The sequence below is a fragment of the Perna viridis genome, chromosome 13 (assembly GCF_037379345.1).
Source record: "Perna viridis isolate PV_CMFRI_1.1 ecotype Kerala chromosome 13, ASM3737934v1, whole genome shotgun sequence".
In the NCBI taxonomy this organism is placed as follows: domain Eukaryota; kingdom Metazoa; phylum Mollusca; class Bivalvia; order Mytilida; family Mytilidae; genus Perna; species Perna viridis.
In genome coordinates, this window is record NC_142457.1 from 21,157,753 (window position 1) to 21,221,161 (window position 63,409).

Sequence of the window (63,409 nt, forward strand, 5' to 3'; positions counted from 1 at the left end):
AATTAGAAAGATGGGGTAGAATTAAAGTGACTCCCAATCTCAATGGGAAACATTAGAAAATCTAATGAAAAAAACTAAACTTTAAGATGATGGATAAAATTATATATAAACTATGTGCTTTTGTTTTTGTAATGGTACTCATATGTTCTTTTAATTGTAATGGGTTGAAATCCATACATAATTTTGAAAGACTTATAAGTGTTATTGATGATAGAAGATTTGGTATTGTATTTTTACAAGAAACATTTTGGAGTGATGATTTTATAAATGGTGTTAAGCACTTGTTTAATGGTGATATATATCACAGTAATGGACATAACAGTAGACTAGATGTAGCCATACTTGTTACTGATTATTACAAAAATATTTGTTCATAAAGATATTGAAAGTAGATTTTTACATGTGAAATATATTGAAAATAATATTGTGCTTAATTCAATTTCTGTATATGCACCAAACATTAAGGCAGAACGTGTTAAGGTTTTTCAGTATGTGCAAACTTACATTGATTCTTTAGAAAATGTTATTATTGGTGGTGATTTTAATACTACTCTTTCTAACCTTGATAGAGGTCGTAAAACAATGCATCTTGTTGATAAACCATGTAGAAAATTTTGTCAAATTTTAGCAAGTAGTCATTTAGATGACGTATGCAGGGCTCGAAATATGTATTTAAGATTGATTTCTTGGAAAAGACCATCAAAAGGTGAACTACAACAAAATAGAATAGATTATTTTTTAATAAGCAGAGGGTTGTCATCTTTTGTACAAAATGAGTACTACAATGTTACATCACTGAGTGATCATAGTTTTGTAATTATGAATTTAAATTGTAATAATGTTGAAAGAGGTCCTGGGCTATGGGTTTTGAACAATATTTTGTAATATTATGATCAATATATTAAGAAAAAATAGGCAAATGTTTAATAATGAAAAAGAAAATGAAATTTTTACTAGTGATATTGTAATATGGTGGGATAATTTGAAATATAAGATAAAGAAATTTTCTTTGGTATTGTCATCTAAATTAGCTAGCGAAAAGAAAAGAGAGAATTAAAGATTATAAAATCTTATAGATAATATAGGTAACAGGGCTGCCAATGGTAAAGTTTTTGATGCAACAAAACTTGAAAGTATTAAATTAGAACTATCAGAGTATGCGAGTGAAAAATGTAAAGGTGCTTTTCTCAGATCTAAAGCTACATGGGCAGTTGAATCTGACAAGAATACTGAATACTTTTTAAAATTTAGTGAAGTATAAACAAGAAAATTGTTCAATCAAGGAGTTGTTAACACCTGACCATGAAATTGTGCCAGACACTGTTAGTATTTTACAATTGCAATATGATTTTGATAGCAATTTATATTCTTCTCTTAATACTTAAATAGATAGAATTGATGATTGTTTAGCATGTGTAGATAAAAAGATAAAAAAATTGAAAATAATGATTGTTTGTCTTGTGGTGCAGATTTCCTGAAGAAATTCATAAGGCTTTTTTGAAATGTCAAAAATAAGAGTCCAGGATCAGATGGACTGATTGTAGAGATTTATTGTACTTTATGATGAGTTGAAAGATATTTTGTTACTGTTATTCAAAACCATTGAACAAGAAGGTGAATTGTGTAGATCTATGAAACGTGGTGTTCTAAGCATTTTTTTTTTACAAAAACAAAGGTGACAAAAATGTATAAAAAATTATAGGCCTATATCTCTACTGCAGGTAGATTATAAGATAGTAGCAAGAGTGATGACCAGTAGATTTAAGTATATTTCACCTAAAATTATTTCTGAAGATGTGGCGAAATTCAGACTAACACGGAATCTGTTTCCATATTTATTTGCACTGTAAACTTATTTACAATATGTACAAACAGCTACTTAAATACCACATTGGAATAAACTGATAATACATTATTATCAATCATATTAACTGAACCAAGTGTAACTAAAAACTCTTCCTTATATACCAGATAAATAGAAAGTTCTACATAAAGAAAAATCTACAATTATCGCTATCATTCTGATTCAAGAACATTCTATAAATTACTGAAAACAATGACCAGTGTTCTATTTTTAGTAACAGGTAATTTCCAGAAACTGTCAATTATTTCTAAAGATAAACAAAGGATTAAAGTTAGTAAATAAATTATGCAATTAAACGTCATGAAAGTGCAGTTATACTCAATAATTAAAAACATGTAAGTATGAATATTAAACATATAAATGTCCATTATTATTGCGCATAGTTCGCAACAGAAGATCAGACATGTTGTATTTTGGGAAGACATATTAGTAATAATATTGCAAATGTGAGAGATGTTATTGAACTTGTGGAACAAGATGAACTTAATAGAGTTAGTCATTTTTATTTATTACAGGTTTTAAGGAAATTTGGTCAGGTGATAGGTTTGTTAAGTGAATAGAAATATTTTATAAAGGAATAAGTCGTTCTGTAAAATGTAATGGATTTCTATCAAAATATTGTTATGTGAAAAATGGAATACGACAAGGATGTCCGATTAGAGCTCTGTTGTATGTACTTGCTGCTGAACCTTTACACAGTAGAATTGTACACAATAATGATATTCAAGGTTTAAGTATTCCAAATAGTGATAAAACTGGACTAATATATTAACATGCTGATGATACTACTTTGTCTGTGTGTAATAAAAAGTCTATATGTGCAGCTTTTGATGAATTTGAATTGTATGGAAGAGTAATCAAGGGAACCAAGGTTATACCGGTAATCAAAAGAATGTAATCCAGGGACAAAGACCAGACATGGAAAACAGACATACACAACAAAGAACATAAACAAATTGAAGCGTTCATTGTATATGTGGTCTCAGAGACATTTAAAAATACAAGGTAGAGTTACTGTTGTAAATTCATTAATGATGTCAAAATTTTGGTATGCTTTGTTTGTGATACCTTTACCTGACTGGGTTAACAATGAAGTGACGACATTATGTGTCAATTTTTATATAAAAAAATAAAGAAATTAAATTATAACTTAAAAAGACACAAAGACATAATCTCCAAAGGAGCTATATTACGCTCTAAAGCTCACTGGGGTATTAAAGATTATAAACATTATAAGTATTTTTAGAGCATGCAAAATATAAGCAAAAAAGTAATGCTATCAAAGATTTGAAAACAAATGCAGGTATCATTGTAAATACAACTGAACAAATTTTAGAAGAAGTGAGGTCTTTTATAAGGAGTTGTATTACTTTACGCACATTAACTAGAATAGCGCACATGAGTTTTTAGATTTTATTACCAAAAAGGTTCGGGAAAATGATATGGAAAATTTAGAAGCTGATTTTACTTGCAACGAAATTAAAACGACATTATTTAGTATGACAAAAAATAAATCGCCGGGTCCGTATGGTTTAACTCCGGAATTTTTTGCAAGTTTTATCATTTGTTTGAAAATATTTTTAGAACATATATTTTTAGAATTATTCAAGAAGAGGAAATTATGACTAGGTCAATGAGATATGGGAATATAACCTTAATCTATAAAAGCAGAGGTGATAAAAATTTATTAAAGAATTTCAGTCCGATTTCATAGTTATGCGTCAATTACAAATTAACGGCTCGCATCATGTCGAACAGACCAAAATTTGTTCTGCCGAAATTAATATCGAATAGCCAAATGTGTTGCATTTTAGGTCGTGACATTGCTGATACAGCTTCTAGTATTCGAGATCTGATAGAAATAATTGAAAACGATAATTTAGAATTATATCTGATCAAAGTCGACCAAGAGAAAGCATACAGTTGATCATTATTACCTTTTTCTTGTTTTACAGAAATTTGGCTTTGGTCCAAAATTTATAGAGTGGATTAAAATATTTTACAAAAAAATGTTAACAGTAGTGTCAAATGCAATGGCTTCTTGACCAAGTATGTTAAGCTTAAAAATTCTATAAAACAAGGATGTCCGCTTTCCGCAATATTGTACGTTATGGCCGCAGAACCGATAAAGACAAGCCATAGCAAAAAATCAAAGTATACGCGGGGTAATTATTCCGAAATCTGATAGAGAAGCGCGAATATGTCAACACGCAGATGACACGAATATTTTCGCAAGTGATAAAAACTTGATAGATGAAGTTTTCAATGTTTTGCAACTCCATAGTGAGGCGTCTGGTGCAAAAATAAACAAGTATAAATCAGAAATAATGTGTCTCGGGTCCAGAACTTTATCTGATAACGAACTAAATAAATTAGAAATACAGAGATCTGAAGATGTTACAAAAGTGCTAGGCATTTATGTTGGTAAAAACTACGGAAGGGGATATCCTCCATAAATATGTTCACGTGTTTCTTTTAACTTTGTTACTTGCTCATTTGTTCTCTGTATTTTCTCTCTTTGTTAATCGAAGATTGTTTGAATGTTAATTCGTGAAATGTATTTTTTAGCGCTGTAACTTGCAGTTTGTACGTATCTTTCTTTGCCTAATGTCGTGTCTTTCTCTGTGACACCTTTCTTTTACATTTCTATAATTATTAATTTGTAAAATACTTCTAACCCTGAAAGTCGTAGTCTTCCAATATCGCTCTTTGTTGAAAGTCTTAAATTAGTGCATATGGAGTGTTCATATCACAACTCATACGTTATGCCAGAGCTTGCCGAAACTACGCAGACTTTTTGTATCGCGCTAGAACTCTAACAAATAGGCTTCTGGAACAGGGTTATGTTGCTACAAGATTGAAGTCATCACTATAGAAGTTTTATGGTCGTTATCATGAACTCGTGGATCGTTATGATGTATCCATCAGCACCATGAAAAGTGATTTATTCAACGGGTCATAGTTCACCTTTCCTCGTTTGTCTACCCCGGACTTGACTTTTTATGAGCAACTCGGCGAGTGTTTCTAGAGAGACAAAGGACGCTTACCCTACCGGTGCACCTGGTCCATGCTACCAGTTTTTAGTGGAGTCCGAGTTGCTCATTTGCTTTTGTTACTTTGTATGTATGATTTTAGTTACTTTATGTTCTTTGTTGTGTATGTCTGTTTTCCATGTCTGGTCGTTGTCCCTTGATTACATTCTTTTGATTACCGCTATAACCTTGGTTCCCTTGATTACTCTCTCTTCTACTGGTTATATACAAATTAAAACACGTTTCGTTTAAAAATCGACACAGCCGACACAGTTAAAAAGAACGCACTAACATTTGACGAATGAAGAATAAACATGTTACTCATGAGTAATTTTTCACCGGAAGATCGAGGGGTTGAAATAAAAACAGGACTGGCATTTTCCGATACATTTTTGGCTATAACTTTTGTTTTATTTAAGGTTCCTCTAAAGGAAAATGTCAGTTATTACACCATAAAAAGACTTGAAACTTGGCCAAGAAGTTAATTTTGTTACTATCTTCATATTTGTAATGTTATGTTGATATGCCACTTATCACAAATAGTGTAATTATGGAAAAAATGTAGTTATTTTGAGAATTTTAAAAAAGCGGGGTCACTACACTACACTTTTAAAAAATACCAAATTATTGCCAGTAATGCATTAGACCTTTATCTATTGCAAGTTCTCCCTTACATGTAACAAATTTCTGTATTTCACGCCCTTCATAGTTACTTTCACTTTCAAGTCAGCATGGCAGAAGCCGCCATTTTTTTAAATCTTGGAGGGGGTGGGGGGCAGTGTAAAACCAATTTAAAATCTCTGGTGATACTGAACCGATCTGGTCAGTGCCGACAACATTTCACCCAAAAAATATGTTTGCATAATCGTAACTAAAACGTATTTATGATGATAGTCAGAAACTGCTGTTTGCATCCTGCACAACTAGATCAGTCCAAATCGAAAGTAGATTGAAGTATCCCTCCGCTCTAAAATGTATTGTTAACTATTTTTAGTTTTACAATGAAGTTAAGATTATTCTTCTAAATTTTGAGCATGCTCTTAAATGGAAAAAATATTCATCTTATTTACTGTCACATGTATTTATACTACACTGTACAACGTTTCGCTGTCGGTTTATTTTACTTTTTTTTTGACATCCGGTTACGTGTGAGCTGTTATTTGGTGACACCAAGGATGTAAACACAGAGACAAAATGTTTGATTTTCTTTAAAATCAGTGAGTATATGTGGGTATTCATCTACTTTTTATTTACAATTGACTTTTATTTAAACTTTTGTCAGGTTGTCAACGCACTCAGTTGCGAAAATTCAACCATTCTCGATCATTTAAATGTTCCAATGGTTTCATGACCAATCATCGGCTATATTTACCACGCTTTTTGGGGCAACTTATTTACTTTAATTAAACATTTTTTAAAACTGAACTATTAAGGTTTCAGTCGTAAATATGTATACAATTTTACTATTAAACGATTAAAAAGTATTTTTGTGATTATCTGTGATATTTGTCGTATGGATACATAATGTATGGAGGGCATTTCTTACATGCTGTACTGTCTTTAGCAAAACACCACAAATTAGACTAAAACTCCTGTTTAGGGGATCCCTTAAATAGTGTTTTTTATCCATTATAGAATAATATAGGGTAGGCATTGCCTAAAGCAGTGAGCGCCCTGAGCTTTACCATACATGTACTGTCTGTGCAAGTCTCATAGTCATAAAATGTATGGCATTACAAAGAGGGGGTTTCAACCCAGATGAAATTGTTCGCTTCACAAATGCAATATTTTTGTTTATATTTAGGTAGCAAACAAAATCAATTTTCTATTTGAAAATCTGTCTTGTTAATTAATGGGGAGTGTTTTTTTAAATAAATGAATAACTTGGAACAATTTTTTCCCCAAAATTTCAACCCCATGAGCATACCCCTTTCACCTTGCTCTCAAAATTGTCAATAACTTTATAGCACTTCGCAATATTTTACATGTTTCATCCCTTAAGGGCATCTCTAGCAACATCCATTTCAGTTTTGACCTGTCAGATCAATTTGCACAGATGTCGGAAATCTTACAATTTTCTAATGGTGAGAATATTTTACACATATCATGTGACGTAAACAAAATTCAGATGACAACAATAAATTCCAAACAAGAACATGATTGCATTTCCTATCTCAGAAAAGCTATGCTTCAATTTTGATTATATAATAGGTGTTATATTTTTTTTCCGAGGCGGGTTAGGTTCTTGACAACAGCAACAGTGGAACAGTAAAGGAAGTATATTTTTATTTTCCTTATTTTTAGAAGACATATGGGAAATCTTGTCCCATGGACAAACAGATTGTTGTTGAGACAACTCGTACTATGATAATGATAAGGAATATATACATATAAAAGAATTAATCTTGATACTTCAAGAATTTTCAAAAGACCAACTGGGCCCATCCATAAAAAAATATATGTAATAGCGACTCAAACCCATTATAATGGAGTAAATGTTATGAATAGATAAATTAATATTTAAAACTAAATAATGATTGGCTGTTAATATCACTGATCCAAATACTACCTTGAACCATCGAGTATAAATAACAAACTGAAGAAATGACATTGATTTTGAACAGAAGAAGGGATATTGACAAAAAAGATAGTAAAATCCATTTAGCAGATTTGCAAAGTATAATGCACGCATAATTGGACAGATTGGGTTTCAAATTCCATACCATTTTAAATGAATAATTATCCAATCTTTTGTTATATTAAATTTTGTCACATTAAGATAATATTAACAGGTTTTCTTTAAAAAAGGAGCACGTAAAATTGAAATTTTGGAGTGAGTAAAACTGATAGTTGGTAACTTTGGAAAAAATCAGCAAAGCAGAACGAAATGTAAACTCGATTTTAAACTCATCAAGGTAGACTCACTTACCAAAAATCAGCTCAATATCTGCAAGCGTTTGAAAAAGTGTGGAAAACTTAAATTTCGGTAAATTCAAGGGGAATAACTCTGACAAAAATTAGTGAAGCAGAACAAAAACCATACTTGATCTGTTGCTCATCAGGGTAGACTCACATACAAAAAATCAGCTCAATATCTGCAAGCATTTGATAAAAAAGCGCAGAAAACTTAAATTTCAGTAAATTGTTCAATGTTCAAGGGCCATAACTCGCACAATAATCAGCCAAGCAAAACGAAATGTTGATTAGATATGTAACTAATCAAGGGTGACTCAGATACTAAACTCGGCTCAATATCTGCAAGTGTTTAGAAAAAAATGCGGACAGCTTTGTTGCTGGATGGACAGATAGATGGAGTGCAAATGAAAAGTCCCCTTCGGCTAAAACAAAATGGCAAACAAGAAGTAAGTATATGAACTAGTAGGGGTCCAGGGGAGGTTTCTGGAAACTCCTTTTCATCGGAAAATTGTGTTACATTTGTGCTTAATGTACTGTAAAATTAGTAAATAACAGCTTAAAAACCACCTTTTTTAATGCCCCTGTAACCCTCTCTTTTCAAAATCTCTGGGTCTGTCACATTTGATAAATGTAATGTTTGTCCAGCTGTCCCTGGATTAAAAGACCCTTCTGACAAGTATATGTACATGTACATAGTCTGTTTTGAAAAAATGTGTATACTTTTATTTTTCAGGTTGTTCTATGGACAAAGTGATAGATCCACACAAATAAGATGTGTAGATGGAGATAGATTAAGATGACCTTATTTTAGGTAGTACATATATACACCTTATAGTTACAGGGTGTTAGTTCAATTGACATGTACATGTAAATGGAAATTACTTTTTGAGTAAATAATATGGAAGTGTCAGATAATACTCACTATATAATTAATTGATGATAATCAGGTGACATTTAATAGGTCGAAGTAAGTCCCTTGCCTAATTGATTTTTACAATTTTTTTATGGATTTTTTTCAATGTGTATTAGTTATTGTGAATTATACCTTATTTTCTCAATTATATTTTTTGCAGTTCTTTGGGGTGTTAATGTTAATTATTAATTTTGTAGGAACTCCATATTCATCTACAGTGCTGCATCATTACAGAAATCAGCTTAGAAAATCGGGTTGTGTCACTGTGATAGCACCTCCATTTCTGACTCATTGTTTCAAAACTTTAATGATTTGTAAGTACCAATTAATCTTAGATAGGATTGATTTTCCTAGAAAATGGTCTAAGGGGTTAACCTTTTTAAGTGGGGACTTCAGTGTTAAATAATTAACAATTTAGGCTTTCGCCTGGATGGGGCCTTTTGGATCGATTTCTTTAGTAAATGATAAGTAGCAAAAAAAAAAGCTTGAATAAGATTATTTTAATTTTTTTCAAAGAAATCAGTGAAGGCAGGGGGCTACTTTTTATTTGCGGTCATGTATTGGTATGGGGCTGTTGTCGTTGTCTGTTGTTTTTGTTTTCTGCCATAATTGGAGTACTGGTTGATATTTATAAAGTTTTATAAGTTACAAGGTTACAAACTCCGTTGTATTGATTTTGAGGTTTATAGCCCAACCGTTTTAGAATAAGGGGCCTAAAAGGGGCATAAAAAAGCATTTGATAGACTTCATAACTCCACTACAAGCATAGGAATGTCTATGATATTGTTCCTTAATATTCTATAAAATGGTCAGATTTGGATTGATTTTGGGGGTAAAGATTTGAACTTTTCAGAAATTAGAGGCCAGAAACATGCATTTTCTAGATGTTCAAACAATATCTTGACTATTAGGGAATGAATCTCTTTGAAATTGTATTTCAAGGTGATATACATGTACAATGTACCACCAAAGGAAAAGTGGGATTGATTTTTGGGGTTTAGAATTTAATCTTGTAGTCTGAAACAAACATTTTCCTTATGTCTTATTAGTAACTTGAATAAAAGTGAACAGATCTCACATAAATGTTACTACAAGGTGCCATACCACGAAAAAAAAGACTGGGATTGATTTTTGTAGTTGTGAATTGAGCCGAGTTAGAATAAGGAGTCACTATTGGGCCATGAAAAAAAGTTTCTTTTATTATTTCTAGACAATAACTTCAGTGAAAAGAAATGGATCACTTTAAATTGTACCACAAGATGTCATTTTTCCACAGGAAATTTGGAATTGATTTTTACAGGTTTTTACTAGAACCATTTTGGAAGAATGGCAAAAAAAGTGACCAAATTGGTGCTGGTAAAATTTTTATCCTGTGTCAAATATCTAATCGTAATCAAATTTCGTAGCTGTGTCAAGTTTACATGGTGTGTCCATACTGTTTTCCAGGGTGTTTTCCAAATGTTCAGGGTTCCATCTCTGCAGTCATATCAAGCTGTACCCTGCAAATCATTTTATTCGAGTTTACCTTCAAATTTGTTAAGTAGCTGGCAGCAATACAACTTTAATAGAATTGATTCTACAGTTGAGCATAAAGGAGGATTAATTTTATTTTAGGTATTGGAATTGAATATTTCTAAAGAGTGAAAACGTGTGCTCATGGGGTAAATGTTACCATGCTCACCATGGTTGTTTGATTCAATCATCTCTCAGGGGCCAATTGCGTAAAATTTAGCAGTTTGTTTCAAAATTTTGAACTTAACCCCTTTATTCTGCCTCCAAAAATGGCATATTGAATGAAAAATCTTATTATATTAACCTGAAATCCTAATTCCTTGTTCACCCTGAAAAGTGCGAAATCAAATCAACAACATTGTCCTTATTTTAAGGGTTGCAAAAAGAAATGTATTTAAGGTAATGTGTATATTTTTCACATACATGTATATACACATGTACATGTACATTATCATTTCAGCAAACTTTTTTTAACTTGCAAAGCTCTATCGTTTTTTTAAACATTGAAGTAGTTGCTTTAATTGGTTAATTTTGTTTCTATTATATAATCCTAACACATTGAATTAGATCCAAATGGCCTTCCATATATTTCTCACTAAAGAGAAAGTGAAAGTAGCTATAAATAGAATTAAAAGTAGTCTCAATATAAATGGCTTCCATTGATATTCATTTTGAGTAATTTACTTGTCACAATTAAGTATAGTTTTAAGATTTAGAATCGGTTAAAGGGTAGCTTGCACTAGATACATGTTTGTTAAATATTTTTGTTTACTTTTTATAGGTAAATATGGACTTATAAAATATGGGTATTTAATGGCAGTCTGGCACCTTTACATGCAAGATTCAAGATAAAAGTAATAGAAAAATGTTTTTAAATGGCTTAGAAAGCTTGACTGTGCTAAATGGGAGGAACGTGGCATACACTAATAAAATATTGAACTTTCAGTTTTTGGTTTGTTTTCCTTTAGCGGAACCTTTATAACATTCAATAAATTAAAAAGGATTTCTGAAGAAAAGTAATTGTGCTTTTAAATGATTAAAAGTATTTTTTTAATATCGAATAATAAAGCGAAAATGTTGACAGGACGAACTTTTGCTGACAACATAATTGCGATGAAAAGGGGGACATGTTGATAAATAAAGTTCATTATTCATAAAATGTGTCATTTAAGTCAAATAATGTTTACTTATTCTTCAAGCTTATACTCATAGGTACATTTTGATGTAACAATTACTTCATTTTGAGCCAGTTAAAGTGGAAAAATCTTGACAGGACGAACTTGTTCTGATACATGATTTGTGTCGTTTTTTTACGGGGTTACGGTAAGAAAACATCAAATATTTGGATTTTAATTCATGTTTGTCACAAATCCTTAACATATTCTTAAAGCTTAAACTTTTTGGTATATTTTGTTGTACGGTGTATATGTTTTTGAAACATGTTCAGAAATCAATTCAAAATCTCACGGAACGAACTTTTTCTACAGGAAATTTTCAACTTGGTATCAGATGTGGGAACAAACAATGCTATGTTTTCTCTAAGTAATAAATGTCTGTCAAAAAAGTTTTACATATTCGTAAAGCCTGTATTAAACGGTATATTTTGATATAAAAATGTTTAATATTGAGAAAATTTGGATTTGAAATATCTTGACAGGACGAACTCTTTCTCTTACGTAATTTGTGCAGTTTTTTACGGGGGTATGGTAACAAAACATAAAATATTTGAAATTTACTTAAGTCTGTCAAAAATATTTATCGGATTCTTAAAGCTTTTAATTGTGCTAGTCATTTTAATATATAAATATTTGAAATTAATTTAGTGATAAATCCACAATCTTGACAGGACGAACTTTCGGGGTGTAACATCTTCATTTATAGACATAATTAGACCTATAACATTAATAACACAAGACAATTTAAATTTGCAAAACACTGAATTGCAAATCTTGCGCCGCTTTTTCTTCAACCTACCATGTCATGTGAGTAATCATTGGATGCAGATTTGCATGGGATTTAATAAAATGCATTTTGTTTTACAACAATTACTAAAATAAACTTGTAGTTACAATTTAAAATTCATGGGATTTTTTTGTGTCCCATGGGATTTTTTTCTCCCATGGGACTTTTTTTCTCCCATGGGATTTTAATTTCTCCCATGGGATTTTTTTTCTCCCATGGGATATCTTGTGTTAAAATACAATGATAGTCATAGAGAATGTATGCCTTACGTATTCACTTAGTGCATTTTTCTTCTGTGCAGTATGAATAAAAAAGCTGAATGAATAAAAGAGAGAGGTTTTTTGTATTGTTTTGGGATGTTTTTGAAGTTTTTAATCTTTTATAGCTTTGAAATGAAATCACTTTGAAAATTCACTTATCAACCACAAATGTAAAACAACGAAATAGAAAAAAATATTCAAAGACACTCTGACTATAAATATGCTGTTTAAGAATAAACACTTAGAATGCTGTATGAGCAGTACTTTTATCTTAGTATTTAAATAAATTATAAAAATTCTAATGGAAGTCTAAATTCAGGTCCATAATCAGCTTTTTGGCACTTCTTTTTCTTCTTGGTCAGCTTCAATCCATGAAACATGCTTCATTTCTCGTCTCTGTAGAATAAAACAAGTAAAAATCTTTATGCAAACAAAATATATAAAATATTTTACAATACCATTTTATTTGTAATCAAAGTGATCTTATTTTTTCTTACTTGATATATGTTCATTTCTAATATCAACAGCTGAAATTACTTGCAATCAGACATCTAAAAGATAACATGAACAGACAAACAGACACACAGATAAAGTGCTTTCTATATAAGTTCGTGGCAGCACTTTTGATTTATTGTGCAAAGTATGAAGAACAGATGGACGGACACCAGTATGCCATAATATGTCCCGTCTCAAAAAGCAGGAGTACAAAAGTTCTGGAGAACAGTGTATACCTGATATGATAAGCTATCAAGTTTGCATATACTGAATTAGTCATTCACCATAGAGGCAAGCAGGTGGCTGGTCCCTGAAATGGTGAAAAACAATTCTGCATGATAATACATATGGTACCTTTCAATTTAGTTGAATTAATTTTCATTGCAAGCATCCTTAAAGCAGTTATCTTGTAATGCACATAAGTAACATTCAATGTTAAGTCCAACATGCTGGGGGTAAGTTTAATCAAAATTAATTAAGAGATTGTGGAGAAAGCTGACGTTGAACTTTCAAAAAATGTAACAAGTTTAGTGTAGTCTGAGTTGCTCATTTGCTTTTGTTACTTTGTGTGTATGATTTTAGTTACTTTATGTTCTTTGTTGTGTATGTCTGTTTTCCATGTCTGGTCTTTGTCTCTGAATTACATTCCTTTGATTGCCGCTATTACATTGGTTCCCTTGATTACCTTTGAAACACAAGGTATGTTAGTGGTGCAAAGATAAGAGCTTAAAAAATAATGGTCCAGTTCAACTATAATTTTAGAATAGGACTTGACAAACTCTATTTGCAATTGAATATTCACACAATAAAGATATTTGTTTTTGGCTTAATCATATAACAAAAGCATCTGTATATAAAAAGAGATATCTCCTGATAGCAAGTAATAGTGATTTTTACCAGAACTTAACATCTAGCTAGAGCTTGTTTATCTTTCCTCAGACATAGTTGGTTTAATATTTAATTTTTCAAGTTCTTCATACGTCACTCACCTTTTACGAGTCATTACTAAGAATCCTTTCATGCATCCTCTAATCTCTCTTGAACAACATAGAGCACTTTCAAAACAAAATTATACTTATTATGCATTAATTCAAAATTAGATAACTTTCAGATTCTGTATATAGACAGTAAAATGGAGTTATAAACATGTAACTGAAACAGGGGCTGCACTGGCTTCCAAAATTCTGTCACCATTTTTTTTAATCAATGTTCAGAAATAAGAGCAAAAAGTGGTGCCAAAAAAAATTTCCAATTTTTTAAAATATGACAGTACTAAGTCCACTGATGAAAGTCCATGAGACGAAAAATGAAATCAGTACAACTTATATGCCATATATATACAATTTCCAAATCGTAACACAATTTCTCTTCAAACACAAGAAATCTTACACCCCAATTCCCACTAATGAAAACTTGCATCCAATCTTCAGTGTGTGATGGACAGGTTGAAAAACTAAACTAGTATTTTTATATTTAAAATGATAAAATCAAAACTCTGTACTACATTTGGGTCTAAAAGCACTGAATCTATTATGGTTTCAAATGATCATATCTATATTGTTAATTTCAAATTTAAAGCCTTTCTGAATTGTTAAAACAGAAGATTAACAACATAAACATGTTACATTTGTACCCATAACTATCCATATCTACATTTTAACAAAAAAAAAAAAAAACAACATTTGTACTGTACCTTATGTGAGACAGTACCAACCTATATCTAGTTTGTCTTACTGCGTGCACAGATAAACTTATGGAACATATACAAAATGTATTATTCCAGCATTCAAAAATGGTCATTGCATATACTGTTTTAGTCACATTTTTCACTCGATATTTATTCCATCAATTGTAGAAGAATTACCATTGCAGTACATAAATAAAAATCATTGCTTAAAATATGCAAACTATAAAGTTTGACTCTGCCACATTTACCCAAAAAATGGCAAAATATTGAAAAAAAATTCCAACAAAAAAGGGGGGGTCTAATCCAGACCATACCCTTTAATCATGTTTACATGGTATTATTAAACATTATCTGGAAGTGAAACGTGCTGTTGTTGTCCAGTACATGCAGCCCCACTTGTAGTAGTAAAATGGTTATGACTGAGTGATCCTTCAACTCGCGTTTATTTCCGTTTAGTAAACGACAATATCGAATACTCGGGAATGAATGATACTAACCTGTTTCTATTTTGGAAAGAACGAGTTTAAAATATTAATTGCATCCAAGATTTTGAAAGCAGTGAAAATTCTTATTCTCGCGTGCTTATTCTCATGCGAAGAGTTTCTCAATGAGTTTGAAAATACAGGGGAAAGAAACGAATTATGGTGTAATGTGACAAGTTATGATTTGACCACGGACCAAAAGGTAACAACACATGGAAACGTTCTATCGTGCATCACATTTCAGACTCCTAGTATTTTAATCGTAAGTACTTTTTTTATCAGGCTTTCTAAAAATCAGACAGCACGTCAAAAACTAACCCAATTTAATTTTATTTCTTGTTTAGAAACAGTTACTGATCACATAATCTTAGTTTTTTATTTGTTTGTTGCGCTAAATAGAGAAAAAGTATGCACAAAAATGTAGATTGTAAATGAAATTTACACAGAAGCATCGTTTGTTTGGTAGGTTTTCTTCACCGTGAATTACGTTTTATCCAACATGAATCACTTTTCCATTAGCAGTGTCTAAATTTTATGTTGACTGGTACTTAGCATTTGATCTAAACGGAACCTTTCAGGGTTCTCCTAAGTGTTATTTGTACAAATTTGTTGTTGAATTTGTACCAAGTCTGCAAAAATATTTAACAAAACGGACTTATTACAAAAAATGCCTTACTAGATGTAAACTAAGATAATCATCACATTCCTTGTTTGTTGAAACTTGGGGTTACTATGGTATAGAGATGTCAAATAGATAGTGTGCTTTGTGCACAATGAAAAATGTCGAGGATGAATTTCATTTTGTATCGAGTTGTGACGCCAGTATGTCTAGCCTTATTATTTTATAAGCCCCTCCTCTCTCAAAATATAGTACATGCATATATTTCAAAATCACTGGAAATTTCAAGGTGATGCGTAATTTATGTAGGTTCCTTGTCCATGTATTTACAGTCTTAACTTAATTACTTTAATTATGATTGTGTATTTGCATTTGTAACGTATATTAACTTCTGTTCAGGTGTTAGAATACTGGGATATGTACTGTTGTTTGTTGTAAAATTGTACTGGTGAGCATGATTGCCTTACTTAACTTATACAGATATTGATTTGAATTGATCTTTACAATGAATTTAAAAAATCAAAATCTGCAGTCAAAATGTATACGTAAAACTCAAATTTTCGTTTATTACGAGAAAATTACTACAGGTATTAACAGCTCGATATTCCGTTTTACTGTTAATTAAGTACAATATACAGGAAGTGGTCGGTTTAGCTGGGGGCACTTATAATCTAGGTAATAAATACATCCCGTAATATGGCTTCGTACGTGTTTCGTGTGGCAGATCAAGATATTTACAAAATAGGAGCTGACATAGGACCCTAAATTTACCCAAGAAAATTATGAAAATGATATATTCTATTCACTTTTATCGAAAATATGTGAAGCAACCATTTGTTTGATTATTTCTTATGCACAAATGTCACATTAAAAAATCAATTTATAAGGGGACCAAGGACAGCCGCCATAAAACCTGGTTTAATTCTCAATGTCCAAAGGAAATGCCTGTACCGAGTGACGATGACCATTGCAATGGTTGCAAACTTTCCGGTTGTACTTTGATAATACCATTTAAATTTTACGCAGACTTTTCATTTTGACTCTTATATAGAGTTTATCACTTCGATAACTTTGTTAATAACCATTCCTTTGTTATGGAAAAATATTCATGTTTGTTTCTCACCCTTTGTTTTACGGTAATATTCTACACATAGCACGGAAAGCTCGATACTCGCCCAATAAGTAAACTAAACTGTTGAATAGGCTTATTCGTGAGGGATATGTTATGATATTCTTGTCAGATCTTTAAGGATGACATTTTTTTGGTATTTCATTGATTCGCTCATGGAGTCTTTAAATAGAAATTGGACCACTATAGGAGAGTTCGCCAATCTCATTAGTGATGTCATATTCACTAATTTTCATATCATTAAGTGTCAAATTGGTTGGCAAATAAACAACGAAATAAACAATTAGCAAATTCATGATTAGAATCCCAATTTTCAAAACTTTATAACTGTGTTATTCTATATCCAATTTTGGTTCTGTAAAATGTTTCATTTAGATAAAATAATTCATATTTTGTGTGTAAATATTTTACTCTTTTACTTAAAAAATAAATTTGAAATGATATTTATATGTAAACCTCTATTATCATTAAAAAATATTTTAAATTTTTTATGCTCACATAGTCTAATTACTGAATATTTATTTTAAAATTCCGTGGATAAAAAGAGTATTATTGGCAGTGTAGAGAACCAAAAGAATTTTTCAATTACCTTAAAAAACGAAAACGTTATGATGATATAAATTTGATGCCCCATGCCAATCAAGGGATTTTTTGCCAACCAAATCCAAATCACAGGTAAGTGATGACATCACGAAGAACTCTCCTATATTTTAAAACAGTTTGTGGCATGACATTGGTTGTGTCCTTATTGTATGACGTGTGAAGCACCGTGGCTCAACCGCGCATGGGAAGAATTGAAATTGATTTTACATATGATAGGGACAACCAGACTTGGGACCGGCAAGTTATCCGCGCGGAGTTAATGTTCATTTAAAAGATTTTTCAATACTAGATCCAATGCAAGGTAGATCTATTTAAGTGTAGATTACATCTTTTTGGCATTTTTTGGATATATATATTTTATTTTCATATTTTTATGAAATATTTGATATCACTGCCTTTTACAAGTAGACTGATACAATTAGTGCCAGTCTTTTTAAGCGCAATTCAACCACGGGGAAATATGTTGGGACAATTAAACTAGTTTTTTATCCAATTGGGGCAAACGTTGAATCGAAAAACGCGCAATGTACACTTTCATTGAACTTCAACGTGTAGACACTTGGTAACCAATATGAACGGTACAAAATAGTATGTTCATTGTACACCAGGTATAGATTGTACATATAGATTCCACCGTATAGTGTTTCGAAAAGTAGAATGGGTGAATCTTATTACACGTATGTACAATACAGTTTAATGCATATTATATAAATTGTAGCTATAACCAGAGGTATGACAGACTTTAGAGCTTCAGTTTCCCTACATGTATGTAGGCGATTTTGAAATTATACAATTAAGGATTTTTACTGTAATGTTGGAATATACTAGTATACCTTTGTCATCATCTCATCTGTAAAAGCTTCTTGTATATAACAGGAACGCACTTTTGTACACTATATACACACGGATGATCAGAACTGTAAGGGAACGAACATCTTCTACTGCAATATTGGACAGGTAAATCCTGTCACCTGTTGAGTCACCTGTTCTGTCTGAGCCATAAAACAATTATTTTTTTTTAAATTACCTCAGGGCGGTTCTATTCGTCACCTGGTCTGTGTAGTGTCGTACGTGAACTTAACCGAGATTTTGAAAGTGGGTTCTAAAAGGGGTGGGGGTCTAGAAAAAAAGGGGTGTGTCATAGTATAATATTTCCCCATTTTCACCAAAATTTTGCATGAAATTATCCACATTAATCCAAGTATATCATTTTTAATACTTCTTTTTTGAATATAACAACCAAAGGATTTTGATAGGCTATTATAAAAGTCCTTGTATATAATTATATTTACTGAAAGGATCTGCTTACTAGTGAATGTGTTTTTTTTTCTTTCAATTTATATAAGGTTTTTATAATTTTACTAGCGAATTAAAACCGTACATGTAACAGGGAGTTATAATTATTTACAGGTCTATGCGTGTAACTGTCACCAATGATTTTACAGTCCATGCTTTAATTTACATTACAAAACCGAATTACTACAGCCCGTGAAAGAGGTTCGCATGCATGCACCATCCTATGGACGAACGGAAATGCCAGCATCCTACGTTAGATCTGGGTATTAAAATGTACACGTACTATGTTTCATCAAGACAAAGTCCCGAGAAAGTACAGTTTCATTCGTTAGCCCAAGGATTTATATTATACATAGCATTTACCTAAATTTAACTCCTTCGCTATCTATGAAATAACTTTTTGTACAACTATTTACTACGTTACTGGAATGCTCATCTTGTGCGTTCCTACATCGATATAACAACAAGGTTATACGAAAGGATAATTACAGAGGAAACCTCAGATATGTATTGTCAGTCAGTGGCGAAACGGGGTGCCGAAATCACGCATGACACAAGACGCTTTTGTATACGGTTCATTCCCCGCTATGACCTCGTCCCAGCAGCGAGATAAGTGTTGATGCTGCAGTCGTTCAGAAACTAACGAATTCAATACAGCAATGAATGCATACGTCAAGTTCCGACTACAGTAAGTTAGGAGTTGTACTGCTCCAGAAAATCTGCATGATTTGCTCTGACCACTCTGCTCCTGAAACAGTTTCCTCCATCCACAGTCACAGGTTGGGAACTACAGCTGAATTCTCGTGCGGTGTTTACCCATTATAAAATTAGAATTTTTTTTAAAGTATTTTATTTGAAGCGGGAATATTTATTGTATCTGAAGAATCCTTTTTTGAATTAGGTTCACTGTAATTGTAATATTTATTTATTAAAGTTACCGTGGTCACGGAATTTATATTACAGGGACTGGTCACTCCTTACCAAGTTTATAATATGGAGTAGGCATTTCCTAATTCAGCGAGCACAGTGAGCTTTACTGTATATGTACCATCTTTGCACGACTTATAAAAATAATAATGAACATTACAAAGGGGGGGGGGGCGACCCGGATGAAAATTTTTGCTTCGCAAGTGCAATATTTTTATTTATATTTAACCAGCAAGCAAAATCAATATTTCCACTTAAAAATATGTCTTGTTAAGCAATGGGGAGTTTTTTTTCAGCAATACTTATTTAGTGTAAAAATGAACACCCAGCCCTTTTTACAAATTTCTGGATCTGCACAGCATATAGCTACTTATCTGTCAAAGAAGAATTAAAGTATTTGTAATCAATTCAACCTCATTTGAACATTAATTACAAGAACAAGTCACAAGTTTTCAGTCAGTAGAATAGACTTATAATTTGTTTACTTATAGTACAAAACAGGCACTACCTGACAATCCTGCAAAAAGTTTTAACTGGATTTGTTGCTTAGTATGTGTTCCTAATACATATTAGTTCTTAAAAGTTCTTAAATAGAACTTAAAATAAGATATGATGTGTGCAAAGATTGAAATACGTTGATTGGCATTTGTTTTTTGTTTTTTTGGGGGGGTTTTTTTGGAGGGGGGAGGGTTCAATACCAACAGAACCATATTTAACTCAATCTTTACACATGTGGCTGGCATTTTAATACTTGTACAACTAAATTTGTCTAGCTGTATTTTTATTTTTTCAGACCTTTAAGTGAAGACTTGTATTTAAAAGAGAGACACTTACACATTTCTTAGAGAAGAATATTGACCAATTAAAAAGGGCGATTATCATTTAACACATTTACTGTAGCAGTAAGTATTTATACATGCAATACTCAGTGATTATGAAATAATTAAACATTTTTTTTTCATCCACAGGTATGCATTTTTCAACATAATCTTGATGACATTGTAAATAGGCTGAAACAGTTTTGCTTTAAATACACAGGAAGTTTTCATGACGCACATTTTAATAGAAAGCACACTTAAACTCGTAAAATAGTAGTGGAGATGTTTGATTTTGTTTCGTTTAACAGACTATCAGAAACTGTTTGAATGATTAAAAAGACATCTAATTTTTTATATTATTAAAACTGGAAAGTTAGGCTTTATGTAAAGATATAATATATGCACTAGACACATAAAGGGAGATAATTAAACTGATTGGTTTTTCATGTGAAAACCTTGTTAGCACAGCTCCTCCAAAACCACTCAAGGTATTTTAAAAAAAAGAATATGTGAAGAAATGCATCAGTAGAGATTCAATGCAGTACTTTTAGCTTTGTATATTGTAGGGACAACCTGATAATACCAGATGACTATTAATACATTGACCAACCTGATGGATTGGGTTTTGGATCCTGTAGTGAGAGCAACATATGATAACTTGTAATTACAGGTATTCCTATATATGCATGGTAAAGCATTACTTGTACATGATTTTGATGTTTTTTTAGGTAATCAGTTTACTTCAAATTGTTATTAATGTTGTGCACTCTGTTAGTTGATTGAGCACAAGAAGCATATTACTTGTAATTAGTTTTTCAACTTAGCACATTAAGTTCTGTCTTTATACATGAATGAGTTACATATAAATCAGAATACATTAATAAGTTATAAATATTTGTAAGAAACCTTTTAGAGTTGAAGACCTACAGATTATGCTTTGCATGGCTTTGAAAAGTGAGGGGGTGGTTGTTGCCTGCTGAAACTGACCAATCACCCTCATAGTAATTAGTCAGCCAGTAACACAAATCATGTTTGCATTAGGTTGTTACTTTATTATCTTTCAAGGTAGGTTTTTAATAATTGGCATGGTGTTAAGCATTTTTAAGATGTATAGCCTTCTACATGCTCTAGGGTTAATTACAATTGACCTTGACATCACATTTTTGTGCTTTGTTTGCAATTTTTTTTTAATTAAAAATCTACCCAATACTATGACATTTTTAGTTCTTAACTATTTTTTAGGTATCATTATTGGTTGGGATTCTATGGTCAGAATAGCTACTGGTATGCATCAAGAAATTCCTGCAAAATTTTAGGAGGATTTTCACATTATATTTAAGAGCAACAATATCATGATCAGATCATCACTACAAAGTGTGCAGTACATAACATGAGCTTTTACTATTATTACCATCAAATGAGAAATTGAGAATCTTCTTTTGGTGATACTGGAGTACAGTTGTAAAGAAATCATCATTGCTGCCTAAATATGATATATGTACATACATGTACTTGTGACTGCTAATATTATTCCCACTGAAGCTAAAGTGTTGACATTCAAGAAATAGTTTAGATGTATCAGCCTCATTCACAGAAGGGTAAAATTGGAGGAAACTGTAGGGATTTAGACATAAGCAACAAACATGTAAATTTTGAAATAGGAATGTAGTTACACGTTTATTCATCAGAAGAAATCAATTCATTTTTTTCAAAACCCCACCATTGCAAAAAAGGTTTTAATTTTTTTAAATAATCATTAATAAATGTCTGCCGATTCAGGAAAAACTTAGAACATACATTATTGTACCTTACTATGATTTGATGTGCTGTAATGTGTATCAAGCATTCATTTTCCGTTTAAGTAATTTTATATCTGTTTACATTCATGACAATATTAGGTGTTTTTATTATGTCTATGTTAGCCAGATTGCAATAGTTTATATGAACAGTGGTTCTTGCCCATGATATAAGGTTCAAAATGAGTTAGACTTGATTCAGACATTTAATTCCTGTCAAATTGCATGGGCATCTATTTCATATCCTTGGAAATTATGAAAGAAGGTTTAGGCGTTAATTTGCTCATTTTTGCCAAAATATTGCACAAAATCAACCCAATTTTTACCCAAAAAGGGGTGTATTAAATAAAGTTGATTTTGCATTTTAACACTTTTTGTTTAAGAATGTACATAAAATGCCAAAAAATACAGATACTTTTGTGTTGAATGTGGATATGGTTATGAATTGTGATGAAAGACTAACCTTTTTGTAGTTTATCAACAATATCAGTACTTTTGCAATGCAAAAAACAAATGAACTATATTTTGTTATAAAGCATGTTCAAGAAATAACACTTATCAAGGTAATTTAGCTTCAATTCTTTTTTAAGTTGAGTAATTAAATACATAAAAACATGCATATTCCTTATAAAATTTAATAAAGTAATAAATATACTTACTAAATGTGAGAATGCATTGGTTATTACTTGCTTATAAATAATAGAGATGTAAAATTATTTAAATTCTACAGCTTTATTCAATCTACACACACATTTGTTCTTTCTGGTATCTTTTCATAATACCTCTTCATACACATGTACCCATTTTATATGTTTCTAACTGTATTGATTTACAAACAAAAAATCCCATGGGACAAAAATCAATCCCATGGGATTTCATGAAATCCCATGGGATAATGAAGAATCCCATGGGATAAAAAAATCCCATGATTTTTAAATTGAAACTATAAGTTTATTTTATCAAAAATTGTAAAATAAAATGCATTTCATTAAATCCCATTCGAATCTGCATCCAATGGTTACTCACATGACATGGTAGGTTGAAGAAAAAGTGGCGCAAGATTTGCAATTCAGTGTTTTGCAAATTTGAATTGTCCTGTGTTTAATATACACCCAGCTGGCACACCACGTGGATTAGTCCGAATTTCCTCTGAACCTGCAACCCTCCTCTTTTTTATTTGGATATTGATATGTCGAGTTGGGGTCAGAACGATGTGCCATACAAAAAGTTGGAGATTCAGCGGTACCGCGGAGCATCGCCATTCACGCGCTTCTTACGACTTTCATGTTGAAATCGTGTAGGTGGTGCATACCTAGTTCGATTTGGGATTCATTTTTCCTTATGCTGATGTAAGTTTTATCGGCTATTTGGCATCAAAACTCGGTTTGAAAAGCCTTAACCCAGGGTCAGCCGCCATTTACTTTCGATTTTCAAATTTGCTTGACGCAAGCGAGATTTGGTCGTATGGAAATGAGATTCCGTCATACACAGATGGTCACGTGAGATCAACAAACATCGCCTAGTCACAAGGGTTTTTCTGGCTTTAGACAATTATGGGCCCATTTTATATCGGGGCCTAAGCATGCTAAGGAAATATTTCAATAAGGAAATAAGGATTTCAATATGGAAAAAAATGGGCCCTTGGTAAATTTCAATTGGCAAGAAATCTCAATACTGCCAGAAGAGAAAAATAAACAGCTCATTATGGAGCCTTATCAATGGTCCAAGTAAAATAAATCAACCAGTTTAATTTTATCTCAACACATTCCATAAAATTGAAAGGGCCCATCCCAGGATGTCCCTGTTGAATCAACTAAGCAGTCAGCTTTAGGCGAAACAATGCATCAAGAGAAATTATACAGCGCCCGTTTTGCAAGCATTATAGTAATTTTAAAACATACCTGTATACATTTATGATGATATTTTTATAAGAAAATTGCAAAAAGAGGGGGTAGGGCACTTTCTTGTTTAATGTTTGTTAATAACAAGGTTTATTTGGGCGGATAGGTATACTTGGTGTAGTAAAAGAGTAATCAAGGGAACCAAGGTCATAGCGGTAATGAAAATATGTAATCCACGGACAAAGACCAGACATGGAAAACAGACATACACAACAACACAACAAAGGACATAAAGTAACTAAAATCATACATACAAAGTAACAAAAGCAAATGAGCAACTTGGGACTCCACTAAAATCATTATTAGAAAAAAAGAAACGTCAGGTGAAGAAATGAGGAAAATTAGAGACATGATGTGATCGATGCTTAATGGTTAAGTTTCCCGCTTTTGGTGGGATTCTACCGATATTTGACAAAAATCAATAGTCTAACGCTTCGGTGCTCGTTCAAGAACGGGAGATTAAGCTGCATTAATTTGCAAAAATTCTCCCGTCTTACTTAAAATTTCATCTTAACAATTTAATAAATTACTTCAATTCTTGTCAAAACAAGTCCCGAAAACCAAATGATAATGATGATGATATTAGTGTGACAACTCGTTAAAGGGGAAAGTGTTTTATTTAGATATGTTGCAATGAACAAATGGCACTTAAACAAGAAGATTACATGTCATGTACAGATCTTTACATTAAAATAGGGGTGCCATTTAGGAACTAGAATTAAGGGGGTCATTTTTCTTTAATCACCTTAAGAGAGGGATACATATCATTTCTTTTTTTATTTGCCAGAAATGAGGAACTATATAACCTCCGGCCGGTAAATAATAGTAACTCCTAATTTGAATTAAACAGAACTTTGAGCAGTTAACGGAGCACCGAACTTACACTTTTTTTGTACTTTAAAAGGGGACAACTGCTGAAATTGGCGAGGTAGGATCGATAAGTCCATTGAAAATAAATGATTTAGCGTACCGGGTCTTGATACTGGCAATAATTCCTCTTGATTTTGTCTTTGTTTATTAAATGTATATTTCAATTTTAATGTCAATTCAAAGACTATATTGTCAGTTTGAGTTCTATTCCCTGACATTTCCGTGGGCCTCTCTGGTACCTATTCCGGTTGTCATGTATCTTTGCATGCGATTCTCGGTAAAAATATTGATCTGCATTAAAGATCTAGACGGACCCCTGGTCGAAGTAAACACCCAAGACTATACGCAACAACTCATGAATAAGGCATCTTCAAGAAGCTGCATGTACATATAGTACTTTTTCAAATACTCACAAAAAAAATGAACAAACATCTTTAAAAAAAATGATAATTTGTGCACCTTATGGATTAAATGCAGGGAAAAATCATAGTGAAAAGATAATAACCGTGTACAAAAATGGTTTCTATAAACACAGAACAAGAATGCAGAATTGATACTTGTATTTGAAAAAAAAACTAAACTAAAATAAAGAAACAGGTTCAAGATCAAGATTTCGATACGCTTGATCTTACATACATTTTGCAACTTTTTATTTGACAGATTATCAAGCCTCAACCTTACAATCTTAAAATACCTTGGCGGTCATCTGAAATGTTCATACACCAGTTACATATGATACTGATGTGTCAATCATTTTAGAACAATAGAAAATAAAAGCTACTACTCTTCATTTTTGTAAAGATTTGACGAATTGAAACAAACATATCAGATTTAATTTCTGCAAAGTTCAAGAACGTGAACGAATCAACATTGAAATAATTGACATTATTTCTACGTTGATAAAATGTTGACATATTAACGTAGATTTCATCGACGTTGAAGCAACGTATATTTTCCGTCGAAACATCAACATGGAAATTATCCACGTGGATTCAAGGTGGAAATGACGTTGACCCACATCACAACCAAAAATCAACGAAATTTCCACGTTAAATCCACGTGGAGTGCCCGCTGGTCAGATATGCATTCCTTTCTGTTATTGAGCTAATTTGTGTTACCAGTTTATCAAACTGACATCATGTTATAAAAGATTAACCGAACATAAACAGTGTCTAATATATTGTTTGATGTATTTGTTACTAAGGGTATTCCACGCAAAATGACTGTTGGTACTTTTAATCCGTGAAAAAAAACATGGCCGCCGTAACTAGAAATAGAATATAGGAGTCAGAAGACAGTTGTTGCAAAAAAACTTAAAATTTGTAGGGATTATATTGTTCAGCATCATACAACAGACCAATTCCGAAATTTTCGAAATGATTCGTATACTAATATAACAGTTCTTTTTTTTCACATGTACATATATATACAACTTCGAAAATCTTCTCTAAAACCATTTAAGATCATTTAATGGAAATAAAGCATATTAGTTCTTTCGTGTATTTGTGATCGAAATGACTTGAATATCTATGGCTGCTTAAAAAACGGAACATAGGGGTTGGAAGACCGTTTTTTTAAAATAATTAAAAAAATGTTGCCTTCAGCAAAATTATGGTTCAGGTCATAAAATGCTACTAAAAGCATTTTTGACTATTCAGTTAATTTTAACAGCCTGTCTCATTGTCAATATTTTCAAATAAGCAAATGGAAACCAGGTGAGCGATTCAGTCTCTCTTTGGCCTCTAGTTATCCATTTATAATATTTCTACAATATAGTTATAAATATTGAATTTCAAATTGTTCTATCAAAATTTCTGCAACCAAATGCCATGTTGAGTAAGTTACAGTATTGTGGCAATATGTTTAAACATCACAATTATATAGCATTTTGAAATGAACTATAAAAAAGAATCTACATGTTCATTTTTTAACAGGAATCAAGGGAACCAAGATTCTAGCGGAAATCAAAAGAATGTAATCCCGGGACATTTTGATATGGAGATTTCAGTATTTCAGTAAAACATGAGTTCAAAAAATGGAAATTGGATATCATATTAAGAGAAGATCAACAAAAACAAGAAATATTATTCTGGGGTCTAATTGAATTCTCTCAACATACAGAAATTGATAAAAAAAAAAGTTAATATCAGTCATGCGACATTCCTCCTCAATAACACTTAGTCAAAATTTGGTATGTTAATATTTGTCCATGAGATCAAAGGTCAAATTCAAATGTCAACCACTCGCCTTAATGAAATATAGCCCCATACCAAATATCAGATGTCAGATATCTAAGTAATAAGACAAAATAATTATGGCCCAGACAAAATTTTGTATGGTATTTGGCCAAACTTTTGTATGTCATTTGACGTTGAAGACAGAGGTCAAGATCAAATGTCTTCCTATATAGAACATTACACTCTACCTTAATGTGATTTACTTACATATTAAATATCATATATCTGGGTAAAAAGACAAAAAAAAACGTATTGGCCAAGACAAACTTTTGTATGGTATTTTGCCATAATTTTTATTATTTGTTTTTTTACCTTTGAGTCAGATGTCAAGGTCAAGGGTCATCTACCTAAAACATTACTCTCTGCCTTGGTGTGATATACTTAAATGCCAAAGATCAGATATCAAAGCAAAAAGACCAAAAAGTATTGCCACAGAGAAAATTATGCATCGTATTATGCCAAAATTTGTATGTGATTTGACCTTGAGGTTAAAGATTAAGGTCAAAGGTCACCTACTCTGATCGCAACACTCTGCCCTGAAAGAATATACCAACAGACCAAATATTAGAAGTCTAGGTCAAAAGACAAAAAAAAGTAATGGTCTGGACAGTGTTAGTATGAAAAGCGTTAAGATGAAGAAAAGTCTTTATGGGTGGTGATTCGGGTCCAGATGAGCAAAAAACAGAGATAAGTTACATTATTTTATTTTTCATAAGTTTCAGTGGAGATGACTTGCTACACTTCCATGCATACATTTGGATAATATTTCCTTTCTAGTGCTGACAAACGGATCTGAACAAAGCCTTTTTCGTATATTTCAAAATGTCAAAAATTAAGAATTTTGGTTGCTATGGTAACCAGATATACATCAATAGGATTGCTTTGTACTTTATTGTAAATTATTTTCTTTAAGACACACTTCATTACTATATTTATGTAGTTTGACAAAATTCTACCATTAGATACATAAAATAACACTAAAATTGTGATGTTTTTTGTGATAATTAGGCCCTTAATTGGTGGTTGCTAAGGAGTGGTCGTTGTTATTGTAACGGTTAAAATATTTTTCATTTTTTCGTTATATTTATTGTTTTTCCAATATATCCAACTGATTAAAATCAATTTAGATAAAGCATCTGACATCGATAAATCACCCACTGCATGATTTTTAGGCGAACTGCTACTTAAGTAAGACTGTCTTAAGTGCTATACCAGACAAGGAGAATACTTGTCACCTATACTCATTTCAATATATGTCAATGATTTAGAAGACTTTTTCAAGAATTGTAACATTTATGGACTGAATCTTTTAAAAGAAGAAATTGAAACTGAACTCTCTCATTTTTAAAATCGTATTATTTTCCGACGGCATTGTGTTACTATCAGAATCAGAATCCGATCTACAAAAACAACTTGATGCACTGTATGACTACTGCACATTGTGGAAACTTAAAGTTAGTGTTAGAAAAATAAAGTTGTTGTTTTTTTCCTGAGGCAAGATGTCTAAAGTTTTAATGTTCAATGATGCATTTCTTAATACGGTTGATAGTTTCAATTATTTAGAAATATTGTTGTCAAGAAGCGGTAGCTTTTCAAAAGCGAAAAAGGCAAACGTAGAAAAGGCAAATCGAACCATATAGTAGGCAGATATCCATTGGAAATACAAATTAAATCGAGGGTCATTAACGTTTGGTTTAAACTAGTTACTGGAAAAACTGAAAAGCTACCTGCAATTTTATTTAACTTTGCTCTTAAAAATATGGCGATAGAATATTCCGGATAAAAAGATTAAATCAATACTGGATGAGTGTGGCTTGTCTTTTGTTTGGAACAAACGACACGAACATAATGCATCTTGGATATTTTTTACAATAAAGCAAAGCCTTTTAGACTAATTTCAACAGTCGTGGAGCCCAAAAGTGAAAAACTCATCTGAATCTCTGAATTATAGATTGTACATAGAAGATTTTGGAATTGAAAATTATTTCAGAATTTTAAATGACAAAAATATTATTACTCTTTGTAGATTTAGAACTTTCTTATTGAAAGTGGGCGTTGGCAAAATATTAGTAGAGAAAATAGAAAGTATCATTTATGTAATTCAGGAGATATTTGGGGATCATTTCCATCATTTCTTTCAGTGCACATCGTTTGATAGTGACAGAAAAAATTCCTTCTCTCAGAAAAATTTGTTAAAAGACCAAATATTATTAAATCTAAAGCTTTGATGAATAGCTCATCACCTTCTGTTCTCAGCAATTTATAAGCAAACTTATACGACAAATTAAAAAGATGTTGTCTCAAGGGTGGTTCTCTAAATTTATGTATATAGAAATTAATCATGAATGTGACTTAATACTATTTCTTCCAATACATGCACACCAACTTCTCATGCATATTATGTATCTGTGCAAATTGTATTGAATTTGTCCTCTGTACCATAGTATTATGATATTTGAGTAATGCAATATACACAACATAGATCTGCACAAGATTTGTGTCTCCAAACACTACAGCTCTTGACTCCATTTTTATAGTCACAACCTACCATGTACTAAATACCATGGGCCTTACCACAATTACAATTCATTTCTACAGTTGCAGTTTTTGATTTTACCATTGTTTCAGAATTTTAGATGACAAAAATATTATTACTCTGTAGATTTAGAACCATACCTACTTGACCATTAGTGATTCAGGAAAAATCCATAACTCTCCCTTTTCCAAACATGAAATCAAATGGTCTCTCGTATATTTTTTTTCGTGCTGAATATGAAGACCCCAGTAAAACCACTTATACAGAATTCAACCGTGTTTGTAATTACATATAAACCACAATCAACTGAATTAGATCGTTAATGAATTTCTGGGATTTTGACGAGAAGCCGAGTAGTGCTAGTTAAGTGTCTTAAAAACCAGATTTCTGTGAAAACTGTTTTGTTAAAATTGAATGCATGTCTTAAAGTTCTTACTCAAGGTATGCTTTTTGTTAAAATGTCTGCCTGGATATATTTTTCGTTGTAATCGAGTTTCCTTCTTTCATATGTAGGTTAAGTTAAGAATGTGGTAATTCTGGACTGACATCTATACATGTACGTGTCATCCTTCTGGATTGTCTCTAAATTAAATTGTAACTTTTTTCCTGATACCGGAGTAGATTTTTACTTGTTCTCTTTCTACTGTATTTGCTAGTAGGTGAAGACTGATAAAGGTTTTTTTTTTTCAACAGGTTCATACCCTCTGCGGAGTTTTGCTGCTAGGATTTGGAAGCATGTTGTTGTAGATGACATGATTCATTGGAAACTTTTGTGACACAATACTTACCACTTCTACCTTGAACAATAAAAGCACCGTGAGTTGGTACAGGAGTGATAAGGTTATTGTCTATTATATAACTTGCATGTGCACGATGACTACTTACTGCTGGAGGGAATTGATGATTCTGAGAGGAGAGACAACTTTTTACTGTACGTGAGATGTGTCTGATAAATTTTCTTCAGCCTTACAGCCATTTTTCATCTCCTAACTCATGCTTCTTGATTTAAGGAAGACCAATCATAGATTTGAAGTTCTTTTTGTGTATTCTATTATGTCGAAGGTGCAATAATTCTTTTAGGAATAACTGATCGTCACTCGAAATAGCTGCTCTAGAAAACTCGTTTTAGGTGATACATGTAGTTACCTGTGCCAGACAAGCCTCTTAGAATCTCATAGTTTTCAAAGTTTTGTAAAAAAAGTGGTAACCGAGAACAATCATGTTAAAAGGCAAGCTACTGCCATTCATTCTCTTGTTTCAAAACAAAATTATAGCTCTCTGATAATTTTTTGTTATACCAAAGTATGGATCATTGAGTCCATCAAAGTGGTCTAAAATCCATTTACCTGTATGATTAATGATGAATTAGATTAACAAGGTGTGAAAGTTTTACGAGCCAGTTAATAGTGATAAGAAATCGTCAAACCAATTCAGGCAGATTACAAAGAACATTTATATGTAGTTCGACCTGACAAGATTTCTGCTCATAAAACTACTGTTGTGAGACAGGTTAAGATTCTATATAGAAACATTTCTCCAACTTCTATTTTATTATTTTTCATAAAATATATATATGAAAGTTCTAAGTCTAATTATGTCGATAAATGAAGATTTAGTTCTGTCAAGATTTTGGATTTAACACTAAATCAATTTAAAATATCAAAAAGCACTTTTATTCTTCTTTAGAAATCAATTCAAATATTTGAATGCCATTAAATAAAACAAAAGTTATAGCCAAAAATGTATCGGAAATGCCCATCCTGTTTTTATACCAAACCTCGATCTTCCAGTGAAAAATCACTCATGAGTAACATGTTTATTCTTCATTCGTCAGATGTTAGTGCGTTCTTTGTAACTGGGTCGATCGTGTCGATTTTAAATGAAACGTGTTTTAATTTATATATAACCAGTATAAATCACTGATTTAAGACTTTCAACAAAGATCGTAGTGAAAAACTACGACTTTCAGGGTTAGAAGAATTATTTTAAAAATTAATAATTGTTGAAATGTAAAAGAAAAATGTTACAGAAAAAAGAAACGACATTAAGCAAAGAAAGATACGTACAAACTGCAAGTTACAGTGCTAAAACTGCAGTTCACGAATTAACATTTAAACAAATTTTGATTAACAAAAAAAGAAAATACAGAGAATAGATGAGCTAGGAACAAAGTTGAAAGAAACGCGGATTCCCGCTTCCATAAAAAGCGAAATGCGTGTGACGACCTAACTGGAGAGATAAACTTAAGAAAATAAAAACTATTTTATTTTTCTGGTTGAAACGAGATCTTACATTACCCGGTAAATTCAAAATTGAAGTTCATCATGCCTACAGTAACCCGATTTTTTGTAAAAATTAGATAAATACATAAATAAATAAATAACACACGACGGTAAGATGCTCGTTTTTGACGTCTTTTTACAAGCTGGTTTAATTCAAATTAAGGATATGTGTTATGAATTCATTCCAGGATTTTTCACTTCTGCGATAGTAGAAATTATTCAACGTAGATTTCCGGACGAAAAAAAGCACTCACAATAGAATCCGCTTTTAACAAGATATTGCGTTGTATTCCTGATGAATGGAAAACATTGCTCCGAGATAAACATCTGGTCAATGCTAATTGCGTTCCACAAATAATACTTTACTTTGAAAATAATGCAGAAATTCAGAAGGCAGAATATTATTGGCGTTAAGAAAACAATTTTACTATCTCGTCATGTCTACCTTCTTTGAAACCCAACCTCTGAAGTTAAGTGGGCGGAGAAATTTCCGTCAATCAGTTTTAGACACGTGTACTCAGTAGCCAATCAGGTGGGATTTTGTTCAGATCTATAGGCTGGTTAATAGAGCAGTTTTCACACTTGCTAAGTCAAAATTTAGTCAGGTAGATACGAATACATGTAAAGCGTATGGGAATCGTACTGAGGATTTAGCACACCTGTTTATTTTTTGTTCGAAATTAAAATCAGTACATGATTATCTGAAAGATTTATTACATAACATATATATTAATGTCACACCTGATATTGGAAACATGATAAATTATGACGAACTGATATATTTTGGCTTCTTGAGGTCTTTTCAAAACTATAAATGTTCATTTTTGGAAGTGTTTTTCAACAAACGGTCGACATTCCAATGGGAACAAATTGTGCTCCTTTACTTGCTGACCTATTCCTTCACTCTTATGAGGCTGACTTTATAGCTGATCTGATCAGAAAGAAAGAATATCGTTTGACTTGATCCTTCAATCTCAGTTTCCGCTATATAGATGACGTATTATCTTTAAACAATACTAATTTCAGGGATTTGATACATCGCATCTACCCAAAAGAACTTGAGATAAAGGATACTACAGACACTGTGAAGTCAGCCTCATATCATGACCTACACTTAGAAATCGATAGAAGAGGAAAACTATCGACCAAACTTTACGACAAACGTGATGGCTTTTCATTCAGAATTGTCGACTTTCCTTTCATCTGTGGCAACATCCTTCGGCTCCTGCGTATGGAGTGTTCATATCACAAATCATACGTTATGCCAGAGCTTGCCGAAACTATGCAGACTTTTTGTATCGCGCTAGAACTCTAACAAATAGGCTTCTGGAACAAGGTTATGTTGCTACAAGATTGAAGTCATCACTACAGAAGTTTTATGGTCGTTATCATGAACTCGTTGATCGTTATGGTGTATCCATCAGCACCATGAGAACTGATTTGTTCAACGGGTCATAGTTTTCCTTCCCTCGTTTGTCTACCCCGGACTTGACTTTTTATGAGCAACTCGGCGGGTATTTCTAGAAAAGCAGAGGACGCTTACCCTACCGGTGCACCTGGTCCATGCTCCAAGTTTCTGGTGGAGTCCAAGTTGCTCATTTACTTTTGTTGCTTTGTATGTATGATTTTAGTTACTTTGTGTTCTTTGTTGTGTGTGTTTGTTTTCCATGTCTGGTATTTGTCCCTGGATTACATTCTTTTGATTACCGCTATAGCCTTGGTTCCCTTGATTACCCTTTTTAACTTTTGTGTATTTTTAAAGTTAGGAATATTTTAGTTTTTAAAGATAAAAACTTGGATACTTTAAGCTTATTTAAGTACACAATGCAGAAGTATTAACTGTTCGGTAGAGAGGGGCTTGCCACCTATCGTTAGGTTTGACCAGGTCTGGTGCGGACAGATGGTGATGTACTTAGTTGCATTTTGTAGATTGGCAGTCGTTGTCGTTCATCTTCACAGTGTACAGTAAACAAAATGGATGACTTTAAAATCACACTTACAATAGTATGAACACTTACAAGTGACGTAAATAGTTACAAGTTCAATGCATTATATTTTAATTATATTGACAGATATTAAAGCATGTATTTGGGAGAGTAGACCATATTTATTTTCCCTCTTACTAATTAAATGAATGTAAAGATACTTATGCATACAATGTCACGAATGAGTACATAAAACTGTGGAAACATGGAAAATCATTCTGTTGTTATCAAACTTATTTCGGTAAATTTCTTCGGGCTATTACATGTGAAAATAACTTGGTTTGGCTTGTGTTGTGTACATTGTGACGACGCATTTTCATGATATTACGTTGTCACGACCAATCCCCAACGTCGGCACAACATTGTGTGTTTGCTGCGATAACATGTGAAAATATCTTGGTTTGGCTTGTGTTGTGAACGTTGTGACGACGTATTTTCACGATATTACGTTTTCATGACCAATCGCAAACGTCGGCACAAAGTTGTGTGTTTGCTGGGATTACATGTAAAAATAACTTGGTTTGGCTTGTGTTGTGAACGTTGTGACGACGTATTTTCACGATATTACGTTGTCATGACCAATCCCCAACGTCGGCACAAAGTTGTGTGTTTGCTGGGATTACATGTGAAAAAAACTTGGTTTGGCTTGTGTTGTGTACGTTGTGTCGACGTATTTTCACGATATTATGTTGTCATGACCAATACCCAACGTCGGCAGAAAGTTGTGTGTATGCTGGGATTACATGTAAAAATAACTTGGTTTGGCTTGTGTTGTGTACGCCATGACGACGTATTTTCACGATATTACGTTGTCACGACCAATCTCCAACGTTGGCACAAAGTTGTGTGTTTGCTGGGATGGCATGTGAAAATAACTTGGTTTGGCTTGTACTGTTGTGTACCTCCATTATGGTTAATACGTATTTAAATTGGGTTTTAAAAGTGTTTATTTCGATGTTACTTAGATCATATATAATATTTTCAGTGCTGTGTTGTAATATTTTAAACACGGCACAATGAGGTTTTCCATCTTTTACTTACATTTGCACCAGGGGTGATTAATGATAACACCCTTAAATATGTAAGACTCGGAAACGCGATGGGACGCGGAGGTACGATGGTCGCGCCGAAGTGCGTTTATGATCACGCTGAACTGCGATGGTTAGACATGATTGTTGAATGCCAATAGCAACGCGGAGATGCGTTGGCCACTACGATGAGGTGCGTTTTTTTTTTTTTTGCTTCGCTGAAATGTTTTGACTATCATGTAGATTTTTTCCGTTGAAACCGTAAATACTCGTTTATCTTAAAATTCGACAAATATTGTACTAGTATATGCAATCAGAAAAAAAGTTTTGCTTTCATTTCGTTCATACTTCCAACTACTGAGAAATTATAAAAACAAAATTAATATTTTTACTTAATTTTTTACCTACACCCAGTGGACTTTTGATAAAAAAACTGGTAGCCCCTTTTAGAAGGACGGGTACTCTTTAACATGAACATATTGTTTGACTAGCTCTAGAACGTTTGTGGATAGCTCTAAGATTTTTCCTTTAGCGTATGAACTACATGTACTACATAAATCACATCTGATCGATAGTACCTATAGAATTTGCAAATACAAATGTAATGTAGTAAAAGACGGCGTTTTTTTTTCTCTGCGTGTGTGTCATCCTATACACTATGGATAAGGTTATAAAAGAATGCTTGATGCTACAGAGGTTTAGATTTGATGGATTAACGGATTGTACGTATTATGAATAGTCTGGTCCACCGGAATTTAAGTTGTGTCTTCGACATTTTAATACTCTCTTTGAACTCGTATATTGCAGTTTCTATTTCGCCTTTCAACTATAGAATACACTCCATGATTCGTTGTGAAAGAATGTCTTAAAAGGTAAAAATACATATCAAATTTACAAAAAAGCAACATTTTTTTCAGGTTTTTAATGCAACGACAACAAAAGTGTCCGGTCAAATCTTTTAATTACATGTATATCTATTATAGTTTTCAAGATGCATGAAATACGACTTTCAGTATCCGCTATCTTTTGTAATCCGTAGCTACAGTGCGCATGCCCAACAAAATGGCAGGAATTTTGAACAGCTCCTGATATTTTTCGATATTTTTCACATTTCTAAATCCTAAATTGATTACAAAATTGTAGTGGTCAGTGGGTAAGATTGCATTACACAAACATCACACAGAGAAACACATCTTGCAGGCCATCATACAGAATTTTGCCCAGTAGTTGTCACCCCGTCAGTTTTTTTCTGATGGGACCGTAAACAATAATGGCGTCTATGACACCAAAACTGATCTTAGTCATCTTAATACAAGGCTTCATCATCCGATACACATCTATCCATCTGAGAGATGAAGTTCACACATTTATTATCGTAAACAACCATACCTGTTCAACAGATTATGGCTGTGTTGTTATTAGAGTGATTACTAATCAGAACAATGGGAGGGATATGCATGCATGTCCATAACATCGACCTAGTATCATCATAGCATACCTGTCCATGTTCCTTATCACAATGGCTAATGATGTAAACATCAATCCTGGACCATCAATATCTGGATCAATTTACTCATGCGGTACTTGTGACAAGCCAGTTAAATGGGATGATAAAGGCATTGTATGCGATACATGCAACCAATGGTATCATGCAAATTGTCAGTCCATGAGATCTAGCCTATACTTAGAACATGTCAACGACTCTGCTGTCGCTTGGGATTGCCTTGCCTGTAACTGCCCAAACTATACATCATTTTGCTTCTCCATGGTTTTCAGTACATCAAACCAGTTTAGTGTGTTATCAGACACCTCCTTTGCCAGTCCAGTTCCATCTAACCAAATTAAACCAGTGCATACCTCAACACCAACGAGAACAACGTCAACATCAAAGCGAGTAAAACAACAACCACTAAGAATAGTAAATGTAAATTTCCAGTCCATTAAAACAAATCAACATCTGGTCGAAAACATGATTAGCAGTACAAACCCAGATATAATATTTGGCACAGAAACTTGGGTTTATAGCTGTATAAAAGACCCACAGATTTTCCATCAGGCTATACCATTTTCAGAAACGATCGCAATCTATCAGGCGGTGGTGTCCTTATAGCTGTAAAAAACGACTACATTGCTACAGCTACACCGGAACTACAAACTGACTGTGAAAAAGTATGGTGCAAGTTAGAGCTGGTCGGCCACAAAGCTATATACCTTTGCACTTTCTACAAACCTAGAACATCCAATGAAGAGAGTATGAACCAATTTGGCAAGAGCTTGGAAAGAGCTTCCAGAATAAAAAATGCTTTCGTAGTGGTAGCTGGAGACTTTAATCTTTCTGGCTGGGACTGGAAAGGAAACACACTAAAGGCGAACACTCAGTATGCAAAAATTCATCAAAATTTTACAGACATATTAGACGATCATGGTCTTACACAAATAGTAGAAGAACCAACTAGAGGTACCAACACCTTAGATCTCGTCATCACAAACCACCCTTCTAGTTTCCGTAGGACAGAGATCATTCCAGGAATATCCGACCATGACATTGTCTACACTGAAATAGATATCATTCCAACTAGACAACAACAGAAACCACGACAGATTCCACTGTACAGCAAAGCAAAATGGGAAAATGTTGTCTATGATGTCAAATCCATCAATGAAGAAATCATCAATATAAAGAGCAATGGGGAATCAGTGAACTCTATGTGAAACCTTTTTCAGTCTAAATTAGAAGACAGCATAAAAAGAAACATACCACACAAAACAGCAAAAAATAAAGATGGATGTCCATGGATAAACAGAGACTTAAAGAGATTGATTCGTAAGAGAGACCAATGCTATAAACGAAAGAAGAAATCTGGCAACAAAGCGGATAAGGAGAAATATAAAAAGTTAAAACAGGAAACACAGAGACAACTTAGGAAAGCATATTGGCAGTATATAGAGGGCATAGTGACACCAGAAACAGATGACCGCGCTGGAAGTGGAAACTGTATGAAACGCTTCTGGACCTATATAAAGCATAAAAGATCAGTTAACAACAATATACCACCATTGAAAGCAGATGGAACGTTACATACAGATTCCAAAGATAAAGCTAACATCTTAAATAAGCAATTCCAGAAGGCATTTTCAACCAAGTCCGAAGTATCAGTTGAATCTTTTACTGACACCTGTAGTATGAAAGGTACATACGATACCATGCCAGACATCCAGATTACAGAAGTGGGTGTTACTAAACTATTGAAAAACCTGAACCCTCACAAGGCACCTGGTCCGGACAATATTACACCAAGAGTCCTGAAAGAACTGGCCATTCATCTATCACCGATACTTACCATCATGTACAGAGAGTCCTATAACACCCGGGGAAATACCCAGTATCTGGAAAACAGCCTTCGTTTGTCCCATCTTCAAGAAAGGCAAGAAGTTTGAGGCTATAAACTATCGTCCAGTATCTCTGACTTGTATCGCCTGCAAAATAATGGAACATATCATCACCAGCAACATCATGGCACATGCTGACAGACATGATATATTACATCCAGTACAGCATGGGTTCCGGAAAGGTCTGTCCTGTGACACTCAACTTGTTGAGTTTGTTGATGATATAACCAGAAACCTTGACAACGGTAAACAAACGGACTGTCTAATTATGGATTTTAGTAAAGCTTTTGACAAAGTGTGCCACAGCTTATTGACCCACAAATTACATCATTATGGGATAAGAGGTAACACCAACAGATGGATACAAAGCTTTCTTAATAATCGAAATCAGGCAGTAGTTGTAGAAGGAGAAACATCCCAATACATACAGGTGGAATCTGGTGTTCCTCAGGGATCGGTTTTGGGCCCCAGCTTGTTCTTATACTACATCAACGACATGCCGGAAAACAGCATATCAAAAACCAGATTGTTTGCAGACAACACTATTGTATATCTTACAATAATATCTGATATCGATAGGATAAGTCTCCAAGATGACCTAAATAAATTGGCAGTATGGGAACAAAGATGGAAAATGAGCTTCCATCCCGAGAAATGCAATGTTCTGTCAATCTCAAGAAAGAAACAGCCTATTCAGATCAGCTATTTCCTCCATGGTCATGAACTGGAGCACGTAACAACTGCGAAATATCTAGGTGTTTCTATAACATCAGATATGAAGTGGAACCAGCACATATCAAACATCTGCAAGAAAGCAAACAACACCTTGAGCTTCTTGAGACGAAATCTTAACATCAGAAATGCCAACATTAAGGAGAAAGCTTACCAGTCATTAGTTAGACCAACCATGGAATACGCATGCACAACCTGGGACCCATACTTGAAAGAGGACAAACACCGGATTGAAATGGTCCAGCGTAGAACGGCCAGATATGTAGCGAATAGATACCACAACACTTCAGTTACCAACATGCTAGAAGATCTAAAATGGCCAACACTAGAAGAACGTAGGAGGAGAGCTAGACTCGTACTAATGTACAAACTGGCAAATGGTCTGGTGAAAATCGACGCCATCAACAGATTGAGCAGTCCAGTAAGACTTAGTCGAAATATGGGCCTACACTCCTACCAATTACCATCATGCAACACAGTACTGAGGAAAGAGTAATTCTACCCAAGAACCACCCGGGACTGGAATGCTCTGCCCACTGACATTGCCTCTGCCAAGAGTCTTGAATCTTTCAAGGCTCATTTACTTGATTAAATTAATCAAGTTGTTTTTACTTGCACAGTTAATTGTACAGCACACTTTGTTAATTTTTCTTTTAATGGCAACTAAGTAAAATAGGGCATTGTGCACTAAAAGTGACAGTGACAGTATCATCAGTAATTGATGGCGGTCGCGGTCGCGAACTGGTAGAAGTACAATTTTTGTTTCTCGAATTATCTCGAGTAACGTACCGCATTTTTTTAAGTTTTGATACTGCATTAAATACATGTAATGTTAACACTCAAAATTCGTAATAAAGCATGCTACATTTTTTTATACAGACAACAATATATTAGCTACTTTTATGGCTTTCCTTTCATTTTGTTAGTTTTCTCTATTACATAGTACGCGCTTATATACGTAAAATTTCGTGGCGACGTTGAATGGGGTATACCAACGCACTTTTGCGCGTTTGTGTTATACATCCAACGTACTTCAGCGTTGACCATCGCAGATCAGCCCGACCATCCTACTTCGGAGTCCCCATCGCACTTCCTTGTATATTAAAGAGTATTTAAGTTTAGCCGTATATATACATTAAAACAACGATTAAAATGTCATTCACGGTACCATATAGATATGAAGCTTTATGAGGGTGACTAATTTTAACACTAAAAGCAATTATACAGGGTTTTAGTCCTTTACACATTAAAAAGGGTGACTAATGATAACAACCCAAAAACTTCTTAGAATGAGGGTGACAGTACAAGTCAAAATTTATAGCCGCTATGGTTCAGTAAGAGTGTACAAAGAAGAATAACTCCTGTATTTATCACTTTCATAAGACCACAGTTGTTATCTCCCCTAGATAGTACATACAAAGTACATATAGACAGGATCTTCTATTGTTCGAGTTTAATCTTTATATAGAAAGAAACCAATAGATGGCACCGATAATTGCTGCTCCCAAGATTCAATATTATACAAGTGAATAAGGACATTAGATTAAATACATAAATGATGGAATCCCTCAAACGTGTATCAGATAGGTTATGACATTATAGTATCTAATAGTAGGGTCTGTGAATTTCGGAGATTGTCCGATTCCATTCTTATTGTATTGTATGCTTTATAGTTTTGTATAATAAATAATAAAAAAGCCAGTCTCATAATCAATTTCACGGGGCACGAACTGTTTTATCGAGCAAAACTTCGTCGTCTTTGCAATTAGGTATTGTGGAGCACGATTTTTTAAAAATAAAACTTTTTTGGGACGTCAAACGAAGCTGTAATATTATGGAATAGTACTGCATGTGGTCGCCCGTTTTAACTGCTTTTAATAAATAAGACGATGACTACTTAATCTGTCGTGAAAGTTTTTGGACATTATATAAATGTACCTCAAAAAGACCTCAAAACATTTAGAGTAATTGTTTTTCTTCCAATTATTCTCGTTTTTTTTTGTTGTTCCAGGCGCTCTTGGCGCGCCCTGACGCCTTTTAGTAAGACTCTTCTCTCCCGGTATTCTCGGGTCGTTACTTATAATTAGTTCCGCCATCGTTGCCGAGGTTGGATGAGAAAAGCAGGCGACCTTGTTGTTGACTGTCTGTAGTAATTGATTACAGGTGATAAACATTTTAAGTTGTCTCGATTATTTGTTTACTTTTCATCTAGCAATATTTACACACTTACAATCTTCTCGGTCAAAATTACACCCTGCTTTATTTAACTGTTTAACACTAACAGACACAAGACACCTCTCGTGTTAATCCCTTCACAGCGTGCGGGCGTGTGCCCTCTTTAAATCTGCAAAGCATGGGTTGTCCTCCGCTTAATAAAGTATCTGAAGAGACGATGAAAATTATTGTCGTCGCATTCCATCCGTTTAAACATTCAAAGTATCTAAAACAGTAGCATTCAACGTGATAACTATTAGGCATTCGGCGCTGGAGATATTTTTTTTTGTTTTGACCACCACAAATCCCAAGCGCTGGATCCCTAAAGGGATTAAAACAACACGTTCAATAATGGGAAAACAGAGGGTCGATTTGGTGGGGGGGATTAGTATTAAAGGGTAACAACACAATTACCGAACACTTCTCCGATCCATAATCAAGTCAATGTAACAGAAACTCTGACACTGCAATGGTCCTGACTTAGAGTTGGTATACTCAGGCATTTCAAACTAAATGGTTGGTTAAATCTAGGTTTTACAACATGCCTATAAGGTGAAACATTAAAGTAGCACTCCTGATAAGATCCATGCAAAATGTGATGCATGGTTGGAAAGGAGATAAAAATTATATAGAATAAACTGTACAATTCAAAGTTATGGGAGATAACTCTGTACATGACAGTAAAATATAGGTACCAGTATCGTATTGCATATCCCTGAGCGGGTGTACGTCAAAACATGGATGCCATAAAAATATAGTGCATTTTCTTTTTGCCTCTCTACAAACTAATGTTTTGTCAAAAGACATGAACAATGACTTAAAAAATAGAGCAAACATCACACTGTAAGATGAAGAACTTTTTTAAAAGAAAATCTAACATAATATCATAAAAATGTTCCACTGAAAAGGTTGGTTTGGTGAGTGCAAAACGAAAGTGAAAGTAGGGAAAATGGCTATTTATAGTTCAAGACTACTTTTCTGTCCAATCTTCGTGGACTCACCCTATTTTCTTTGCTGGAAATTATTTTTTCACATGTCCTTAGAAATGCTACATAAGTGAAAGTTTAATTGAATCAATTTACATATTTTTTAAAAAATCCTAAAAATATGCACTTCACTATAGAAGTCTATGGGAAAATTAATACGATACTGAGACCTAGTAAGCCAGTTTTTCAAGTAAAGTTGGAAATTCAGCAAGTGGTCTTTACCAGCTGAAAAAGTAGTACCCCAATACAGGTAACACTTAAGATGAATTAGCCAACTTTTGAACCTGATTTTTTATGGTAGCTCAGGTTTTTTGCATTTATGGTTAATCTTTACCAAATTTGGAAATGCATTTTGTTTTCATGAATTTGTAGGATATCAGTTCAATAAAATTATTATCTTGACTATTTATGATGAGCATATCTATATTCAGGTAACCTAAAGCAAGTAATACTCCTGCATAAAGGATAGTTTTCAAGTTACAACACATTTTAAGTATGTGGTTAGGACTTGAAAATAGTCATTTTCCATACATTGCCTCTTATATATGAAAAAATGAATATTTTTTTTATTTTTTGTTTTTCTTTCAAATAAATAGCTAAAATGAGTTGCCATATAACTGTGTGGTTGATTTAAACGCAGAAATGTCACAAAAGTCATCAGCCAATTTTTTAGTGGACTTTTTTTAGTGGTTCAAATGGACAGATTCTAATGCGGCAAGAAAAATAATGGTGTTTTTTCATATAAAAACTGAATTTTTTCAAAAAGTATCTAAAGCAGACAATTGTTATTATAATATTTATACCAGTAAACTATATTTCTTGCATCATAGCTATCTGTTTTAAAGAAAAAGTCTTTTCCCTGTCACATTGAGGTCCATTTGTATCTGCCTGGGGTACCAAGATGGCTTAAAATCTGTATTTTCTGCATATGAAAAGCTATATTTTTTTAAAACTATGATATTGATATAATTTTTTCTGGATTTATTATAATTGAAATGACCATATCTATAGTTTAAAACAGTTGGTTGTACCGGTCATTATACTTTACTTTAAACAAGAGGCTCCCTTGAGTTAAAGACAAAAAAGGAGGTTCGGATATTAATATTTCCATATATGGAACTCACAAGTGGGGATTAAATAATGATTTGGAACTCATAGTACAGCTCATGTATCTACCATGTCAGAATAAACCACAAAGTTGCTTAGTTTGATTAATGCAGCAGCTTTTTATCAAAAGTAATATTTTCTGGCTAACATTGAGATATTAGTCTTATGCCTGGAATAGGGTACCTATATAAGAATTTTAATAGAAAACTCATGTTTGTAGCAGGGCAATGATATTCTGAATTTTCAGTATGGAAATGAATACTCTAGCAGAAAAACAACAACTTTTAGGATTATATTGAAATGTTTATTAGTAATAGGTACCAGTATCGTATTGCATATCCCTGAGCGGGTGTACGTCAAAACATGGATGCCATAAAAATATAGTGCATTTTCTTTTTGCCTCTCTACAAACTAATGTTTTGTCAAAAGACATGAACAATGACTTAAAAAATAGAGCAAACATCACACTGTAAGATGAAGAACTTTTTTAAAAGAAAATCTAACATAATATCATAAAAATGTTCCACTGAAAAGGTTGGTTTGGTGAGTGCAAAACGAAAGTGAAAGTAGGGAAAATGGCTATTTATAGTTCAAGACTACTTTTCTGTCCAATCTTCGTGGACTCACCCTATTTTCTTTGCTGGAAATTATTTTTTCACATGTCCTTAGAAATGCTACATAAGTGAAAGTTTAATTGAATCAATTTACATATTTTTTAAAAAATCCTAAAAATATGCACTTCACTATAGAAGTCTATGGGAAAATTAATACGATACTGAGACCTAGTAAGCCAGTTTTTCAAGTAAAGTTGGAAATTCAGCAAGTGGTCTTTACCAGCTGAAAAAGTAGTACCCCAATACAGGTAACACTTAAGATGAATTAGCCAACTTTTGAACCTGATTTTTTATGGTAGCTCAGGTTTTTTGCATTTATGGTTAATCTTTACCAAATTTGGAAATGCATTTTGTTTTCATGAATTTGTAGGATATCAGTTCAATAAAATTATTATCTTGACTATTTATGATGAGCATATCTATATTCAGGTAACCTAAAGCAAGTAATACTCCTGCATAAAGGATAGTTTTCAAGTTACAACACATTTTAAGTATGTGGTTAGGACTTGAAAATAGTCATTTTCCATACATTGCCTCTTATATATGAAAAAATGAATATTTTTTTTATTTTTTGTTTTTCTTTCAAATAAATAGCTAAAATGAGTTGCCATATAACTGTGTGGTTGATTTAAACGCAGAAATGTCACAAAAGTCATCAGCCAATTTTTTAGTGGACTTTTTTTAGTGGTTCAAATGGACAGATTCTAATGCGGCAAGAAAAATAATGGTGTTTTTTCATATAAAAACTGAATTTTTTCAAAAAGTATCTAAAGCAGACAATTGTTATTATAATATTTATACCAGTAAACTATATTTCTTGCATCATAGCTATCTGTTTTAAAGAAAAAGTCTTTTCCCTGTCACATTGAGGTCCATTTGTATCTGCCTGGGGTACCAAGATGGCTTAAAATCTGTATTTTCTGCATATGAAAAGCTATATTTTTTTAAAACTATGATATTGATATAATTTTTTCTGGATTTATTATAATTGAAATGACCATATCTATAGTTTAAAACAGTTGGTTGTACCGGTCATTATACTTTACTTTAAACAAGAGGCTCCCTTGAGTTAAAGACAAAAAAGGAGGTTCGGATATTAATATTTCCATATATGGAACTCACAAGTGGGGATTAAATAATGATTTGGAACTCATAGTACAGCTCATGTATCTACCATGTCAGAATAAACCACAAAGTTGCTTAGTTTGATTAATGCAGCAGCTTTTTATCAAAAGTAATATTTTCTGGCTAACATTGAGATATTAGTCTTATGCCTGGAATAGGGTACCTATATAAGAATTTTAATAGAAAACTCATGTTTGTAGCAGGGCAATGATATTCTGAATTTTCAGTATGGAAATGAATACTCTAGCAGAAAAACAACAACTTTTAGGATTATATTGAAATGTTTATTAGTAATAGGTACCAGTATCGTATTGCATATCCCTGAGCGGGTGTACGTCAAAACATGGATGCCATAAAAATATAGTGCATTTTCTTTTTGCCTCTCTACAAACTAATGTTTTGTCAAAAGACATGAACAATGACTTAAAAAATAGAGCAAACATCACACTGTAAGATGAAGAACTTTTTTAAAAGAAAATCTAACATAATATCATAAAAATGTTCCACTGAAAAGGTTGGTTTGGTGAGTGCAAAACGAAAGTGAAAGTAGGGAAAATGGCTATTTATAGTTCAAGACTACTTTTCTGTCCAATCTTCGTGGACTCACCCTATTTTCTTTGCTGGAAATTATTTTTTCACATGTCCTTAGAAATGCTACATAAGTGAAAGTTTAATTGAATCAATTTACATATTTTTTAAAAAATCCTAAAAATATGCACTTCACTATAGAAGTCTATGGGAAAATTAATACGATACTGAGACCTATAATAAAAAACTGTTGGATATTCTATGTGAATTATCTACTAAGAGCAGACAGATTGGAATTCCATCATATAGACCTATAAAGCAACTGAATAACAAAAATAAAAGTATGTAGCCTTTGTGGGGTATATCATATTTTACAGAATTTGTATGATTCTTACAAAGACTGCTACTTTTTTGTAAACATTCAGAAGCCATGTTTTTCAACAACAAAAAAATAGACGGCATAATTATTTTAGCTACATGTACCTAACAGTAGAAGTATTGTGGGTAGTGCGTTGTCCAAATCAAGAATATAAGTTTTGGCTTGACGGTCCATTATTCAGAAGGACTAAAAGGCAAAGGCCCAGAAGTTAATATGAGGAGGGCAATGACCTCATCAGGTATATGAGAGCAAAGTCCGACTCAAAAGTTTCAGGTTCCCTTTTTGACATATTAGACTTCATGCCATTTATCATTTTGTCAAGTTACATATGTAGTTAGAGAATTTTCCATCAGCTGCAATAAGTGGCGGATGGAAAAGGGCTCCAAATATTTATACAATTCTGAGTAAGGTCTACTGTTTGTAAGGTTTTATTAAAATTCTTAGAAGTCTATTAAACATTTTGTGTAGGCTGCATTTTTACTATTTCTGAAGTTTAAATGAATCCCAATGTTGTGTTTTGTTTGGACGAAAGTTTGTCAAGTATCTGTATGATGGATTCTTTGACAAATTTCTATACATGTACATGTAAGACTTGTGATGCAACCTAAAAAACAAAAATAAAAATTGTAGCTTTTAGTGGTGTACAATGTATCACATATGGAATTTTCCTAATTCTTAAAAGACTGCTACTTAAATACATGTACATGTACCAAATTTTCAATTAATACCAAAAAGCAATATTTTGGTCCAAAGTTTAATAGTAACTTAAATACAGGACAATGAATGTATTCCTGAAATTTGAATATGATGTAACTTTTATAAAACATTTATCAAGCTTGATTGAAGTAGGCAATGGACTTTTATGACAAATTACTTAATAAGTACACATTTACCTACATTATGTAGTCTAGCTGCTGTAAGAATATCATTTCTGTATGAATTTGCTTCATTGCTCCTGACTTAGTTAACAAATATGCATTATAACACAAATTATTTAGTGATTTCTTTTTAAATAAAGTGCTGATGGTATTTTGGAATATCAGACCTTCCAGCTTTTTTAACTACAACCTTTGAACTATCGAACTTTTAGACTACTGACAAATCATGGACAGTCTCTCAATGGAGTATGTAGAAATGTCTTCAAACTGGAAAAAATGTCGGTCAATATTCATATATACATGTAAATATGAATTGGTTGTGTGGCAGAAATTAAAAAAAGAGACAACGAAATTATTAAGGAGTGGCCTGACCTAATGTATTTGATTTTTGGCTGAATATTACATATTGATTGAAAATAGTTATAGTATTGTGAATGTTGGTAGGAAGGGTGGGGAAATGATTTCTGTAACACTAACACTTGATACTTGGTATCCAGCATCAGGTATAGGATCTGATTTCAGGCCTGTGGGACATCCACTTTCTGTTTAACCTGTGGGACACCTACTTTCTGTTTAACCTGTGGGACACCCACTTCCTGTAGAAAGAAATTTGGAATTTTCTGTCTTGATCTATTTTTGTTTTAAAATCCCAAACTGTAAAAGACAACATTTACATCTACATGTATCTTTTATCCTTGCAACAATAGAAAACAAAGTATAAACTATATTGAAAACAACATACAGTACAGAAAGTGATAAACAATGATTGAACACTAAAATGTGAAATGTGAACGTTTCAAGGAGTGTAACATATATTGTATAATTTCTTAACATAGCACATCTTACTTAACCATATCAACTATATTATATTTTAAGTAACATTGCCAGAGGGTGTAGAAGTAACCTGTCTTGCTTATTTGATCGGTTTTAGTGACCTGGCTAGCTGATTTGAACGGACTAATGAGACCTGGCTAGCTTATTTGAGCTGTTTAAGTAACCTTGCTAGTTTATTTGAACGGTTTAAGTGGCTAACTTATTTGAACGGTTTAAGTGAGACCTTGCTAGCTTATTTGAACGGTTTAAGTGAGACTTGGCTAGCTTATTTGAACTGTTTAAGTGACCTGGCTAGTTTTTTTTCAACGGTTTAAGTGACATGGCTAGTTTATTTGAATGGTTTAAGTGACCTGGCTAGCTGATTTGAATGGTTTAAGTGACCTGGCTAGCTTATTTGAACGGTTTAAGTGAGACTTGGCTAGCTTATTTGAACGGTTTAAGTGAGACTTGGCTAGCTTATTTGAACGGTTTAAGTGACCTGGCTAGTTTATTTGAACGGTTTAAGTGACCGGGCTAGTTTTTGTAACAGTTTAAGAGACCTGGTTAGTTCTTTTTTGAACACATTAAGTGACCTGGCTAGCTGATTTGAATGGTTTAAGTGACCTGGCTAGCTTATTTGAACGGTTTAAGTGAGACCTAGCTAGCTTATTTGAACGGTTTAAGTGAGACCTGGCTAGCTTATTTGAACTGTTTAAGTGACCTGGCTAGTTTATTTGAATGATTTAAGTGACCTGGCTAGCTTATTTGAACGGTTTAAGTGAGACCTGGCTAGTTTATTTGAACGGTTTAAGTGACCTGGCTAGCTTATTTGAACAGTTTAAGTGACCAGGCTAGTTTTTTTTAACAGTTTAAGAGACCTGGTTAGTTCTTTTTTTGAACACATTAAGTGACCTGGCTAGCTGATTTGAATGTTTTAAGTGAACTGGCTAGTTTTTTTTAACGGTTGAAGTTACCTGGTTAGCTTATTTGAACGGTTTAGTTACCCGATAGTTAGGTTGTTGAAACAGTGTAAATGACATGTCTTATTTTTTAGAATGTTATAAATGACCTTGTTTAAACTCGTTAGAACTATGTAAATGACCTGGCTTTTTGGGATGATAACAATGACTTGGCTATCTTTTTTGAATGGTGTAGAAGACCTGGCTAGCTTGTCGGAATGATGTTAATGACCTGCTGGCTTGTTTGAACAGAAATGACCTGGATAGCTTGTTTTAACAATGTAAATGATTTGACTAGCTTGTTAGAATGTGTAGAAGATCTTGTTAGCTACACAAATGTATTTAGGCCTGATAGAATAATGAAGACGTTCTGGCTATCTGGTTGGAATGGTTTGAGTCCCACACCAGAATAAGGTCTGCTGCTGTACAGTGCATGCCTTCCCTGGGTTTTTCTGGCCTTGTGGAAGGTTTATTTTGACTAATTTTTCCCTTCTTGCCTCATTTTCCTCCCACCCTTCAGTCTGCGTTTATATGGACAAACCCAACACAATACATGGAAAAACTTATACAGGCAGAATACTCAAGGAATATGAATTTGCTTAAAAAAATGTCCACTCAAGCCAATTTCTTAAGTAAAATTCAACTCCTGCCTCTTTGGAGCTGTTGTGGGAAATGCCACATGCATTAAGATACATGTACCATCACAACGTGACTTTTCATCTTATGCTCCCTAAATGCACAATTCAACATGATTGTTTTCTGTTTAGTTAAGGCTCATGACTCTGCTATCACTTTGATTAAGGTCCTGCAACGAAAAGTGGTGGTCGACATGTACTGATCACTCTGTCTGTGCCTGCATCTGTCCGTTACAAACTCGTGTTCAGGTTGTAACTATTTTGTGGCATGCTATGGATAGTGGCCTTTGACCTTGAACTTTGACCTGAAGGTCATATTCTTTTTTTTTGGTGACCAACTGATGTAACTTTTGTATTTCAATGTGGGCTTTTAGTATTTGGTATTTGGGTAGATCACCTAAAGGTAATGTGTTGTGTGAAATGGATAGTGGCCTATGATGTGAACTTTGATCTTAAGGTCAAATTCCTACATTTAGGTGACAACCTTGTGTCAGAGCTGTAACTTTTTTCTCTTTTGGTATGGGCTTTTAATATTTAATGTGTGAGTAAATCACTTGATTTCGATTTGTCTCGCGCTATGGACAGTTGCCTGTTTTATTTTCTGTTTTGTTAACTGTCATTCTATGATAGACCCTGGCAGAGGTCAATACATCAAGGTATACAGAATTTCACCAAATTTATACCACATAGTATCTAAATGATGCAAAGCTTTGGTAACATTTCATTTTTTTATTTTTCTCAATAATAAGAGGCTAAATAAGGACCATCTCTTGGTCCCCCTTTTTGGCCCCTGAAATTCATGAAAATTCCTAAAAATCACCTAATTTCAATACCATACTGAAATGCTCCTTATGAAAAACAAGGCAATCAAATAACTATATAGATGTGTTAAATATCTTTATGTCTGAACAAAAATATAACAAATTTTAGGTTAAACTTTTAAGGATACAACTCTTGACGTAGGATTTCCAAATTGAAAAACTACCAAATAGTGCCAATCTTCACACAAAAATAAAAAACAGAATGGACGCCTCGTTTTCATTCTCAATAGTTTCTAATAAAATGTTTAACTTACTTTTTACATTATATGAAGGTTTTATTTGGGTTCTGAGGATTAAGTACTTTTTCGTAAATTTTAAAATTGCTTATTTAAAAAAAAACAGTAAAAATTACTGAACAAAGGGCTATCTCACTTCAAAAGCATATCTTATATAAAATGCAGTTTTTTTTATTATATTAGTGCTCTTTAAAGTTTTGTTTTTCATTTATTTTAATTCAATATCACAATTCAAATACAATTTAAGTTAGCTTACTTAAAATATTAAAATTAAATGAAAAAAGGGGAGGGGTTGTTACATGTACTCCCATATACATGGATGAATTTCAATTTCAATTTCTACTAAATGCAAAACAAGAACATTTAGGTTGAAATTAGCATCTTCTGAAAATAACACCACAAGATTTTATTTCTGTCTTGTTGATAACTCCTCTAAACTTCAGTGAAATTAGGTCTTCTTTCTATTAAAGGGGAGACAATTTGAATAAAAACAAGTTATTACTTGAATTCAGAATTATTTTGGATTTAATAAAATACCTGAAAAAATATTGATAAAACTTACTCCTACTAAGGAGGTTAGTCATCCGGTCATGATTAAGTGGGGTAAGTAAGTTTCCTTGACTTTTGTTATCCTACTAACCCTACCCCTTAGACATGCCGGCATGACTAACCCCTTAGTCTGGGTTACATGTAATTTTACAAATTTTATTTTTGGTCATTTTCTTAATTCCAAAATAATTCCAAATTCAAACAATACCTTGTTCAAAATGTATTGTAAACATAAGTTTTCACACAGATTTTGTATATCTTAATTTAAAACTACTTTTCGAGAAATTAGCAAATCTCTAGCCTAAAACACAACAAACAGTAAAATATAATAACTTACATGAATGTGATTGAAATTGTTTTGTATGTACGCTTGTGTTTTTACTTCAATAACCTCATACGTGTTCATGTTCATGTTCATGTTGTACATGCATTATGTATGGTCTGCATCAATAAAAAAAAGTTTTCAGGGTTGAAATAATGTTTTTTTTTCCATTTATAGTAGAGAAACCCTTATTATGAAAATCATTTAGTTTTTTTGAGTTGTTGTAAAATCATACTCTTATTACATGTATTAGAGACCATACTACAGACTAGTAATACTTTGAGAAAAGCTCACGTATTGGTGAAAATGCGAAATGGAACATTCAAATATGATGAAGAATTTGTGGAAACCTCGTTAATTCCATTTATTAGTTTTCTGAGGAGTAGCAAATGGACGGACACACAGAATGATCAATATACATGTATACTCATGCTTTTCAAAAGGGGGGGATAATAAAACAGACCTACACTGTCTGTAAAACTGCCTGTTATGGTCGTAATATTTACATTCTAAATTTCCATTTTTCAAGCTGGTTTTGCAAAAACGTTTTCGACCATCACTGTGTTTTCAAGAGGAAACTACTTTGTGAATGACTTTTCACAGCTAGGTTCTGAGCAACTAAACTTCCATTTTCAGTTAAACATTTCTCTTGAGATGTGCATTTAATACATGTAGCTGCATTGCACATGGTTCTTTTAAAACCTGAAATGTAATGATGAGCGGTGTTGAACACAAAGTCCCAGGGTTTTCAGTACGATACGGACCATTTGTTCTGTGTTTTGTAAATTTAACTGGATCACATTGATATACATGGTTACTATTAATACTTGTATGTTAAGTGAACATTCAGTAAAATACAACTTCATTGTATGATGTCTTAAATAAGGAGGCTAATTCTTATTTAAATGTCTTCTTAATTTATTGACAGATTCAAAATTCAAGGGATTTTAATTTGGTTAAGTGGTAGCTACATGTATTGTTAACACTGAGATACAATTTCTATATGCATGCATGAGAAGGGTGTAGCATAATGTCCAGTTTGCTGTATACTTGCATTTGTCTGTTTGGGGCAAGTCCAAGGCATACCGTTGTTGTGGGAATTTTTGCGCCACTCAATGAAGACCCATATTGACATTTTTATAGTACAGAGTTAAATGCAGTGTAGCTTATCATAACAGCTGATTGTATTCATATTGTATAATTAGAACTGAAAAAAATATAAATTTATGGTTTATGTCCTGAAAGTAAAATAAGTCAAGGGGATATCGACTTATCTTGAACTGTTGTGGAATTTTAAATCAGGGGCAGATTTAGGCTGGGGCGTGGCAGGCGTTCGTCCCCCCATTAGAATTTGCAAAACATTGGTTGTTAGGGGTATATTTAGGCGGATTTAGGTTGATACTTTAATTTTTCGCTAATTTTACCACAAAAGATATCTACATTGCACCCAATCTAGAAGAATATTTCAAAAACCTAAATGAAATTTATCTCCGTGCCCCCTCCTAATAAAAAATCCTGGATCCACCACTCTAAACCATTATAAAACATGCAAGGATTTCATTAAATACTGCTCACTTAATCTAATCTAGGTGGTATATTCCCTGGAATATGATATTACCCATTTAATGTCTCCTTAGCAGGGGCTGCTCTGGCTTCCAAAATTCTGTCGCTAAAAAAATTGGCAGCTGCCATTTTATGTCACCAATTTTCAGAAATTAGAGTGGGGGGGGGGGGAAATTATATGTATTTTTTAAAATATAACAGTATTAAGTCCACTTATGAATTATCTTTGTCAATTCATTAAAATAACCTCTTCATTCATGACATACATGTACACAAGATTCACTTTTGATGCATGAATGAAGCAGGTTTTTAGCTAGTCTGTCACTTCCATATGCATAAAATAATAAAGTACTACTCCAGTAACAGGTATTTTATTTCTATCAAAGGCTTTATTACTATTCTCACATAGTCCCTGATTTTAAAACATTTTCACCTACGTCCTTTATGGCCTAATTTATTTTACAATATAATTTGATTTTTTTTATCTTACTAACTTGATTCTTTTTTTTTTTCAAGTGATAAAATTTTTAACAAACTACATTTTATACCATGGACCATTAATTGTGTCCCTATTTAATTATCTTGGTATCTGAATAGTATTTCCTTAATTAGATTTTGGGAATCCCCATTCTATTTGTTTACCTATTTTCCCGCCAAAAAGTCACATGGCAAAAGTGCAAACAAATGTCATCCATTTTCTTTTATCAATTCTTTAATTTCTAAGTGCTTAGACACTTCCTGATGGGATAATCATTGTTAATTGAATTTAATTTATTCTGTTATTAGGTAAGTCTTTTTCTGAATGTATCACATGGTTAGACAGGGCTGTGAAGTTTGTATGTAGCCACGTGCACATGGCCATATGTGTTTACCTTTGACCAGATGATGAGAGTTTTGATTAGCTCAGTAATATATTTACATTTGATTGACACCTCCCATGAGGATATTGTCAGTCACGGTCGTCTGGTCTAATTACCGTTAATTGCCTTCAGTCGTACATTGGTCATGGTCAGTTTACTCAGAGCAGGTGCCAGCATAATTTGATAATTAGAGAAAATATCCCTTGCTGATAAACTTCCTGTCAATTTAAATATACAAAACTTAGGCGCCAAGAAAATCGCCAACTGGTTATTTTTGTCGCCAGATCAAATAAAAAAATTGTAATTGCATTTAAATGAATGTTAGTTATTTCTGCTATCGAATGCAATTAAGAGTTATCTCCCCTTGACAGAGTTTTTAAATACATGTATATTGTTCTGATATGTCCCCATTATACTTTATAACTAATATAAAGTGTAAATGCCGAATCAAGTGCTTAATTTCTGTTCTTGGAAATAACTTAATTAACATATTTTAGGGATAGTACTCTAAATGATATGAAAATTGTGCACATACATGTACATATGTGCAAATACATTTTTAATCCACTCTAATACTTTAATAAACTGTTTATGTTTTATGACATGTCCTTCCTTTTTAAGCTTCTTTATTGGATTTCTTAGCAACAGGAACAGAGGTTACTTGGCTGCCCTCTGGATCAGTGATCATTTACAGCCAGCTGAATGGTATTCTTTGTAAGTCTAATGTATTTAGGTGTTTAATTTCCAGCCAAAGAAGGATAGTCATTTTTTTACCGATCAAATTTTATTAACAATGTATTGCAATTACATAACAACCAATCACAATAACAAATCATATCACTAGTTCATATCACATAGTGGACCAAACAGTCAAATCATAGAGAAAGCTGTATGTATAATGTTAGAAGCATTTAATAAAATTTTTGAAACATCTATATAAAGTACAATTTCTCCATTCTTGTCCATATTTTTTAGAGTAATTAAGTATTAAGTTTCTTGGTCATTATAGAAAAGCTTTAAATTGACACTAATGAGTGATAAAAATCTGTTGATTTGTCAATGGTTATATGCCTGACATGACTATGGTCCTGTCATGTTACCGCTTCAGTGTTGTTTTAAACACGAAATATGATGTGTACCTTAACACTGTTACCTATGTTGGTCTTTTATTATCATTACTATTATCCAAAGATTTATGTGTTTAAAAGATTCAAGTTTCTCTTGATCTACATGTTTTAAAAGACATTTGTCCAAGGTAGTTAGTACATGTATACGTAGGATTGTATATGCATTGGGAGGCAGTGTTCAAATAAGCACTAGTTTTATACCTTCAATTTCCGAGGCAGGATCATTGATATACCATTTATTTAGGTCATGAATGTATGATACTTTTCAATGGCTGGTATTACCCCGTGCAGGCCCGGGTGTTAAAAGAATAGGCCTACAGCAGCGCTAAGCTTGTCGTATAAGGCGACTAAATAGTGCTCAGAAACCTAGCCGGGGGCTAGGAGCTCTGCCCACAGAGCAACTGGGATGTGTGCCCCAGGTGGTGGAATGGGGTACCCCTGGCGTGTTACATGCTGGGGTTGTCAGGCTATAATACGGGAAACCTGACCGCAAACCATAGTGGTGCACCGTGTTGGGAAAGATGCCATGTTCCTCGCACGTTAAAGAACCCTGCTGTGGTATTCGATAGGAGTAGGAACCTTTGCGCTCCGCCACAGGTGGCTAAATTGCCCGACCTTACCCATCCCCCCTTTTTCCAGTGGCAATCAAAATTTGTTGACCCTATTGTCCTTGTGTCCCATCCTTTTTTTTTTCATTTCATGTTCATTTTATCATCCATTTCATGTTCATTGTCTGAATATAGCTGAAATATTGCTGCTCGGACGTTAAACCCCAACAAACAAACATCAATGGCTGGTATTGATTTTCTTTATAGGTTGACCCTTCATTGAGTATGCAAAAAAAGTCCCGGACCTTTCACACTTGAAACTTAACCCCCCAGGATGAACATGTTTTACCTTACAAATATGTACTCTATAAAAAAGAGCAGAAAGGAAGATGCCAGGTAATGATTTCCAAATTTTAGAAATACTTTGGTTTAAGGAGGTAGACCTAGAGTAAGGGACACAACTATTGAAACAACTTTGAAACGTTTGTATTCAGCATTTTACATCAATCTTATGTAAGCATCTAATTAACTTGGATTCATTTTATTCTGCTTCAAACAAAGACTTGAGAGGTTTTGGTGAAATTGAATATGATACCAACATATCACTGATTTCACGAGATGTCCCTTACCCTAGGTCTACCTCCTTTATTTATGAACATTTTGCAAAGACAGGTGTTCATTTATTTGTTAACTTTATATTTCTATCATTTTTTTATTGCTTTCATCTAACATTTACATTAGCAGAGTTGGTACAGGATCTAGTTGTCCCCTAATATGTAGTCCGGTCTCTTTTTGTGATGATCTTTGTGTATCAGATGTTTCTTGCTGCCTGATATTACTGTTCCTCTCATACCTTCTATTGTGAGTATACTTTCTGTTCACTTTAGTAGATTTATATTTGCAACACAGGTACAGGATCTAGTTGTCCCTATATAGAAAGTCTGGTCTCTTTTTGTGACCATCTTTGTAAACTAGATGTTTCTTGCTGCCTCATATAACTGTTCCTATCACATCTCCTGTTGTAAGTGAACTCCTCTTGATCACTTTGTAGTTTCTGAATCATTTATTTGCAGCACCTGGTGTCTTACTGTGGTTGTCGTGCCAGGTCTTTTGTTGTTCTTGTGTAATGCAGAATGGAGCCTGTCTTCCATGTTTTTGCTATGGTGTAAAGTTTTCAGCAGTCTCACACATGGATAGGAACAATGGACACCTGTATAACGTGTCTTGTGGTACATTTATTTTACTGTTATATGTGTCTCCACTGAGTATCTTCTTGAGAACTTGAGCAATATTATCTTTTCAAAATTGTCTATTTTCAGCACAGTGATGGTATTATGTCTTCATCTGATGAACTTACAAAGCTAGTACCTTTTCACCATGGAAATGACTATTCTTGAACCGGTCAGCATTTCTAACATTGCAGCTTCCTGTCAGATCAGTTATGCCATTGTTGTGGTGGGTATACCATCTGCTCACATCTTGAAATCTTTTTGTTGTATGGTTTCCAAACAAAATTTGGTATGATATTTGCCTGAAAAGGACATATTTTTAGCTTACCTGGATCATGTGAGCTTATGTCATCACATGGCGTTTGTCATCATTCGTCTTCCTCCTCTGCTATCTGTTATTCTTCTTTTTTTTTAATCTTTTCCTTTGAGACCAAGATTCTGATGTCAATCAGGTTTAGGTCAAATCTGTTGGTGTAGTTCAGAATGATAAATTTGATATGTGCAGAAATTTTCAGAGAGATCTGGAATTTTTGGATGTCCATGAAGTTTTTATACCTCTATAGCTCTTGTTAATTTGTCAAGTATGTATAGTGATTTCTTGTCTGTCTGTCTGTCCGTCTGTCACACTTTATATTATAGCGCTATGGCTCTTGTTAATTTGTCAAGTATATATAGTGATTTCCTACCTGTCTTTCTGTCGCACGTTAAATTATACCTCTATGGCTTTTATTAATTGGTCAAGTGTATGTATAGTGATCTCATGTCTGTCAGTCAGTCATTGATTTCATGTCAGTTTGGTTGTATGTCTGTTGCATGTTAGGTTTGGTGGTATGTTGATGCCTCAGGTTTATAGTTAAGTATAAATAGTGGTATCATGTCAGTTTGTCTCGGGGCTCATGCTACTGGGTGATACAGGCAAAATAGTCGCCCTGGAGTCGCTCGCTTCGCCTCAGACATCACCCGTGATTGGGATTATACTCCGTCTTTTAGTTGTATTTTGACCAGAGTTATCTCTCTTTCAATAGGTATGATCTAAAATGTGTAACCCGTACCCACACCCGTACCAACTTTTCCCTGTACCCAAATACTATTTTGTCAATTTCTTCATTATTACATGATATTTCAAACTATAAGTTAGTACGTATTTACGAAATAATATGCTGGTTAGGCTGGATTTAATAATTATTTAAATGTTTGTCGAAAAAAATGATTTTTATTCGATTTTCTCTTTTCAAGAGATCTAAAATGGGTAACCGGAAATTCCCATTCCCAAAATCAGAGTCCGGCATTTTTGTTATCTGTACAATTTTAATGCATATTTTACATTAGAACATCATAATATTATCAAAATTTTCATTGGTGTTAAAATAAAATTGCACCAGACTGTTTAAGAGATTTTGTTTTTCATTCTGGATAAGATTGTATCCATTCATTGCTGGTACGGGGATTGACGCTAGATTAGTCCGAATTTCCTCTGACCCTGCAACCCTGAAAACTTTAGCAAAACATCATTTGGGTACAGGGAAAAGTTGGTACAGATACGGGTTACACATTTTAGACCGTACCCTTCCGATAACAATTCAATCAAAAATGGCGCCCATTTGAGACACACAAAAAAATTATTAAAAGATTTCAAAATCTATCGAGTTTTCTGTTACAAGCAAGTATTTTAATCAGCTTTTTGTTTCAAACATTTAAGACAGGATACCGAATGACCATTCTTTGTTTCAGCCTACAATAATTCATGTTTTACCGTTCACATTTCGTTACGATACATGCATATTTGTCATGCGGGTTCTTTTGGACTGAAGTTAAATTTATCTCAATTGATAAAACGGTAGAAACAGCTTTTCTTAAAGAATATATTTTTACATGGTTATTAATACTCTTGATCAACTTATATAAAGAGACTGGATATTTTGAACAAGTAATCATTATGGGTTAAGTGGGATCAGGAAAAAAACAACAAAGTTGCAACAGAATGTCACTGCCTGAAATTTCCTATTCCAGAGCTGCTAAAAAAAAAGACAAAAAAAAAGATTGGACAGTACTGCAATGTAAGAAGCTTTGCTTTGCTCAATCATTATCAATTTTGCTGTAATAAATTTGGTAAGGAGTAGAGGTATAGATTAGAAATTCAATTTCATTAAAATGATACAGTCGATCATTCAGTCAGCTGATTTCATTTTGTCCAAAATATTTAGTTACTTACATATGTAGCTTAAAAAGTAATTTATTTCAATAAAAGAAAATGAATATAAGAAAATGCTTGCAAGTATTGTGTGCATGTAAGTAACATATTAAACGTGTAATTTGAAAAAGCATTAGTAAAAGATGCGTTTACACATTCACTTCTCCCTGTTCATCCCCGCTTCCCCCTAGTGTCTCTCTGGAAGAGGAGTCGCTTCTCCCTGTTTTTCTTAGGTAGCTTGAGCCCTGTGTCTGTCTGTCACACTTATTGTTTGTAGGTTGTTTTTTTATACATAAATTGGTCAAGTGTGTACAGTGATCTCATGGCTGTCTGTCTGTTAGACATTAGGTTTGAAAGTAGTTTTAATACATCTTGTTAATTAGTCATGCGCATCTCATGCTAGTCTGTCTGTCTGTGTTACGTTATGTTTGGAGGTAGTCTTTATACCTCTTGTTAATTAGTTTAGTGTATAAACAGAATTTTGACTTCAAAATTAGTTCCTTAAAGACAGTTGTTTGGTACAGTTAAGCAGATATGATGATATTGATACCTCATGCAACCAAGTTGTGAAGGGTATGATATTTTTACCTGTCAGTCTATCATTAGTTTTCCAGACTTTTTTTTCTAAACACTTGCAGATATTAAGCTGATTTTTTGTATGTGAGACTACCATCATGATAAATAGATCATGTTTTCGTTTTGTTTTGCTGATTTTTACCGAAATTACTTGCCTTGGACTGAGCAAATTTTCAAAAATGAAAGTTTTTGGGACTTTTTTTCTAAGTGCTTACAGATATTGAGCTGGCATTTGGTATGTAACTCTACCATGATGAGTATCTGTAGATTTTGTTCTGCCCCGCTCACTTTCACCAAAATTACAGGCCTTAGAATTAGCAATTTCTTTTAAATCAACAGTTTTCAGGACTTGTTTTCTCAAAACTCTCAGATATTGAGCTGATGTTTGGTATGTGAGTTTACAATGTGTCATGATCAGTTACAGATCAAGTTTATGTTACATATATGTTGAGATTTTCTATGAACTAAGGCCCCTGATCTTTTTTTTCTTTTCAAATACTTTTATGGTCGTCATCATGAACTCGTGGATCGTTATGGTATATCCATCTGCACCATGAAAACTGATTTATTGAACGGGTTATAGTTTTCCTTTCCTCGTTTGTCTACCCTGGACTTGACTTTTTATGAGCAACTCGGCGGGTGTTTCTAGAAAAGCAGAGGACGCTTACCCTACCAGTGCACCTGGTCCATGCTCCCAGTTTTTAGTGGAGTCTGAGTTGCTCATTTGCTTTTGTTACTTAGTGTGTATGATTTTAGTTACTTTATGTTCTTTGTTGTGTATGTCTGTTTTCCATGTCTGGTCTTTGTCCCTGGATTACATTCTTTTGATTACCACTATAACCTTAGTTACTATATAATTTGAGATTCATATTTGTGGATGTGTGGGGTATATTAGTCTGTTATAGACAGGTATTCAGGTTATTCAGGTTCAGTTAACACAGGTTTAAGTGTTCTGTTTTAGATGTAAAACTCAAAATTTCAACATAACTTATTAGTGTTCTGTGTTAAATATTAAGGTCATTAGTTCACTGATAACATATTAGTGTTTAGTATTAGATATTAAGGTCATTCGTTCACTTGTTACAGATTTTATGCATGGAAGTACAGCGTTCTTATTCTTGTTCTTCTTTTTCAGGACATTTGTATCTCTAGTGGCGTTGAAGAATTTGTCACATGGAATCAAAGTCTGCTTACATCTCAATTGTTCCATGTTCATCTTGACTGTGTATATATCATCTTCCAGTACTATGTGCATGGGGCTGTTTGAGATTATGGCAATTTATCATCATCGGTAGATTCAGCAACTTGGGACCTACCATAGAATTTCTTCTCTTCAATCTTCTAGAATGGATTTTGACTCTCCCTTTCTACAGACAAATGTAAGACCAGATTGACCTCTTGAGTATTCTAAAATATATTTAGACCCTCTTTTTTAAGACCAGCCAAACCTTTTTTTGGACTAACCTTACGCTCTTTTTGTAGACCAGCCTAACCTTCTTATGTCAAGACCAGCTAACCCTCCTTTTTTTAACACCAGCCTTACCCTCCTTTTTTTAAGACCAACCTAACCCTCTTTTTTTTAAGACCAGCATAACCCTTTTTTTCAATACCAGCCTAACTCTCTTTTTTTTTAAGACCAGCTTAACCCTGTTTTTTTTTTTAGACCAGCCTGACCCTCTTTTTTTTTTTTTGGTTGAAGTATAACCATTGAGGATCATCTTGTTACATTTCTGATGTATTTTTTAGTGTACTAAACTCAGAAGTGATTAAGGCTTTCCAAATCTGTAGGGTTTAGGCCATTTGATATGACAATTTACATTACAATTCACATATTACACAAACAAACAGTTCTATTAACTAACAATCTGTCCCATTAACTCAATAAGCTACTACATGAACCGTCAGTTTCAGTAATTAGGCTTTGGGCAAGATGCTAAGGCACTATGAGAATTATTTTATTAAAATTACACAGTGAGAAATCTATCTAAACCTATATAATTCAAATTCAAAATTGACTCGGTTCAGACTTGTATAGGTGGTTGGTTTTCTAAGGTTCCAAAATGTACATTTACACTGATATTAAGATCTTTAAAAAAAAGTGTTTGGTTTAGACAGGTTTCACCGTATATGAAACCATCTTAGTTTTGTGTCAAATAAACTTTTTTTATCAATTCAGATCGAAGATCAAGTTTACTAACTGGGAAAGGCCAACTAGTAGTTAGAGGTGTAATACTCCTGTTTCGGGAAACATTCGCCTGCACATATAAGAAAGTAGTTCGAAATGACACGAAGTAGTCCTAAAATTACAACCCATTTTTCTCATAGTTAAGTAGAGATATAAAAACTTAATATCATCTGACGGCTGAATGAATCAGCAGTAGTCTTAAAACTTCAGTAGTGTAGGGTGAAATAATTCTGGACAAAAACTCTATGCCCTTGATATGACCAAATTTCAAAACGAAAGTAGTGATTTCTGCATCTGGCTACTTTTCTTTTTGTGTTCATTTATCAAGGTGTTTTATGTAAACCGACATCAAACCCGAATATGATGCGAACTAGTGCACTGCAACATGCATCGTGAATTTTGGTGTGTGCGTTTTTTAATGCCCTTCCTAATCAGAATGATTAATTTAAAAATAAATCAAAGAATTCAATATGATAATAACCATTTAGAACAATAAGCTTGTCAGTGTTAAGATACGTTTGAATTCTTTCCCCGAACTTTTCTTTTATACCCTATTTTTGAAATTTGACGATTGTCTGAGGCGTAAAAATTCAAACGATCGATATAAATTGATGCATTACATGAGTACTTTGATTTAATGTGAAGTGAAAACTTTCTTGAATTACCTCCCTTAAACCATTTTTTAGCTTCTCTCAAATTCGCTTTTAATATTAAAAATGGTATTTGAAGACTTCTTTTACAACCCAAGGAAAACTTAAGTCCAACACTGTATCCATGTTAGGTTCTGATATTTTTTAATACTATAGGAAAAGGGGATGGGGTCGGATAATTTGGAGAAAAGTAATTTTCCAAATTTTAGCCATATTTTCTCTTTTTTTTTCTCAAGCATTGACAGAAAATTATGAATCAATATTTCCCAATTACTTTACAATGAAAATTTACAAATATTAAAACATGGCCTTGTTAATTGCCCTTCTTTTTCAACCCAAGATCTTGATATCGGTGGGTCAAAGACAATATCAATCAAAGGGTGACAACAAGGGCAATATTAAAATGGCTGTACATATTCTGTTTATCACATACATTTTTTTACCAATAATGGATTATTTATCAATTTTGCTTTTTTTTGGACAGAAAATTATAAAAGACTCAAGATCTCGGTGGGTCAAAGACAATATCAATCAAAGGGTGACAACAAGGGCAATATTAAAATGGCTGTACATATTCTGTTTATCACATACATTTTTTTACCAGTAATGGATTATTTATCAATTTTGCTTTTTTTTGGACAGAAAATTATAAAAGACTATCAGATAAATGATGTGGTGTGTTCTATTATGTTACTGCATTTGACTTGTCTCTGTGTTTATAGCAGAATCACTCTTCATTATGACAGGTGATTATTGTTTATCACCAATGCAGCATAAAACGAAGAAAGAAGAAGTGCGTAGAATAAAAAAAAATGATTTTTGCCTCAACGAGGTATAAAAAGTAGCCAAAAAAACAAAAAAAAATGCTTCAGTTTATTTCCTGGCGACAAAAAGATTCGGAAATGGGAGGTATAAGGGTACCTGAAAACCATACGTTGGTTGATTAGTGGGGGAATGCACGAAGGTTATCTCAGCTCACGTGCTATAGGTCCATGTGGGGTAGAACTCCACCTTTTTTAAATTTTGATAATTTTGTCTTCTT

The 63,409-nt window shown here is 33.2% G+C and overlaps 1 protein-coding gene and 3 long non-coding RNA genes across 4 annotated transcripts; 3 read left to right on the top strand and 1 right to left on the bottom strand.

Annotated features, from left to right (window-relative positions):
- Window positions 1–6,054: 6,054 nt before the first annotated feature.
- Window positions 6,055–11,153, top strand: LOC148599975 (uncharacterized). Its single transcript, XR_015917813.1, has 4 exons — window positions 6,055–6,113; window positions 8,546–8,623; window positions 8,923–9,039; window positions 11,019–11,153. It is a non-coding gene; the product is annotated as an uncharacterized LOC148599975 (long non-coding RNA).
- Window positions 11,154–12,706: 1,553 nt separating this feature from the next.
- LOC148599976 (uncharacterized) lies at window positions 12,707–15,554 on the bottom strand. The gene is made up of 4 exons (XR_015918064.1): window positions 15,139–15,554; window positions 13,944–14,009; window positions 13,191–13,264; window positions 12,707–12,855 (listed from the first exon to the last, which is right to left on the bottom strand). It is a non-coding gene; the product is annotated as an uncharacterized LOC148599976 (long non-coding RNA).
- Window positions 15,555–19,250: 3,696 nt separating this feature from the next.
- On the top strand, window positions 19,251–22,986 carry LOC148599977 (uncharacterized). The gene is made up of 4 exons (XR_015918079.1): window positions 19,251–19,458; window positions 20,491–20,599; window positions 21,082–21,185; window positions 21,758–22,986. It is a non-coding gene; the product is annotated as an uncharacterized LOC148599977 (long non-coding RNA).
- A 13,683-nt stretch (window positions 22,987–36,669) lies between these two features.
- On the top strand, window positions 36,670–38,588 carry LOC148599978 (uncharacterized). The gene is made up of 3 exons (XM_088558106.1): window positions 36,670–37,044; window positions 37,176–37,784; window positions 37,875–38,588. The coding sequence occupies exons 1-3, from the start codon at window positions 36,670–36,672 to the stop codon at window positions 38,586–38,588; spliced, it is 1,698 nt and encodes a 565-aa protein (XP_088414232.1).
- Window positions 38,589–63,409: the final 24,821 nt, after the last annotated feature.

Excerpts from the sequence above, each read along its gene's own strand:
- LOC148599978 (XM_088558106.1), top strand. The coding sequence starts at position 36,670 with ATGGCTAATGATGTAAACATCAATCCTGGACCATCAATATCTGGATCA. Across the intron at positions 37,045-37,175 it reads CAACGTCAACATCAAAGCGA|CTGTATAAAAGACCCACAGA; the intron begins GTAAAACAACAA and ends TTGGGTTTATAG. Across the intron at positions 37,785-37,874 it reads GCAAAGCAAAATGGGAAAAT|TCTAAATTAGAAGACAGCAT; the intron begins GTTGTCTATGAT and ends AACCTTTTTCAG.